Raw genomic sequence first — 72,089 nt, 5'->3', positions numbered from 1 at the left:
CATTCAAGTAAGTTACTTTTCTTCTTCTTTCTCTCATTCTTCATCTTAATTAGTGTAATGTAGCCTAAACTAGATTAACTAATGCTAGGTAGAAATAGTGTTAATTTGCTTTAAATTTTTGCTTCTTTTCTGTTTGTATTGTTGTATTTGCTTCTTGTGGTCTTGTGTGATGCTTAATTGGGTGGGTGTTCATGGTGCTTCAATTGTGGGGGATTTTTGAGCATGTTTGGAGGCCTAAAAAAAAATTTTTTTTTATAGTGAAGTTTGGTGGATGAGCCACGGTGGCCGAAAATCTGGGGGTGTCTGATGAGATTTTGGAGCACTTTGTGCCCCCATTAGTTCATGGTTGTGTTATGTTTGGCGTGAACCACTTGAGGGCCATTGTGTGGGGTGTTATTTTCCAAAATTGTGAGTTAGTATTGTTGTGAGGACCATTTTGGACGGTGTTAACCTTAGACACTCGGCTAGTGGGCAATTGGCATAGCTTGGAAGAAAGAAATTAAAGGGGGATATTGTTTGGTGCCATCGGGTGGCGAAGTTTGAGTACCCATCCGACTGGCACTAGTTAGGATACATTTGATGGTTCTACTAAATTGTTTGCAGGTGATATGGCTCGTAAAAGGCAAAAGAATGCGGCAGGCACTTCCCAAGAGCCTACATATGATGCCTCCAGGTTCGAATCACAGAAGGCAGAGGGCGACTTTCATGCCAAGGCCTCCAAGAGCTTCACCCCTGAGATTCCTATTGACAGGGCGGCCCTCCGTGCGGAAAAGGAAGAGATGTATGAGGAAATCTGGCAGAGGGAGATGGAGTTCTTATTTGATGAACCTGAGACAGTGAACGTCATGCTAGTGAGGGAGTTCTATGCAAACTGCCCAGCTCACATGTTGCGGGAGGTGATTGTGCGGGGCAGGGTGGTAGATGCCTCAGTTGAAAAGATTTGCCAGGTGTTGAGGCTGCCCGGGTTCTTTGGTGATATCGACTATTACCAGGAACCACAAGGAGTCACTTGGGAGAATATGACTGAAATACTATGCGCAGGGGGTCAACCACTCTGGATACACGACAATATCACCCTGAACTCCAAGTCATTCACACATTTGGCTAAATGTTGGTTCACTGTCATTTGCAGCCGGTTCTTGCCCACAGGTAACACGACTGACGTGAACTATCAAAGAGCTCTATTGATGTGGTGCTTCGTCACTAAGAAAAACTTTGATGCGGCGAGAATAATTGGTGATGAAATGATCCTGCGGTCTCGCTGCTGTCAAAGGGATTCTACTTCCCTTCATTGGTAACGAGGTTGTGCTTGCTGAAAAATGTTCCCACCAATCCTACTGATGGAGCCTTTCCCGCTAAAGCACCATTCAAAGCGTCAGGCATCAGAGTGGGCCGAGATGCACCTGCCACCATACAGATCGATGATGAGGATGAAGGCCCAACACCATCCAGGAGATCCTATCACAGAGCCGGACCCTCTCGGCAACACCATACTGGGGCATGCTTCTCTAGATCCCAGTCCACCCGACCTATGTTGCGTTCCATGGAGGAAGAGATCGTAGATCTTCGCACCTCGGTGGATGGCCTACACACGCGTGTGGATGCCATGTCTCAGCGGCATGCCAGGTCTGAGAGCCGGATTATGGCGTGGTTGCGTGCTTTGGGGAGAGCTTGTCATGTTTACCCCAGCATCGTCTCAGACTCCGATTGATGCTCAGGGAAGTCTTCTTACCCTTCTGCTCTTTATTTTTATATGACATGGGGACATGCCATAATTTTAAGTGTGGGGTGGGAGACTTGCTCTAGTAGTGTATTGTAGTGTATATAGACATTGAGTATGTTGTAATATTAGATTGATGTTGTTGTGTATAATTGACTGTACTCACATTAGAAGTAACTGACTTGGGCCAACGAAGGACACTTGTCGACGGGTCTCTTAAGGGTCAGAGTCAGATATATAAAAAATATATATATATATTTGTAGAGGACTCTTCCTGAGGACGGACCACTTGGACAGTACTCTTGAGGGAAGTAGTCTAGGTAGACTCATACTTTGATGCCTTAATTTTGCACATCTTGTCTTGCTTGAACGCTCGTATGTGTGTGTTGATAAACTGATTCGGAATGAGTTACAAACCAAGTGTGTGTGAGCTATTACTTGCATTCTGTGCTTGCATGCGATACCTATAACTTGCCCTGTGTGTTTGCAAAGCGAAATAGAAGCTGTTTTGCTTTAGAGATGATTGAGGCATTTCTTTGTATAGCCTGTATAATTGTGAATCCACCTGTACATATTGCCATAGTTAACCCCTTTGAGCCTGAAGCCTGTTCTTTGATAACCCTATAATAACCTACATCCCTGTGTTTGAGTAGTTTGACTGCTTGAACCTGTACCTCCTAGAAGTACTTGCATTATTAAAGAACATACAAAAGTCAAACTGTGGGGTAGTAGGGGAGTGGAAAAAGGGGAATCAGGAAAGAAATACTTGAATGGTGCAATGGCTGTTAAAAAAAAAGAAAAGAGAAAAACAAAAAAGAGAAAATAAAAGAAAAGAGAAAAAGGCCAGTGCACCTAAAGAAAAGTGGGGGGCAAGTATGAAACAAAATGTGGGAGAATGATTGGGCTGAACATGGAAATTGAAACAAAAGGAAGTTTGTATTAAAAGTGCTTAGGGAGGTTAGTCACTATATCCAAATATATCCTACCCATCCCTTAGCCTACATTACAACCAAATAAAGACCTCTTGATCTTTGACTGAACAACTCGATTAGTTGAGTATTACACTAGGGGCAAGCCTATGGTGTATCTGTGTGGCATGTGAATGTTCTTTGCTGAGAGTGAGTGAATTTTGTCTATCTATGGTTCCTTGTTGCTTAATTTTATGTGTGTGGAACTTCTCTCAAATTTGTGATGTGAGGGCATGTGACTCAGGAAGAAAAAGTGAGTTTTCACCTCTGTTAGAGTAACTAGAGTAAGCACGAGTGTGTCATGGCGTTAAAGTCTGCATCTGAGTGTGACTGTTGCACTGTTTAGGTTATTCTTTCATAATGGCGGGTGTGGCATAAACTTGGGGCAATGCATCCAACAGTTAGGCCTAGAAGTGTGGTTTAACATGCTCGAGGACGAGCAAAGGTTTAAGTGTGCGATGTTGATAATAGGTGAATTTAACTATAATTAGGCCCTATAGAACCACCTTCTTGTATAGTTTTGATGATAAAAGTGATAACAAAATGCTCTGATTAGTTCTTTTCATGCTTTGCAGGTGATATATGACAAGAGAAGGTTATGGAGTACTTTTGGGATAAAATATGGACAAAAAGAGGCCATCGTAAAATTCTGCCAAGTGAACCAAGCGAAGCAGCTCAAGCCAGGCGTGAAGAAGGACTGTCGCGGTTCAACCGCGACCGCGGCAGAACCGCGGTAGAAGACTGTCGCGGACAAGTTGAGATTCAGAGAAGGTGTGTGGCCGCGTTTTACCGCGATCGCGGAAAAACTACGGCAGAGGCGGAAAAGTTCAGGGACTTAAGTGCAAAACACGGGATTTTTAGCCCAAAACCCTATTTTAAATACTAGACTTCGCCCAAGGGAGGAGGGATTTGTGTTGGAGAATATTTTAGCAAGCAAAACAATTGTGAGAGATCACCTAAAACATCATATCTTCTTCTTCTTTAATTTTTCTTGCAATTATGATTATGAATATTATTCTAGTTTATTTACCCATAGTCATGAGCAGCTAAATCTTTTGTCTAGGGTTTTGATGGAACCTATTGAGGGATGAACTTCTTGTTTATGTGAATATAGTTTGCCAGTTTAATTTCTATTTGTTCAACTACGTGTTTGTTGTAGTTAATTGACAGGATTCTCAATTAGCTGTGCCTATTTAGTGTGCATAACTCGGGAGAGAGTGCATATTTAGGTGAATGTTGAACAACACCACTCCCAAAGTATAAGAGGGATCTATAACTGCGGGTTTAAAGGCGGGATAGGAATAACAAAGCCTTGGGTGCAATCTTAAGCGAACTGTGATAAATAAAGCTAGCTAGTGTATCTTGGGAGAGTGAATTTAGTAAATTAATGTGATTACTCGGGAGAGATTTACGGTAAGAAGAGCGTTCATGATTGGTAGAATGTGTTGCTGAATTTGTGTGAAACATAAACAGAAGGAATTCCATCAATAGGGGAAATCAGTACCTTAGCGCTTTCTCATTGTTGTTTACAGCTTAGCATCTTTATTTTGCAGCTATTAGTTACTGTTAATCTTAGTTATTAAAAACACCATCAACTGTGATTCTCAATATTTGCAAAATTGATTCTAAAGAGTTTAGTAGGTCTAAAGATAGTGATGGATAGGTTAATTCTCTGTGGATTCGACTCTGGGCACAATACTCAGGTTATATTTGCAACGTCCGCATTGTCCTTTTTATAAGGCATAGTTGGGCGTGATCAGGCACCCACACTTCCCTTGAGCAATGGCAAAGTCAAAGTCTGGGGGGGGGAGACAAGATGGAAAACAAAAAGGGAAAAAGGTACTAAAGCAAAAAGAAAAAGGCAAGGCAAGGAAAAAGAGAAAAAGAAAAAGAGAAAATGAAAAGATAAAAATAAAGAACAAGGTGAAAAAGAACAAAAAGGGGTCAAGAAAAACAAAAGTGAAAAAGGTGTGGAAACAAAAGTAGAAAAAGGAGAAATTATTTGAATTTCCTAAGAAAGAGTGACAATATGTCCCTCTAGCCCTTGAAAAGAAGTGAATTACTCATATGAGTCAAGAAAGTGTGCCAAAATGAATCAAAGAAAGTGCTTAAGGGAAGGTTGAACCCATTTGAACAAGAAACATGTCCTACCCTTACCCAAAAGCCCTCACAATTGACTTCCCAAAAGCCCTATAGGATCTTCAGTCGAAGGGAACTTACACTAGTGGATACTTACATAAGGGGCAAGCATATGGTACCTAGAGCCGGACTTGTGACCTTCTTTGTGAGAGAAATGAGTGAAAGTCCTTCAACCTCGGTTTGTGTGTCAATACTCTAAAAGGTAAGGTTCGCTTAGGGAGAGTTGAGGATGTGTGAGTTTTGGTTCCACAATGACCAAGGTACTTGAGAAAAGCACTTTGATGAAATGTGTCAACCATTGATGCTCTTGTGTCACTCTTAATCCATAGTTTTCAAAATCTTAAAATGTGTTAATGATGCATTCGTATTGAGGGCAATTGTTAGTCCCAATTGATGCTTGTTGAGGTTACTTTAGGATGGCTGGAAATTCATGGATTACCTTTTTAAGGGCGGGTCTTATTTTTTTTGCTCGAGGACAAGCAAAGGTTTAAGTTTGGGGGAGTTGATAAGTTAGGATTTTACCACGAGAATACCTCTTACTTGCTATTGCTTTTGTTCCAAATTACCACAAAGTAGTCCCAATGCTTACATGTTGCGCTTGATTGCAGGTTTGAGCGACAAGATGACAAATGTCAAAGATCGGCTCAAAACGGAGTGAAACCTGCCAAGTGTCAAAAACCAAGGGAAGTGGGGAACAGGAAGACCTAGCGCGGACCGCACTGATATGCCACACGGCCGCGCTAGGAAATTCAGAGACTGGCTTATTCAAGGGTATTCCGCGCGGCCGCGCTCCATTTCTACGCGGTCCGCGCCAATCATGTTCAGAGACCACAAATGCAAGACAATGTCCCACGCGGCCGCGCTACATTTTTACGCGGTCCGCGTGGATGAGATTCAGAGAGTTGGAGTTTTGGCCAAATCTAGCCACGCGCCCGCGCTGCATTTCTGCTCGGTCCGCGCCAGTCTTCCACCGCGGCCGCGTTACATTTCTGCGCCGTCTGTGGTGCCAACTTCAGAGAGTAGATTTCAAGAGTCCAAGAGCCAATGCAGCCGCGCTACCTTTTTGCGTGGTCCGCGCTGACCCTGCAGGGGTATTTTATTCCAGTTTTTCCAGCCCGGTATAAATAGGACATTTTACCATTTTTAGGTTATGTTTTAGCTTCTGAACAAAGGTTCCGCTCGTGAGACGTGTTGTGTAGCCTATTTTGGCATTTTTACTCTTGAATATCATAGATTCTAATTATTAATCAATTAACATGTTCATTTCATCATCTATTTCTACTGTTTCTTCTTTAATTATGTATAGCTAAACCCATTAGCTAGGGTTGTGGCTCATCCCTAGTGTGGGTAGTTAATGGGTGTTGCATTCTACGATGAGATTGAGATTGGGTATTTGTTATTTGGGTTAATTTTGTGTTTCAATCTAGAATTTGTGGTTGCAAACATGAATTCAAGCTTAGTGGGTCTAACTCTTCTTGAGAAAGAGAGTCATATGACCCTAAAAGTTGACCTAACAAGGAATTGGGATGGACCCATGAGAATGGTAGTCCCAATTAACGGGTTAAACCTCGAAAGAGTAACTACCCTACTTGAGCCCTAGTTGCTCGGTCTAATTGGCCTATCTAATTGGTCACGAGAGAGTCAATTGGGAAAAATCGTTCTCTCTACCGAGAGGTGTGAGAATGAGTGCAATTGTGCAACGGTTATAGCAATAAACCCAGATTTATCAATCTCCCCTTAGTAGCTTCTACCCGTTAGCTAGCCACCTAGTTAGTGTCACGACCCTAGTGCCTTTTTCCAATATTAAGCACAACTTAGCAATATTCCCCTAGCATAATTTAGTTTAAATCATTAGTTTTACCAGAGTAGTATAAAAAGAAAACCCCAAAAATGTGTGAAGCGACATTAGAAGAACAACCGAAACTCTTGGCTAGACAGATAATCTAACTCCTTTACTAGCTCCCTGTGGAATTTCGACCCCGATCCACTATTCGGGTATTAGTTATTGCTACCCACTCTTCCTTCCAATGTGTAGTGTTGAGACAGCCGCAATCAAGCTTCAGGGCTAAAGAATGACAATAATAAGCGAGACATGCATTCGCAGGGCGATGGCGCTCAGAGTATGGCGAAACGGGGCCGGGGCTTCGAGACGGAAACGTCGTTTGAGCCTGCCGCACCCGTAGTTCCTAATTCCGGAAAGGTGGTTTCCACGGCGATCGTGCCTCGACTGGAGTCGCTTCTTCCAGGGCTGAGGGGAATAAATTAATAGATTTTAGCTCGGTCTTCGAGGAAGTCCATCGACTTCACTTTGCGGTGAGTTTCGACATAGGCCTTTTGAATCTCGCGCCTTGCTTTCCTTATCGAGTTTTCTTCTACAGGCCTGTGACAGGCTTAGGTATGAGCTGCTCCGTCATGGAGCTAGGTTACGGAAAGCTCTTGATGAGGATAGATCCCTTAGTCTCCTTTGCAAGGAAAAGGAAGTCGAGCTGGCACACTTGCGACATGAGGCGTGCCGGAGCATGAATTACGAGAGCTACTTGATCGAGCAGGTAATTTTTCATCCAGGGTGCATATGCGTTCCGCTTTTTAGCTTCTGAGGCTAACACTTTGTTCATTCAAGTTGTAGAAAAAGACGGAGGCCCTGGAACGTCTTCGGAATGAAGCCGACCAAATCAAGAATGATTGTGATGAGCTAAGAGCTCGGGTGGAGGTTCAGGCTTCAGAGGAGAAGGATGCCTTGGAAAAAGTTCCTGCCTTCGAGGTTTAACTCTGCTTAGCTCGTGATAATGCTTTAGTTCAAGCGGATATGATCACGAAGCTCGAATCCTAGCTTTCGAAGGTCAGGGCTGAGATCGTTGATGCCCGGACCGGAGCAGGACTGAACCGAACTAAGGTTGATCAGGAGATGTCAATTTATTTGAAGGACGCTACCGATGCACAAGCAGAGTTGGAGAGGGTCCTCGATCGTGAAGAGAGGATCAAAGAATATGCTCGATGCAAGTCTCAAAGAAAGATTCTCGAGGAGATCCGCGCCAGCGGTTTTGTCCTCTCGGAAGAGTTGGTGCGAGCGAGGGCGGACGAGCGTGATGCTAGATTACTCCTATCCGACACCGAGGAGAGTGAAGATGAGGCCGATACACCATAGTTCCAGGGGTAGGACGTAGATTTTGCCATTTTGTACGTAGCATTACCAGAGCATGTTTGTAGATGGAGAATGTGCTTTTTCACGTATGTGTATAAAAGAAAACCTTGTGGCTTTACTTCTTCTGTCTCGCATTTGGCCAGGTGAACTGGTCTCGGAATCGGTGAGAATCCTTAGATTCGTGATATGGCCATGGGGCTCATCAGGCTAGCCTGGGGGCTCTTATGCGCTCGGTCGATACGACCTTTAGTATAAGTTGGCATTTGAGCTCTTATGCTTTTGCTCAACTGTTTTGGGTTTAGTCTTCGAGTCGGGTTTCAACTCGAACTTGTTTGACCCTCAAGCTTTTATGTTTGCATGGGCTGGCGACAATGGCTCTTACGCCTTTGATCGAAGCGATCTTTTATGTGTGTGGTCCTAAGGCTCATTAGGCTGGCGACAATGGCTCTTACGCTTTGCCCTGAGGCATATGTTGTTAACTATTTTGGGTTTTGTCTCCGAATCGGGTTATGACTCGAGCTCATTTGACCCTCAAGTTTTCATGTTTGTGTGAGCTGGCGACAATGGCTCTTATGCTTTGGGTCGAAGCGACCTTTTAATGTACGCTGGCGAGAATGGCTCTTATGCTTTGGGTCAAAGCAACCTTTATTGGCTTTATTTTCCTCTCGTTAAGGACTTTTGATATGATTTTTCCTGACCCATCGTCGGTTCCGAAAGAACCTCGATTTCAAGTCCTTTGCGGCGATGTTCGAGCACCTCGGGAGATTTGGCTCAGAGGCTGAGTAGCTCGAAGCCTCTGATTTGGAGCTGACATGGTCGAAGAAATGTTTGCCTATGTCGAGGGTAGCCTGTTTAACCGGTGCTTTTTGAAGTAGATTCGAAGTAATGGCCTATGATTTTGTGGCGACGGTTGGGTGTCCCCGAGTCACGTTAGTTTGGCTGGTACAGCCGTATGACCGTAGTCATTTATGCTTTGCCGGACTCATTTTTGGTCCCGAGTGTAGTAGTTTAGGTGTCTATATTGAGGGTATGCCTTTTTAGGGATCTTACAAGTTCGATATATAGCATAAACTTCGGAATCAAGTTTATGCCTATAGTAACGTCTTACAAAATTTTCATGCCTTTGAGGTCTTACAGTTTTGTTGATACTTGGTACAAGTATGATTCATGCCTTGCTTGAGGTTGCTTGAGGTCTTACAGTTTTGTCGATACTTGGTACGAGTATGATTCATGCCTTGCTTGAGGTCTTACAGTTTTGTCGATACTTGGTACAAGTATGATTCATGCCTTACTTAAGGTGTCTGCCCGCTCGGGGTCTTATTGCCTCGAGTTTTTTACTGAATGGCGATTGGCGATATTCTCTGAGTCGTCAAGGTTGTTTTGGATCGGGAGCCGTTACTTTGCAGCTCGGTATTGCCTCATTGAGGGCTTAAAATTTTGGAGATTCCGACCCTGAGGTCGTGCGATTTGTGAGTTTTTGACGCCAGTCCCCGAGTGTTTGGGGCACTTTTGGCCTTGGAGGTGTTCCATGATTTCCACGCTGCCTCGTAGAGGGCTTATGAGTTTTGAGTTTCGACCCTGAGGTCATGCGGATGCCGAGTTTATGCTACTCTCCAAGTATTCAGGGCGTTTTTGATGGAGGAATCGTTTTGGAAAAAATTATGAGTTTCCTTTGGAGTATGAGATGCTTTGACAAAAGGTATTCTTTGATTGCATGGTGCAAGTACACGTGTCTCCGCCCTCGGGGGCCCCGCAATGCGGACACGGTTCGTTCGACCGTTTGGCCCGGTACATTATATTCCTATTGGGCCCTATTTGGCATTTTTTGGCTTTTCCAGGGGGATGATTTTCTGGGGGGGGGGGGGGGGCTCCAGTGTTCAAGGTTGATTGCACAAGAAGCCTCGAACATTTGTTTGGATGTTCCTTAGGTAGCATATAGATTTGCCTCGTTAAAAACCTTGATGGTACAACCCTTCTCGGGATGGAACCCGGCCGAAGGAAAAGAGTACAATGCATGCTTTCGAAACCTAAGGTCTTCGGGTTGGGAAGAGCTTCGGTTGTTTCGATCGGGTGCCTGCATGAGGGATAGTATGAAATATAAAATGAAAAGGGAGATGATTATACCTTAGCGCGGGATACGTCGGCGATGTTCCGAGGTCAGATATGTCCCTGTCGCTTGTAACGAGGATGCAGTACGGTCCTTCACTATGTTTAATCGGGCTTAGCCGATGATGTAGTTTGCTTGCCCTTTGGTTCTTTCGAGAGTGGAGATATTGGTGTCGATGCAACGTCGTGCACCGCGAACATTTCTCTTGCCGTATGCTGTTCCCCGTAGACGGTTTTAATCTCGTCCTTTGTTGGGAATTTCATCATTTGATGGAGGGTGGATGGCATTGCTCTCATGCAGTGTATCCACGGTCGTCCGAAAAAGGCGTTATACCTCATGTCTCCTTCGATGACATGAAATTTGACATTTTGGGTCGTGCCGGCCATGCTGACTGGGAGGGCGATTTCTCCTTCCGTTGTTTCACTTGCCATGTCAATCCACTGAGGACTCGAGTGGCGGGCACGATTTGGTCTAACAATCCAAGCTGCTCTATTACCCTCGACCTGATAATCTTGGCCGAGCTACCTGGATCCATGAGTACACGTTTTATTTGAAATATATTCACAAAGGAAGAGATTACCAGTGCGTCATTTTGAGGTCGAGAAAGGTCTCGGAGTCCTCTTCGCTGAACGTGAGGGCATCCTTGGGTATGTAACTCCGAGTTTGCTTTTCTCTAATGATGGATATTTTTGTCTTTCTCATCACGGGTTCCTGGGGTGTGGACGCCTCCAAAGATCATGTGGATAACATGTTGTGGCTTGTTTACTTCGTTCTTTTTGGCCGCCTCTCTTTCCCGGAAATGATTTTTGCCCGGTCACTTAAGAATTCTCGGAGGTTACCTTTATTAAGTATCCTGGGTACTTCCTCTCGGAGCTGGTGGCAATCTTCGGTCCTGTGTCCGTGCGTGTTGTGGAACTCGCATGCTAAGTTATAGTTCCTTCGTGAAGGATCCGACTGTACAGGCCTGGGCCATTTGGTGTCTTTGATTTTACTGATGGCGAACACGATATCCGACACATCGACGTTGAAGTTGTATTCTGATAAGCGTGGTGCCCCTGTTGGCCTCGTGTTTCCATCGAATCCGGTTCTGTTAATGAGTCTCCGAGGATTCTGTCCTCGGTTGACCAACCGATCGTTGCAAGGTGGGTTGCGTCTCGGGGCGTCCCTCCTGTCTTCAGTGTATGGCTGATATCTTTCTTCTTTTGGCTTTGGCTCCTTTGCTAAGAGCCTGATTGGGTATACTGAGCCCGATGGGGCTCCCAGTTGGTCATCCTCGACCCTGATTTTCGACTGGTCTCGATTCTAGACGTCCGACCAGGTCATGGCGGGATACTCGATCAGATTCTCTTTCAGCTGCCTTGAAGCCACTAAGCTCCGCTCATTCAGGCCTTGAGTGAAGGCCTGCACTACCCAGTCGTCGGAGATTGGTGGTATTTCCATTCATTTCATTTGGAAGCGAGATACAAATTCTCGCAACATCTCCTTCTCCCTTTGCTTGATCTTGAACACGTCAGATTTCCTCGTTGGTACTATGATGGCACCGACATGTGCCTTTATGAAGGAGTCTGCCAGCATGGCAAATGAGTCCATGGAGTTGGGATCTAGGTTGTGGTACCACATCGTGGCCCCCTTTGAGAGTGTTTCCCCGAACTTCTTCAGTAAAACGGACTAGATCTCGTCGTCTATTAGGTCGTTGCCCTTCACTGCGCACGTGTAGGCAGTAACGTGCTTATTGGGGTCTGAGGTCCCGTTGTATTTTGGGAGTTCTAGCATTCTGAACTTCTTTGGAATGGGTTTCGGAGCCGCTTCCTTAGGGAACGGCCTTTGCACGAACATTTTCGAATCAACACCTTTCAGGACCTAGGATGCGCCCGGGATTTGGTCGACCCTAGAGTTGTAAGTTTCAACCTTCTTGTCATTGGCTGATATCATTTTCTCGCGCGATTGGATCCTTTTGGTGAGGTGATCGAGCATTTTTATGATGGCGGGATCGGCTATCGACCCAGTATTTCATGACCTCTTCGGTATCTGTTCGACCAGGGGAGCTGTCTCCGGTACTACCGTGCTAGGAGTCTTATGGTGACTTTACAACTGAGCAATAGCGAGCTGTTGTGCCTGCAACATTTCAAAAATAACATGAAGGCTAACTTCCCGTTCTTCCCGAACTGGGATTTTTTGGGCTTCCCATTGGTCGACTTGGTGTATGCTCATGTTAGTGTGGGAGCTTTCTTCGACGTGTCGAGCGTCACATGAGATTCCATCCGCCGTAATCAGTCATGGCACGTTCTCAAGGTTTTGTGTCTGCTCACCAACACCTGGAATAGCCACACCATTTTCTCTGTGGTTCTCAATATTGTTGTTTACTAATCAGACATTTTAACCTGAAACCGAAGATCTTGGATAAGAAAAAGTGTGAAAGATAACTTATGTTATGTGATGAAACCAGCAAGAAATAATCACTATTATTTTTAGCCCCACGGTGGGCGTCAAACTGTTTACCGTGAAAATGGTAATAACAATTAAATTTGTTCATGGGACTCTAAAAATACGTGATCTATTTTTATGCTAGTTGTTTAAGTACATGATGCTATATGTATGAAGTTTAGAGACGAAATGCGAGCCAAAATAGAGTTATAATTAAACCGATGAGCTAGCCAATCGGGGTCTCGGACTGACCTATACGGGGCCTCGAGGTTGATTCCTGGGCTCGGGCTCGAACTATTATTGACGGGAAATTGGACCCTCCGATTTCACCGTATACACACCTGATCGACCTTCCCCTCTCGGGCGACCCCTAGATGACTGTCCTCCACCCCTAGCTAGCTGGGTGGGTGGTGATGTAACTGGTGCTGAGGCCAATGGCTGACTCCTTTACTGAGATGAACCCCCAAGACGACGAGGAAACTGCCTCTACATATGTCCCAACTCCCCACACTCATAACAACTCCCTAGTGCTGGAGACGGGGACTGAAGGGAACCCTAGTACCAAAATGACTATCAGATGCACCTAGCATAGAAGAACCAAGAACTGAGGGAGCACGGGACGAACTCTGGGCTGGAAGGGCACTGAGTGAGGAATGACCCTGCTGAGAACTGTGAGAACCATGGCCCGATAATGCCCCGGTTGAACCTGGGCAAGCTGACTGTGCATGCCTGAAAGGGCAGCCTCTGCGTGCTGAAACTGACCTTTCAAAGGAGCACCCCCAAAACTACCAGATCCCCAAGGCCTCTTGGCCTCCCTCTCCTCTCGCTCCTAGCGACGAACTGACTCAATCTCGCGAGCGATATCAACAACCTCCTCAAAAGTAGCACCCGACACCCTCTCCCTGGTCATGAGAATCCGAAGCTGATATGTGAGGCAATCAAAGAACCTCCTGATCCTCTCTCTATCCGTAGAAACCAACCAAATAGCATGACGCGCTAACTCTGAGAACCTCGTCTCATACTGCGTCACAGTAATATCTCCCCGCGCAACTGCTCGAACTGCCTGCGCAGCTCCTCCCTATAAGACTGTGGCACATACTTCTCCAAGCAGAGAGCGGAGAACTGCTGCCAGGTAAGGGACGCCGCATCAATAGGCCTACGCCTCTCATAAGCCTCCCGCCAACTGAAGGCAGTTCCAGTAAACTGAAAAGTAGTAAATGCGACCCCACTGGTCTCCAGAATACCCCCGGTGTGAAGAATCCTCTAACACTTGTCCAAGAAACCATGGGCATCCTCGCCCTCTGTACCACTGAAAGCCAGATACTGAAGTCTACCACAACTCTCCAATCTGCGCTGCTCGTCCTTTGGCATAACCGGAGCTACATAACCCTGAGCAGTTGCCACCGGCTGGACTGTTGGTGCCTCCGGTGTCTGCAATCCCTGAACAACCTGCTCGGGTGTGCGAGCGGCGGGAGTCTGAGTGCCTCCCCCGGCCTGAGAAGTTGTTGCGGTAGTAGAAACAGCGACCGCCTAAGCAAGACTAGTGCACACGGTCATGATCTGAGCCAAGGTCTCCTGAAGACCCAGAATGACAATAACCACAGCCGGTGCCTGAGCTGGTGCTGCTGGGGCGTCCCCAACTGGGATCTGATCCTTAACTGGGGCTGCTGGTATATCTACAAGTGCTGCCCTAGCTACTTTGCAAGCTACACCCCTGCCCTTATCAAGGCCTCGACCGCGTCCTCGGCCTCTAGTGGCCCCAGCTGGTGGTACTAGTGGTCGTCCATCCTGACCGGTAACGCGTGTCCTCGCCATCTATGAGAGAATAGAATGACAGAAGTTTAGTACTAGCATCAACAGATTTGCACGACAGAAATTCAAGAATAAGATGTTTTCCTAAAGGTTCTGCAGCCTCCCGAGGATAAATACAGACGTCTCCGTACCGATCTGCGAGACTCTACTAAACCTGCTCGTGACTCGTGAGACCTATGTAACATAGGCTCTGATACCAACTTGTCACGACCCTAAAACGGACCCGGTTGTGATGGCGCCTATCGTGAAACTAGGCCAGCCGACACAAACCCCCAAAACTAATCCAACAATTATAATAAGTCATTAAAAAGTCATTAATAAGCTAAATTTCCAAAATGTAAGGTAGAATAGAGCAGTGCAGAAAAAAACACAGCCCGACATCGGGGTGTCACCAGTCATGGGCAGCTACAACTCATCTAGGAATAAGATAAAGACAACATTGTCTGATGGAAATGCTAATACAAGACTAAACGAGATAGAAAGGAGAAGCACTGGGCTGTGAACGCTAAGCAACTACCTAGTCAACTCCGAGGAACAACTGGTAAGCAATATCAACACTCACTATCGCGACCCAAAGCTCCAGGATCTGCACACAAGGTGCAGCGAGTAATGTGAGTACACAAACTTAGTAAGTAATAAAAGTAAAGGCAACTGAGCAGTAAGAAAACACGCAAACCACATCATAATACTACAACAAAACAGTATAAGTCCAAAACAGTATAGTAAAGCAGTAAAACTCATATAACATCTCAGTTCAGTAAAACCTTTTAAAACACCTTTCAATAGTTTCAAACGAGTGATGAAAGCAGTGAGTAAAAGTATAGAAACGTAAAATAGCCCCTCGGGTAAAACATGTACCATAACCGCCCCTCTAGTAAAATATCAATAGAACTAGCCCCTCGGGCTATCTCACAGTCACTCGTATAGGCCCCTCGGGCAATAACATGAAACAACAACAGCCTCTTGGGCAATATCACATCTCGCACGGGGTACCCGCGCTCACTAGGGGTGTACAGACTCCGGGAGGGGCTCCCTACAGCCTATGCGCTATAACAAGCCATCTTGCGGCATAATCAACAGGCCCTCGGCCTCATATCAATCACAAGCCACCTCGTGGAATAATACAACAGACCCTCGGCCTCTCATATATCACACATCAGTACCACATGTTGCGGCGTGCAGCCCGATCCCATAATATCCTCACAACACAAGCCCTCGGCCTTACCCTGTCAAAACTCACTTAAGCCACTCGGGCTGACAGTAAAACTAATACTCGACTCAAAATATCATTTATGAAATCAAAAGGGAGTGAATAAAATCGAGTTATGAAAACAGGAAGAACATAGCATGACTGAGTGTAAACATCAAACCGAAAGTAGTGAGGAAATCAGTAATAAAAGCCCCTAAGGGTCCAAACAAACGGCACAAGGCCCAAACACGGCATGTAGCCCCAAACACAATAATACTTTCCAAAATATAACAATATCATATAGTTTCCAAGTAATTATGCGACTTAATAGTCGTACGGGATGGACCAGATCACGATCCCCAACAGTGCAAGACCCCACGCTCGTCACCTAGCATGTGCGTAACCTTAAAATACCACAACGATGTAAAATTTTGGGTTTCATACCCTCAGGACAACATTTACAATCATTACTTACCTCAACCCGGTCCAAACTCTAGTCCGCGATGCCCTCGCCTCTCGTATCAGCCTCAACTCGTGTCGAATCTACCCAAAAGCAGTATCATAACATTAGAATATGCTAAGGGAACGAATGCGAGAATAATCAAATTGCATCAAGAAACCCGAAATTGGCCAAACCCGACCCCCGGGCCCACGTCTCGCAATCTGACAAAATTAACATCAATGGAATCCTTATCCTCCCACGAGTTCATGCGTAGCATATTTACCAAAATCCAACCACAAATGACCCCTCAAATCCCTAAATTTTGGTCTCCAATTTCTAGCCCTAGTTCTTCAATTTCAGCCACTAATTTTCCATAAATTACAACCCTAATCCGTGAAATAACACCATAAAAATGAGTTTTATGTTCAAAAATCATACCTCAATGAAGCTCCCTTTAGTTCCCTCTTCAAAATCTCCCCGAAAGCTCCAAAATCGATTTAAAAATGGTGAAGAAGAGCTGAAAATCGCGAAGGGCCAAATATATATGTTCTGCCAAAGCTAAACCGCTTCTGCGGTACCAAATCTCGCACCTGCGGACCCGCACCTGCGGTCCCAGGTGCGCATCTGTGAAACTCACTTAACCGCACAAGAACCGCACCTACGGTCATATTACCGCACCTGCGCTATTGCAGGTGCACTCAAACAACTGCTTCTGCGATTCCAGCGTCCCATGCCCATTTGTACATCTGCGACCATCTGGACGCTTCTGCGAGCCCGCACCTGCAGTCCCCAAGCCGCAGGTGCGGTTATGACAGGAGCTTCAGCACTTCAGCTGCAAATTCCAACTCCAAACCTCCCGTCAACCATCCGAAATCACCTCGAGGCCCTCGGGACCTGAATCAAAAGTACAGACAAGTCATATAACACCAACCAAACTTATAACAATCTCGAAACACCCAAAAAAACATCGGAACACCAAATTAACCATGGATTCAAGCCTAAGAACTCCAAAAACTTTTGAATTCCGCTTTGGATCAAATTAACTATCAAACCTCGTCCGAATGACCTAAAATTTTGCATGCACGTCACAAATGACAACACAGACCTTCTCCAACTTCCGAAATTCCATTACGACCCCTATATCGAAATCACCACTACCAACCGGAAAATGCCAAAATTCCAATTTCGCCAATTCAAGCCTAAATCTACTCCGGACCTCCAAAACTCATTCTGATCACGCTCCGAAGTCCCAAATCACCTCCCGAAGCTATCCGAATCATAAAAACCAAATTTCGAGGTCGTTTGCTCACAAGTCAACTTTCGGTTGACTTTTCTAACTAAATGACCAACTTAAGAGACTATGTGTCTCAAACCCTTTCCAAACCATTCCGGATTCGAACCGACTAACCCGATACCATATAACACAAATGAACAAAGCATAAAGATGCAAAAATGGGGAAAAGGGGGCAGTAACTCATGAAATGACCGACCGAGTCGTTACATTTAAATACTGCTTTTCATGCCTTACTTACTCGATACTTTATTTGTACTAACATCCCATTTGCCTGGTGACGATGCGTTTCATGCCCACAGGTCTCAATAGACAGGTTGACAGTCCTCCTAGTAGGCTACCAGCTCAACGGAAGGTGTTGGTGTACTCCATTTGCTCTAGAGTTGCCTATTTCGTCAGTATGCTTAAGACATGTAATGATTGGTATGGCGAGGCCCTGTGTTACGCTTTGCAGTATTATATTACGATGATGTTGCACTCTGTAGTATCGTACATTGAATTTATCATAATATAATTGACATCAGTTCAAGGACAATATTATTTGGAGATTACAAGTATTATGCTATTTCAAACAAGTGATAAGTATATTTGTAAAGGTGAAAGGGTAAACGAATCAAAGAAAAAAAGTTTCGTTGAAGGTTGTCAATTTGAGATATAATACGATCCGAGCCATAATACCCGATATTTATGGACTAGTGCCACATAAGGTACCCCATGACCACGATAGTAGGGTACATAAAGTGTGTTAAAAGTGAATAGTATTATAGATAATTTGAGATAATTCTTAATTATGTGAATAATTGGGTAATTATTGATTTTAGTGGGAGATTAACAATTAATTAAGATTCTGGTGGTTAATTATTGGGAGTGGATAAGCCCAACATGGCAGCAATTGGAACAAGGATCAAAGACCCAAATTGTCACATTGCATAACAAGGTGGTACTTTTTAAGAGTCTTTTTTGGCCAAATCATCATACCATGTGGGGCCACACCTAAAGGCTTAAAAACATCTCTAAACTCACTGTGTATCTCTCCAAGGTGATGAAAGAGGCTTCAGCAAGTTCATATAAGAATTTATGTGATAGTAAAGTGAGTTACTTCAACAATTCATACGAGATTGTGTCTTAACAACGTGAGATTTTGCTATGTTAAGGGAGTACGATGCAATCTTTCTCAACGAATATCATACGGATTTTCCCCTACTTCGATCCGCCGTTACATGTTTTGTCGCAATCAACGTGTGTTTGAGGGATTGTCAAGAGAATCGGCTCAGGTATGTTACGGCTATCCCTTCTTTCCTGTTGGCATGATCCATACGATGCAAACGAAACGAGCAAGTGCAAAACTTCCATAAATGACCCTATTCATAGAAGTATTAGAGGTGCCTATGTTCTTGAATTCCAATGTCATGAAATCATGACATAAAATGCGGGTAAAGATAACTTACCCCAAACAACAACGTGAAGAACCCCTCAAAAATCGCCCAAATTCGAAGTCTACAACACAAAGTATGGTAAAAGTGGCAAACGCTCAAAGATTACCTTTCTGCCTAGCATTTTCTGCATTTGCGTACAAATATTTTTCTCACTTGCGATCACGGTTTTGCCAGCACAATCTAGCATCTGCGGAGCTCACTTAGCAGTCTATTCTTCGCATTTGCGAGCTGCCCATCGCACCTAGAATGCCGCAGAAGTGCCAAATGAACCGCAGAAGCGGACGACCAACTGGAGCCTCAAACTCGCATCTCCGATGGGCTCCCCGCAGATGCGGCCATACAAATATGATCTCTATTCCGCAAAAGCTGAACTCCTGGCCAGGCCCAATATAGGAGAAGCGACAAACATTTTATAGAAGCGACTCCGCATCTGCGCTAAAAAAATGTACAGGTACGACGCACCAGAATCAAACATGCCATCATGACCAAAAATGATGTGAAACTCGTACGAACTCATCCGAGCTACTCGGGACCCCGTCCGAATATACCAACAAGTCCAATAACATAACGTGGACCTACTAAAGACCTAAATTCACATCAAACAACATCATAACTATGAATAGCACCACGGTTGAACTTATAGATTTTCAAATCTTCCAACAACCAAAACTCGTGTCGAAACATATCAAATCAACCAGGAATGCCGTCAAATTTTGCCTGCAAGTCCCAAATGTCTTTAAATTGCAATACAATCCCTATATAAACCAATTCAACTCCCGGTCAAACCTCTCAACCTTCTAAAACTTCAACTTTCAAATTTTCGAGAAAATTCTTCAAAATATCGTACGGACCTCCATGCCCAAATCCGGATGCACGCCTGAGTCCAAAATCACCATACCAAGCTATTAGAATCATCAAAACGCCATTTCGGAGTCGTCTACATAAAAGTCAAACTCCGATCAACTCTTACCGCTTAAACTTCTAAAACGACAATCCTTCTTCCGAAGTGAAGATGAAAAAAGTAGAGTCGTTAGAATCGCACAAGGTAATAAGATATTGTCAGTTACCGAATGAAATAGATGCTACATAGTCCACGGCAAGAAGAACTCGAACAAGTGGCTTTGTTCGAAAATTCCCGGGGAGAAAATTTCACTTGAGGATATGACTCAACCCTGACCTCATGTCATGATTTATTGATTTTCAAAAAACTAACACTAATTGTTTCGTGTGGTTGTACGCGGATATGACAGGCATCCGCTGGAGGTGGCCGTGCACAAGATAAGCCTGGACTTAAGCATCCCACAGTAAGGCAGAAAAAGCGCCCAATAGCCTAGGTCAGAAACAGGTTACTTGACATCCGTCCAAATCCAGGAGGTAAAGTATCTCAACTGTCAAGCGTAGTTGTAGTTCTTAAAAGAATAATAATTTCGAATGTGTATAGATTATAATGACTTGAATAAGGTGTGCCTAAAAGACTCGTTCCCACTGCCGAACATCGATCAAATGATTGACGCCACGACTGGGCACGAGTTAATGAGTTCTCTTGATGCCTATTCCGGGTACAATCAAATTAAGATGAATGCACAGAATGAGAAAAAAACTTCGTTCATAACGAAATTTGTCACATATTGTTATAATATGATGCCCTTCGGGCTTATAAATGCCATAGCCACTTATTAGAGGCTCGTGAAAATGATTTTCGATAAACAAATAGGTAAAACCACGCTTGTGTACATAGATGATATGTTTGTCAAGTATTTGAATGCATGCAAACATTTAAAACATCTCTAGGAAACCTTCGATATCCTAATGAAGAACAATATGAAGCTCAATCCCGAAAAATGCGCGTTCAGGGTTAGCTCCGGTAAGTTCTTGGGTTTCCTGGTGTCAAAAAGAGGGATCAAGGTAAATCCCGATAAGATCAAAGTCATCGAGGACATCCCAGACCAGTTGAGAAGCGTGAAAGAAGTACAAAGACTAACGGGGAGATTGGTCGCTCTAAGCAGGTTCATTTCTCGATGTTCGATAAAGTGTCATCAATTCTTCTCATTTCTGAAGAAGAAGAACAACTTTGAATGAAATCCAAAATGCCAACATGCCTTAAAAGACCTGAAATGTTATCTATCAAACCATCCGCTGCTATAAAAACCAGATGAAGGCGAACAATTGGTAATATACTTATCGGTCTCGAAGGTAGCGGTAAGTGCCGTTCTAGTCCAGGAGGACAAAGGAATGCTATTTCCTATCTATTATGTTAGTAAAATTAGGTAAGAAGAGGAAACTCAGTACCCGCATCTGGAAAAACTGAACTTAGCTCTCGTAGTCGCCTCTCGAAAGCTTATTCCTTATTTTTCAGTGTCACCTAATATCCGTTGTGAAAACCTTTCCCCTACGGAATGTCCGTCACAAACCCGAGTTGTCGGGTCGGTTGGCCAAATGGGCACTTGAAATTAGTGAATTTACTCACATACCCGATATTACGGCTCCCTACTTATCACGACCAATCGTTTGCCCTTTTTTGTTCTCTCGAAATTTTACTCGATCCGGGTCTGTTATTTTGTCGTGCCCGATCCTTCATACATCGTTCACTCCTCCCGAGTTTCGATACTAGGGATCCTTCGTCCTTGCTTGTCGTTGTGTCGAATTGTGCTTCCCTCTCATTTTCTTATCGGAGAATCAGAGAAACTTTGCCCCCGATTTTACCTGTACACGATGTTAAATCATACTGATCATGTAAAAGAGTCATTGCACTGTCATGCGTACCACTTAAATCGTTTTTAAAATAAGCGTGATTAGGGCGCGCTAGTTTAATTTGTCCTTATTCTGTTTTCTCATGCAAATTATATTATTTCCAGCAAGATGATGTGAAACGGATGTCTATATATAAATGTTGACTCACTTCCTAGGCAATGATTATTTTTACTTCACCTAAAATTTTACCATATTATTATTTACCCTAAAATCGGATAACAATTGAATTTATTCGCGGTTTTAAGGATACGTGATATAACATGGCAAAAATTAGGAAGAATAAATTAGTATTGAGATAGACCATTAAAGAATAAATGCAAATCACACAAATTAAACAACCTCGGCCCTCGAGTTCGATCACCCTTGAACCAAATATGTATCAACTCGCTTAAGAACAGAATAATAAGACAATTATAACTAGAGAATAGCAGTACATTTCTTTGTATTGCGTGAATATGATGATGTCTTACAAATGGCCAGACCCCCTTTATATAGTAGGGGAGTCCTACCCTTAATACATCTAAACATAGTAAGAAATCCCATGATTAGCTAATTAATCGGCCTCTTCTTGACACGTGCCGAGATTTTTTTCCGTTATTTGACTCGGTAGACTTCCCTCGATCTTGCTCGATCTCTATCCCGCTTGGTCTTGATATTGGCTGATCTCGATCTCGATCAGTCTCAAGGTCACGAACTAGGCAATCTAATATCGTATCACGGTCTGGTATGACACGGGGTCAAATCATGGCCTGCCACGTCTCGGTCTCGATTAATCATACGAAAAGAGCAAGCCTGATTTTAACCGTATACAGATAGTCCCCTCATTTCTCGGAGAGAAGATTACGAGAAACAACATGAATTTTTCCTATCCCGTCTCGATGTGCCGCGACGTAAGCGACGAGCCCGGTTATGACGTCAACGACAAGTGGGTACTGAAATGTCCCGTCGATTCGTTTACCAAGGCATTAAATGCTTGTCAGTTGTTGGACAGCCACCATTAGATCTGAACCGCCACCAGCAAATTATAAGTTCTGCCACCTTCTTCCCGTTAAACTTTTAGGCTCAAAATTTCCTTCATTGCTGCTTCTCTTAAAAAACCTCTTTGCTCTACAACTCTTGCTCCCAAATTTATTGAATCTCAAGCAAATCACACATCATTCTTATTTCCTTCCCTTCTATTTTACAATGGCAAAAACTTCTAAAACAGTACCGCAAAAGGAGACCGCAGCCGATGACGGAGCTACGGCGGAAGCCCCTCTTGAGGATTTCATTTTGGGAGGGTTCCCTACTGTCACTGATTTTGGGATAGAAAATGCCTCCTCAGTACCCGATCGTTATGAACCGGTCTCGAGATACATATGCATGATAATCGAAGACATCCTCGAAAAGGTTATAGTGTAACTGGGTGAACAAGGATGTAGTAGTTCCTTCTCCTCAGGAATCGATTACCACATACGTGGAGGGGTATCTAAGCGTTTACCCTTACCCCTTCACGATGGGTCCCATAGACCCCATCATCGTCCCCTTTTACAAGAGGTACAATGTCACCCTCACCCAAATCCAACCTTCATTCTGGAGAATAGTCATTCTCCTCGTTTCTTCACAAGCAAAATTGAAGGATGTCCTTTTACCCTCGATCACATTATGCGCCTTTACAGTCCCCGACTTCATCGAGGAGGGCTGATCAAGCTCGCTCGCCGGGCCGTTCAGGCCCCATTCTCGAGCATAGATGAGTCTCCCGACCGAGGATGGATGGGTTGATTTGTGCGTGTAAGGACTTCGGACTTGATCCCTCCTGAAGACATGCCATTTCTGGAGAAATGAAATATGAACCGTGAGTAGCATTTTGTCTCTCTAACTATGTTATTTTACCTCTTATCTTCTTTCCTTATCTGTATTTTTTTTGATGTTGCACTTGTAACCCAGGCGTCGGAGGCCCGCAATCATGGTAAGCTTCTTTCTTTGAACGGTTATCATTCGGGCCACTTTCTCGAGCTTACTCATCATTTTTCATTTGTAGGACTCGAGAAGGATGTATAAATGAGGCCCCAAACTGAATAAGAAATTCGTTCCCAACTACCTGCTCCGAAGCAAGCCAAATAGAAGAAGATAAAACAGGCTCCGAGTTCTCCGAACTCGGAAAAACAAAAGCCAAAGAAAAAGCAATCCCGTCAACCTAAGGGGAGCACCATCGCTCTATCTTTGGACTCACTCCGTCGGCTAAGAGACAAGCGCAAAGATAAAGAACTAGAGGAATCAAATCTGGTAGCCCGTGTCGGGCTGGTGTTTCTATACGAAAGTCCTCCGAACCGGAGGGGGTTGATGAGGGAGCCTCGGCCAAAGTTGCTACACCAGAAACAGTTAAGGCCACTTCGTCCCAACCCGAGATGGTCAAGGGAGAAAGCGGGGGTGAGGCTTCCCGAGTAGCTGAAGATGTCCTGAGGGATGATCTCGAAGTGATTCATATCTCCGAATCCCCTCAATTTTCGAACGCCATGATCCGTGAGGCCAATATGTTTGAGGGTCGTTCTTGCGAAGGCCCTCAGGAGGCGCTGGATATTCATGACTTCTTGGATGGATTCGAATTCGCTGCTTTGGGAGATGTCACCAGGCTTGGTGACATACTTGTGCCGAAGTAAACATCGTCCCCGGGCACTACTGGGTCTTCCTCGAGCCCAAAACTGGTGGACCGGTGTTGCGCCCCCTTTATCCTCGCAAAGTCTGGGTTTCGAAATTTTTTAGGACAACTCATTTCCTTTTGGGAAGGGGTATGGAATTTCAAGATTCGCCACCTAACGGATTAAGGTGCGTTAGGGAACCTAGAACAATTAACTCGTGAAACCAGTTTGCGGTACCAAAGATTGGATAAGGGCTCGAAATAACCTTGAGGGGAAGGTGTTAGGCACCCCTCGAGGTCCATAACGGTGGGTCCCGGTGAAACTAAATATAAGTGAATTAGTTATTAGGAAATTAAACAAATAGAGATTATTAAAATGGGAATAAAGGGGGTCCTAGGTTTATAAGCCTATAGGATCACTTCTGTGCAATACTCGGTAAACTTTCCTCAAATAGGGGTGTTACGCGTAGAATTAGCGCACAGGTCATCATATCCTTTACTACCCAATCACCCTCCCCTTAATTATAATCTAAGCGTTCTAATAGCATGGAATACGTACCCTATGCGTGCATTACCCGTCCCTTGCCTAGGGCCCTGGAGGTGCTTAGGACCTCTAGTTGAGGTGGTTCTAGACTTACCTATGGTACTTGAAAGGAGAAAACTAGGCGTCGAATAAAACAGGTAGAACTGTCACATTAGGAGCAGTTAAAGGGGCTCACATTTACCTCCACAGATAAGCAAACAATTGCACGCCTCAAACAAACAATTTTAAACGATTTAAAGTCCTATAGTAGGATATCTAGATGAGCACAAAATATGTAGCAGTTTCATTGAGGCGAGGCAGTAAATACTTAATCGGTTTGGCTACTCACTTTATTACTTCCTAAACGCGGGCAGTTTATAAGCAGTCAAACAAACACAGTTTTTGGCAACTTCAGTGTTTTAATTATCCTACAGGCTTGCCTAGACGATAACTGGCAGGATCCTATAGGTATGATACCTAAACATATTATAAATCACTGACTAGTTTAAACAGGTAGATTTTATCCGTTTAGATCCTATAGGCATGCTGTCTACGTGCTGAAAATGATCACAAGCCTTACAAAACCGATTTTACGTGTTTATCTCTATGAGCATGATATCTATGTGTTGAAACATTTTTATACTAATTCCTTATAGGCATGACGCTTAAGCGATGAAAGTGATTTTTGTATATGTTTTCCTATAGGCATGATATCTAGGCGAATAAAGGTGTTAATTAATTGCCAAGTGAGTGCAACAAAATATCCCTGAAATATGATTTCTAATGCACACATAGAGGTTTTGAAAACATGATTATTGCATAATGGGTAAATGGCCTAGAAGCAGGATTTCTAGGATGAGAGTTCAACATAATGAGATAAACCTTATGAATATGGTTTCTAATGCAAATAAATATCATCACAATAGTCCTATAGACACGGTTTCTACCCGATCCCCCACAAAGTTATTTATAAAAATCCCTCCCAGTTTTACTAATAACCCAGTATCTGTTTTTACAGGAATTATTATTACAGACTAGATATAAATGAATTACATAATGAAATTGCTATACTATAGGGAGCCTGGATAGGCCCAAAAGTAAACCTAGAAACCATGCCTTCAACAAAGTCTGAAATATGCCAGTATCTCATAGTACACCAAATGGCCTTCGGGTACGTCAAAGTTCCCAAGGGCCTCAAGGACCCCGAGCATTGCTCATACCCGAAACCCTTTTAAAGAAATAGTTTTTTGAACAAGTTTTGGAAAAAGCCAGCCCAGTGTGTCAGAGTTCAGAGGAATCTCATAGACTCCTAGGCAGTGCTCACACTAGAAGGGCATGACCCTAGATATTCTAAGAGTAGGAGTTGAAAATAGTACGTGAAAATAGGAAATAGTTTTAAGAAAACAGTATGGATTTTAGGAGTAAATAGGAACAAACAGAGTCATTTCAACACTTAGAATTTAAATAATGATCCCAGCAATCAAACAGTAGACAAAAATAGAATCACAACCACTTCAAGCAAAGTTTCACATTGCCTAGATTTAACTTAGTTCAATAATTATCACTAGGTGGTCAGATAGTATGCTGGGAACAGAATAATAAACAGACAACTACACAGAGAAATGTAACAGGGGTTGGGAATAGAGAAGTCAGGAACACATAAAATAGGACAAGCATGCTAGTTGAGAAAACAAGTAGATAAGCATCCTGTATCAAATAAGAATATTCTAAAGTGTGTGAACCATATTGATATATTGAGCAAGATAATTTCGTGAGAGTTAAGGGCATGCTAGTTATCGGAAACATAACACAGGCAAAGACAAGCTGACATCTTATAACAGTCAGATTCCACAACATACTGAATAGGACATAGCTACAGATGTAGTCTTTCTAATTTAAAGCATTGAACAGGAAAGACATACACAGTAGTAATCATGGTAATTGTGAGCAATAAACAGGAAAGACATGAGTGAACTACACAGAAGTGGTCATTTTAATGGAGAGCAATAAACATGAAAGCACATAGGTTCAACTCCATAGAATATTGAATGATAATAGGAAGGGAGATATACCAGTTAGGAAATAGTAAATAGGAAATTGAAAGTATGCAGAATCCAATAGTCTAGCCTTGGCTTTCAGCAGGTTAGACAATGTAGCAAACACATGTAACAGAAAGGTTTGAATGAGAGCAAGAGTTTGTGTGTGTCTGTGTGTTTCTTTCTGAGTATGTTCGTGTGTTAAAAGAAAATCAGAATGGGGTTTATATAGTACTTAGCAAGGTAAAATAAATAAGGCAAGAGAATTATAGTTCATAAGTAAGGTAAGAAAATATAATTAATCAGTAAATTGGGGCTAAACCCAAGCTAATTGATACAAATAGAATCCGGAAAAGTCACTTTAAAATAAGGAGAATCAGTTACCAGCACGAAATTGGGATTCAAACAAGGTAAATAAATCAATTATTGACCATAAATTAGACTAATTAATCTAAATAAGGCAAGTAGTATCAATTGAAAGTTATAAATAAGGAGAATAGGTAAATTCATGGGGAAGTACTAATTCAACAGGAAAATATAATTCGGACCCTAAATAAAATCAGCCAATCTATTTTGATTGACAGAGATAAACAATAACGGGAAAAAAATTGAAGTAATCAGTGCAATAAGCAATGAAACCTAGGGTTTAAAGCATATACACAAAAAATAGTCAAACTAGTAATGATAATCAAATTCAAACACATAAGAGTTTTAAAACGTTTTTGGAGAGAGCTTGAAACGAAACCCTAATTTTCGAAAACATTGGAATCTACTAGTAATAAGGAAACACATAAGGTTTTTCAAAGAGAAAAACCAAATAACACTTAAAAACGTTTCAGATCTACAAGGATCTTAACAGACCCAAGTACCATAAGATTGGGGTTTTAAAAAAATGACAGAGATGAAAGAAAACGTGGTTTAAAACCATAGATTCGAGCCATAAACACGAAGATAATGGTACTCACAAACGGAAATGCCCATAGGTAGCTTATGAAAAAGTTTTGAACAAGATCTGAGTTGAATATCTTCGAGATTCTTTCATAAATCAACGTAATCGAACAACCAGAAGAGGTGAGAGTCCGGTAGGGGCCGGAAATTACAGAGAAATCCCATAGGACATGGGTTTTCCGGTGACGGTGGCTAGGGTTAGAGGGAGTGCTTGAGAGAGAAGAGGATAGGTAGGGAGAACGAAGACGGCGAAAATGAAAAGTGTGTTAGGGTTGGCTTAATTAAAAAGGAAAATATATCCTGGACCGTTGATCTCTTGAGATCGACGGCCAGGATTAGTTAAAGGCTGGGGCGGGTTAGATGATGAATTGGGCCTGGGTATTTTTAATTGGGATAAGGGTAGGATTTGGGCTAGGTCCGGAATTAAAACAAAAAATCAAAAAGGGCTATTTGTTAAATACTCAATTAATTCGATAACTAAAAACTAAAATAAGCAATAAATTATTAAAAATGATTTTCATGTATAAAAAATGATTTATAATAATTACTTAATATTATAAAATTATAAAAAACTATTTTCTGGTGAAATAAGGTAATTATGCACGCATGGGCTATTATTGCAAAGTTATTGCAATTATAACCCTAACATATACATATGGCTATTCATGAAATAATTAAAACCCACTATAAATATAAATGATACAATTAAGCAATAAAATTATTATATAACCTGTTTGTGATGCAATTAGTATTTGCTTATATAATAAAATTCTAGAATAAATTAATTAAAATCCTTTAAAAAATACAGAAAAATTATGGAAAAATACTGGTTGATGCTCATGAACAATTTTGAAAGTATATATGCATTTTGAAATATATTAGGGAAAAATTGGGTATCAACAACCGATTCTCGGCCCCAAGTGTTAAGCCTGACCGTAGGCCTAATAAACTATTTTTCGTACCATAGGATGCCCGGGTCTTCTCTCCTCCCGTGGGGATTGCCAGCTATATGAGGTGCTTGGTGACCGAGGAAGACCAAGTTGTGATGAATGCGGTAGGAGCCACTTTCCTATTCAACGAGGCCCAACATGCTTTGAATCGGGTAACTTCGAGGATCATTCCATTATCTCTTTTAATCGGTGAATGAGGCCGATGGATTTGTTATAGGAATGGTAATAAGTTTTAGAAAAGGTTCTTTTGTGAAGGGTAACATCGGATGGGGTTATGATTATGAGTCTGAAGTATAGCGAATGTATCACAAGGTAGGTATCCAAACGGTCTTGGAGTAAAGGCGAGTAATTGATGGGAGTCGACTACGCTTGAAATAATGGTAAGGCACAAATGGAAACCGAAGCGAAGGTGGCTCTTGTTTGAAGAACAGTTACCTCCTGGATTACCTGCAAAACTTAAAACACAATGCATGCGAGTATATAGATTATTGCGAGAATTTAAACATGATGCAAGTTCCCTTTGGACCATGAAAGATTGTCTTTGGACAATGATAATGACGTCCTTAGACCATGATGTCCGGGGCCATGAATCAAGAGATAAGAGACTTGCAGGCCAAGAAATGATGTTCTCGGGCCACGAGAATGGTGCATCTAAAACATGATGCCTTTGAATAATGACGTGTAATATTGAGAGATCCTCAGGCCATGACATGGTGTCTTCAGGCTATGAGGATGATGCTTTTGGGCTATGACGCCTTTAGACAAGTTTGCTATATGTAGGCCCATGAAGTGCAGAGACATGATACCAAAGGTAGTAACAAGGCAACGCTTAGCCTCGTGCGGAGTTTGGGGGCAGAGCTTAGCCCCAAGAGAAGAATATAATGAAAACTGAAAGTGGAGCAACACTTATGTAGAGGGAGACAATGCTTAGTCTCACGAGAAGGAAGTGCTTAGCCTTATGCAAACACGGAGGTAGGCTTAGCCTTATGTGAGCTTCAAGACAGGTCTTAGTCTCATGTAGAGAGAAGGCAATGCTTAGCCTTATGCAAATGTGGAGGCAGGGCTTAGCCTCATGCAAGATTTGAGACAAGGCTTAGTCTCATGCAAAGAGAAGGCAATGCTTAGCCTTATGCAAATGTGGAGGTAGGGTTTAGCCTCATGCCAGGTTTGAGACAAAGCTTAGTCTCATGCAAAGAGAAGGCAATGCTTAGCCTTATGCAAATGTGGAGGCAGGGCTTAGCCTCATGCAATGTTTGAGACAAGGCTTAGTCTCATGCAAAGAGAAGGCAGCGCTTAGCCTTATGCAAATGTGGAGGTAGGGCTTAGCCTCATGAAAGGCTTGAGACAAGGCTTAGTCTCATGCAAAGAGAAGGCAATGCTTAGCCTTATGCGAATGTAGAGGCAGGGCTTAGCCTCATGCACGGTTTGAGACAGGTCTTAGTCTCATGCAAAGAGAAGGCAGGGCTTAGCCTTATGCAAATAGGGAGGCAGGGCTTAGCCTCATGCAAGATTTGAGAGAGGGCTTAGTCTCATGCAAAAAGAAGGCAGTGCTTAGTCTTATGCAGTGGAAAAATAACAAATAGGAGTAGAATATTTCTTAGCTGGAGGTATATTTGCATCTCGTGGCCTGATTGATATGAGGATAGTGACTTTGATATGTGTAAATTTTCGAATAATCCTTTTATGTTCACTATGTCTACATTCAAAGAAAAACCATGAGTTTTGTAGGGGATGTCGGTTCGTACCCTTATCTGCTTGTTTTGCTTTGCTCTGTTCTGGAGGCCTTGTTTGAGTTACCCTGGGTAACACCTGGCGGCCATATAAATAAAGTTTTCGAAAATATGCACTTATTGATGAAATAGAGTTATTTTAGAAAACATAATAGCATATAATATCAAGTAAATTAGATAAACTAATGACTGTAACACTTTTAGAGACATTGCGACTTCCTTGCACTAGAATTTTGAGGGTCCTCCTCAATATTTTGCTCCAGTTTGATCCTTTGTCCGTTCTGCGTGCAACGAGGTTTGTTGGATCTGCTTCGGAATTTTGAGAGTCCTTCTCAAAATTCTGCCTCAGTTACTTCACTGATTTCTGATTTCTGGCATGTAATGGCGTTGGCTGGACTTGTTCCGGAATTTTGAGGGTCCTCCTAAAAATTCTGCCCCAGTTTCTGGTTCTGAGGAAAAATGAAGATTTTATTAGGATATGACCGAACCCACGGGGCTGCCTACGTATCCCCTCTTAAATGGGAATCAGGTCAAGCATAGTTCAGCTACAGCAGATGAAGGAATGTAAATAATCTAAACATAGTATCTCTTAACTGCGTCTAAATTTATTGGTTTTGGCCAAAAATCTCCGTCCATTTCTGCAAGTATGAGTGGTCCTCCTGTTAGCACCCGGTGAACCATGTATGAACCTTGCCAGTAGGGTGAAAATTTCCCTTTGGCTTATCCGCTTCAGCACCAACTGCCTCGGTGCGAATTGTCTTGGTCTGACCCTTTTGTTGAAAGCTCTGAGCATTCTATTCTGATAAAGCTGACCGTGACATACTGCGTTCATTATTTTTCCGTCTATGAGGGCTAGTTACTCAAAGCGGCTCCTTATCCATTATGCATTGATGAGTTCGGCATCCTAGATGATCCTTAAAGAAGGAATTTCTACTTCAGCGGGAATGACATCTTCAGTACCATAAACCAATAAATATGGAGTTGCCCCTGTTGTTGTGCGGATCGTATTGCGGTATCCTAGTAGGGAAAAGGGTAACTTCTCGTGCCATTGTTCGTGATTTTCTACCATCTTCCTTAGTATCTTCTTCATGTTCTTGTTGGCAGCTTCCACAGCTCTATTTATTTGAGGCTTGTATGCTGTAGAGTTCTTGTGCTTGATTTTGAAGGTTCCACACATGGCTTTCATCACGTCACTGTTGAGATTGGCGGCATTATCAGTGATAATGGACTCGGGAACCCCGAATCGGCATACAATATGATCCTTGACAAAATCTGCGACGACTTCTTGGTTACAGCTTTGTAAGATGCAGCCTCTACCCTTTTTGCGAAGTAGTAGATGGCCACTAAAATGAACTGGTGCCCATTAGAAGCAGCGGGCTCGATTGGACCGATGATATCCATCCCCCAAGCAGCGAAAGGCCAAGGTGCACTTGTCGTATTGAGCTCATTCTGTGGTACCTTTATCATGTTTGCGTGTATCTGGCATTGGTGGCATCTCTAGACGTACCGGATGCAATCCGTTTCCATGGTCATCCAATAATATCCAGCTCTGAGTATCTTCTTGGCTAGAACAAAACCATTCATATGTGGTCCGCAAGTTCCGGCATGTATCTCCTCATGCAATCTGGAAGCCTCCTTTGCGTCAACACACCTTAACAACCCATATCAAGAGTTCTTCTATACGGGGTCCCTCCACTTTGAAAGAAGTGATTGGACAGCCTCCGCAGTGTGCATTTCTGAGTATGGTTCGCCCATTCCGAGTATTCTCCTTTTGCCAAATATTCCTTGATGTTGTGGAACCAAGGCTTTCCATCCGTCTCTTCTCCAATATGAGGACAGTAAGCCGGTTGATTGTGGATCCTCACCGGGATGGGATCGATGAAATTCTTGTCTGGATGTTGTATCATTGAAGACAAGGTGGCCAGTGCGTCTGTGAACTCATTTTGAATTCTGGGCACATGTTTTAATTCTATCTTTGTGAATCTCTTCATCAATTCTTGCACATGATACAAGTATGGTAGTATCTTGGCGTCTTCGTAGCCCATTCTCCTAGAACCTGATGTACCAGAAGGTCCGAATCACCAATTACCAGCAACTCTTGTATGTTCATATCGATGGCCAAATTGAGCCCCATGATGCAAGCCTCATATTCTGCCATATTGTTGGTGTACAGAAACCTAAGATTTGTAGATACCGGGTAATGTTGACCTATTTTTTATAACAACACTGCTCCAATGCCTACTCCTTTGAAGTTTGCAACCCCATCGAAGAACATTCTCCAACCATCGTACGCTTTAGCAATGTCCTCTCCCACGGATGACACTTCTTCGTTAGTAAAATATGTTTTTTGTGTAAGGCCCCATGATGTTTTCACTCCAAAACCCGAAACCTCGTAGTGCCAAATTAGGAATATGTGTTAGAATTTATAAATTTCTCGCCGCGGTTCGGACCTTTTGGATTGATTCGTGCATTAAAAACTTAAAGAAGAATGTTCTTCAGAAAAGGCATTTCTGAGGTACATTATGTGGTCGCATAATAGCTATGCGGACCGCATAGTTGCCACAGAGTAAGGCAGTATGTTGGTTAGTTTTGAGGTTAACTATGCGGCCAATTATGCGATCACATAATCAATATGCGGGCCGCATAGTCGTTGCATAGCCTCCTTGGATTTTGGTATAGGGCAGCTCTGCGGTGCATTATGCGATCGTAGAACAGGTATGCAGACCGCATATTGGTCGCATACACGGGCAGTGTATCCAGGTCTTAAGGGCCACTTTTGTGGTCCCTTTTACGGGCAGCATATCAGTTATGCGGTCGCATATGCGGCCGTAGATTGAGTTGGGGCTCCCATTTTCTAACTTTTAAAAGCCGATCTCATTCCATTTAAATCATCCCATTAGACCCTCTTGAGCTAAATTCTACCACATTTAAAGTGAGAGCAAGAGTTCTAGAGGGAGAAAGTGATCCCCACCAAGCCTGTACTCAATCCTTGCCCAAATCCTTAAAGATTATCAAGTTATGTTACTAGGCCTTCATCCTAAGAAATAAGAACTTGTGCTCTAACCTTTGATTTCGAAATTCCTACTAAATTAAGTAATTAACAAATGTGTTCATGGGTATAAGGGTTGATTGTCTTGCAAGCATGTATGATAAAAGGGTATGGGGAGATTGTGAGCTACGAATGTAACAAATGGGGTGTAAGATGATAGAAATTTTTCACAAGAGACCTTAAAATTCGTAATGCACAGTTAGGGCTAGAGAGTATGCTCAAGTGAGCTAGAATCTTGATAATCTCTCTAATTTTTGGATCAACTTGTAATTCTCATAAATAGATCGGGGTGGCTAAGTCTTCCGGAATTATTGTAAGAATTTAAGAAAAGGTTCCACTGAGGTATGTATGGCAAAACCCCCCTCTTCTGAGAAATTGAGCTCCGTTGGTGTCTATGCAAATGTTGTAAGACTAAAATTTGATTGATGTATTGATTGTTATTTCACATGAATTGGTTTTGCAATTATATATACGTGAAAAGTGTGCCTCAATGTGTTCAATGTACTATTCTTGATAATTTAAAGACGTGCGAAGAATATGAACCATGTGTTGAAATGCCTAGACTTCAAGTCAAGATTAAAACTGAGATTGTCATGCCAACAATGTGAAATCTTATCTATGCTGACAACCTGAATTGCTCTTGTACGTGCCTATTATCCTAAATTGCAAGGTTAATATTGAAAAGGGAAATGATTTGAAATGTGGCCTAGTGCCAAGTATGATGTGATAATTGTGGCCGCAAGTGCCTACGAATTGATATATGTGGAATAAAGATTTAGATGAGATGATTAATGAAAAAGGAACAATGTCTTGGTAAGACCGCCTAGCCGATCGGGCCGTGATTGGATGCCATGCCGCACACATGGTGGTATTGTGCTGATATTGAATCCGGAAAGTGAGAATGAGATTGTGATTAAGATACATGTCTCAAATGAGGCAACCTAACCGATCAAGTCGTGATCGGACACCGCATAAGAAAGCGGTGGTATTACGAATGATGATGAACAGTATTAAATGCCCCAACCTAAAGCTATGGAAATTATGTGAAAGTTTTATTTGATGATGTGGTGATCGTCTAAAGGTTTTGATTGATCATTGTGATTTACTTGTTCTTGTATGATAGTTCTTTCTAATGAGATGGTGTTTAGTTATACATACTAGTACTATTCCATGGTACTAACGTCCCTTTTGCCGGGAGCGCTACATCTTTCAATGGATGTAGGTGGCTCCATAGCAGACAGTGCCGATCGAAGATAGCGGAGCATCCTCCACTCAGCAATCTTGGTGAACCCCTTTTCTTCCAGGGGTGATGCAGTATGTATTTTGTTATAGATTTCCACTTTTGAGGTATAGTCGGGGCCTTGTTGCCAGCATTATCATAACTGTCTTTTGTATCTTTAGAGGCTCCGTAGACATTTGTGTGGGTTATGTTCGAGTGTTGGATGGGTCAATGAACTATGTTGTAATTCTAAACCCTGGTTCTTTTATACTGTAACTGTATGAAATCTTGGAAACTTAACTATGGTTTAAGTTTTGTGATATAAAATGAACTAATAATGTTGATCGTACGACCTTTCCTATTGTCTAAATAAACGAAACCATGGTTTCCTTAATCGTATTGAGTTGGGTAGAAAGTGTTCAAAAGGCTTCCGCAATTGGGTTCACTCGATTGAGCGCCGATCGCGCCTCCCGAGGTTGAGGTGTGACAAACATGGTATTAGAGCCTAAGGTTTTAAAGTGTCCTAGGATGTCTCGGAGCAGTGTTTAGTAGAGTCCTTCTTATCGGTGTGTAGTTGACCACATCTATAAGTTGGAGGCTACTTGAGCATTTAGGAACAAGACACTTCTTTGATATTCTGGATCGTGCAACAATTGTGAAACTATTCCACCTCTAACTAGTGCATTCCTTCAATTTTCAGTACATGGCACCTATGAAGAAAGCCAGGATTTGCCAAGGAGTCATTGCTGCCCAGGAGCGACAGTCGACTCCGTAATTGATGATGCGGGTGAGAACCTGAGGGGTGAGGACATTCCCGACTGCTACACCAGTTCCTACACTTGCTGAGGGTGCTACTATCCCTCCCATTGATACTCTTATTCCACCTCCAGCGCTAGCTTCCTGTTCTGGTAATTCTGATGGGGATCTTAGGGAAGCTATTCAGATGTTGACTCAACTAGTGGCCTCTCAGGCCCAGAGGTCAAACGTTGAGCCCGATTCATCTAGCCAGCAAGGGGATTCCATTCTAAGGTAAATAGATATCTTCAGCTAGACCCTCAAGTGTTTACGGGCGCCAATCCCGAGGAAGACCCCCAGGATTTTATTTATGACATGCACAAGACCCTCAGGGTTATGCGTGCAACTGAGACAGATGGAGAGTTGGCTGCCTACCGTCTGAAAGGGGTGGCCTATTCGTGGATTGAGTTGTGGGAAGATTCCCGTGAGGAGGGGAGCCCTCCGGCGAGGTGGAGCGAGTTTGCTGACACCTTTATACATCATTTCCTGCCCGCAAAGACAAGTGCAACCCGTGCAATAGAATTTGAGAATCTAAAGCAAGGTAGCAAGAGTGTGTACCACATGGAGTTTGCCTGCCTGTCAAAGTACGTTATCCACATGTTTCCTACAATGGAGTCCAGGGTACGCCAGTTTGTTCAGGGCCTAAATCCTCTGACTATTAATGAGGCTTCTACAGCTGCGTTGAATTCCGACATGAATTATGGGAAGATGATGGCATTTTCTCAGGCTACAGAGAACCGTAAACTGAAAAGTAGGATGGAAAGAGAGGGTAACAGCAAGGCCAGGTCTGCGGGCAACTTGAGAGAGTCACTAGGTGGGGGAAGATCAACTTTTAGGGGAGGATCATCAGGGCCGTCCTAGTGTGTTGCACAATCTTCAGCCAGTGCACTGCCATCAGGGCACAACGAGCAGCAACAATGGATTCATTTCAGGTCCAGTCAGGGCAACAAGGGATTCCACTAGCGGGGTCGGTCAGGAGAGAGATCCTAGTAGTAGCAAAGGTCTCCGTGCCTCTGGTGCGGGAAGATGCACTCAGGGATTTGCTACATGGAGTTACCTGTATGCTATGGATGTAGGATGAGGGGCCATATTTAGAGACAATGTCGGGTATCCCGCCAGGGAGCGGGTAGGGGCACAACACAGCCAGCTAGCCCAGCAGTTATTACATCTTCAGCCCCCTCTCCAGCTCGAGGTACCCTTGCACCCGCGGGGCGTGGTGCAGCTAGGGGTGGTGTATGGAGTTCGGGAGGACCCAGCCGGTTCTATGATATGAGTGGCCGCCAGACTGCAGAGGCTTCTCCAGATGTTGTTACAGGTATTCTGACTGTCCAATCTCATGATGTGTATGCACATATTGACCCTGGTTCCACCTTGTCCTATGTTACCCCTTATGTTGCTATGGAGTTTGTGATAGAACCAGAACAACTTCATGAACCATTCTCGGTATCTACTCCGGTGGGTGAGCCTATTACGACTGTACCAGTTAATAGGGGTTGTGTTGTCACGGTACGTGATAGGGTTACCATGGCCGATCTTATTGAATTGGGTATGATCGATTTTGATGTAATAATGGGAATGGATTGGCTATACTCATGTTTTTCCAAACTTGATTGTCGGACTAGAACTATGAGGCTTGAATTTCCTAATGAGCCCATTGTGGAATGGACGGGAGATAATGTGATGCCAAAGGGTCGGGTTATTTCTTACCTTAAGGCCGCAAGAATTTTCAAGAAGGGGTGTATCTACCATTTAGTCCAGGTTACGGACACCGATGCCGAGGCACCTAGCCTTGAGTCCGTGCCAATTGTGAATGAATTTCCGGATGTCTTTCCAGATGAACTCCCTGGGATCCCACCAGACAGCGAGATTGATTTTGGGATCGATGTGATGCCAGGCATGCAGCATATATCAATTCCACCTTACAGAATGGCACTGGCAGAATTGAAAGAGCTAAAGGAACAATTGAAGGATTTGCTAGAGAAGGGTTTCATCAGGCCGAGTGTGTCACCATGGGGTGCACCGGTTTTGTTTATAAGGAAGAAATATTTGTCGCTACGGATGTGTATTGACTACCGGAAACTTAACAAAGTCACAATCAAAAATAAATACCCTCTGCCAAGGATATATGATTTGTTTGATCAATTGCAATGTGCTAAGTATTTCTGTAAAATTGACTTGCGGTCTGGGTATCATCAATTGAAGATAAGGGAGTAGGATATTCCAAAAATAGCTTTCCGGACTCGGTATGGCACTTCGAAATTCTGGTGATGTCTTTTGGGCTAACAAATGCCTCGGCAGCTTTCATGGATCTTATGAATCGAGTCTTTAAGCCTTTACTAGACTCCTTTGTGATAGTGTTTATTGACGATATTCTTGTGTATTCCCGAAGTCGGGAGGACCATGGCGAACATCTCAGGGCAGTTCTGCAGACTCTTCAACAACTCCAATTGTATGCGAAATTTTCAAAATGTGAATTTTGGCTTGAATCTATCATGTTCTTGGGTCATGTCATCTCCAGGGAAGGAATTATGGTTGATCCTTAAAAGATTGCAGCAGTGAAGAATTGGCCTAGACCTACCACTCCAACAGAGATTCACAGTTTCTTGGGTTTGGCCGGGTACAACAGAAGATTTGTGGAGGGATTTTCTACTCTTGCCTCTCCGTTGACTAAATTGATGCAGAAAGCAGTTAAGTTCTAGTAGTCCGATGCTTGTGAAAGGAGCTTCCATGAATTGAAATCATGATTTACTATAGCACCGGCATTAACCCTGCCAGATGGTACAGAGGGATTTGTGGTGTATTGCAATGCTTCAAGGATTGGGCTTCGGTGTGTGCTAATGCAACACGGCAAGGTTATAGCCTATGCTTCTAGGCAACTCAAGAATCATGAAAAGAACTATCCAACCCATGACTTAGAGCTTGCGGCAGTGGTGTTTGCACTAAAGATTTGGCGACATTATTTGTATGGGGTCCATGTGGATGTATTTTCGGACCACAAGAGCCTTCAATATATTTTCAAACAAAAGGAGTTGAATCTGAGCCAGAGAAGATGGCTCGAGTTCCTCAAAGACTATGACATTGATATTCTCTATCACTCGGGAAAGGCCAATGTTGTGGCGGATGCTCTTAGTCAGAAATCTATAGGAAGTTTGGCTCATTTGAAGGCGTATCAGAGGAAGTTGGCCAGGGAGTTTCACCAGTTGGCTAGTTTAGGAGGTCGCCTTGCGGACTCTATCGAAGGGGAAGTGATCGTGCAGAATAAGGTTGAATCATCGCTTGTGGTGGAAGTTAAAGAGAAGCAATTGAACAATCCATTGTTAGCACAACTGAAAGAGGGGATTCATTAACACAAGACCACAACTTTTTCCTTTGGCATGGATGATGGTACCCTACGGTACCAAGGCCGCCTATATGTTCCGGATATTGACGGTCTTCGGGAAAGGATCATGGAAGAAGCTCACACTTCCAGGTATTTCGTGTACCCAGGTTCTACAAAAATGTATCACAATCTCAAGGAAGTTTATTCGTGGAACAACATGAAAAGGTATGTGGTAGACTTTGTGGCAAAATGTTCGAACTGTCAGCAAGTGAAAGCTGAGCATCAAAGGCCCGGTGGATTGGCTCATAACATAGAAATTCCAATGTGGAAATAGGAAATGATCAACATGGATTTTTTGGTATGGTTACCGCGCACTCCGTGCAAGTTGGACTCATTTTGGGTAGTCGTGGATCGACTCACAAAATCAGCGCACTTCTTGCCAGTCAAATCTACCGACACAGCGGAACAGTATGCTCAGTTGTATATCAAAGAAACAGCCAGGTTGCATGGCTCTCAAGTTTCAATCATTTCGGATCGAGGGGCTCAGTTCATAGCCAATTTTTGGAAGAAATTTCTGCAAGGCTTGGGTACGCAGGTAAATCTTAGTACGGCTTTTCACCCTTAGAACGATGGGCAAGCGGAGCGGACTATTCAGACGCTTAAGGACATGTTGCGTGCTTGTGTTCTTGATTTAAAAGGTAGCTGGGATGATCATTTTCCACTCATAGAGTTTTCTTATAACAATAGCTTCCATGCTAGTATCCAGATGGCACCATGTGAGGCATTGTATGCTAGAAGATGTAGGCCTCCCATTGGGTGGTTCGAGGTTGGAAAAGTTGAATTGATAGCGCCAGACCTTGTGCATCACGCGATGGAGAAAGTCAAAATTATTAAGGGAAGGTTGAAAACTGCTCAGAGTCGCCAAAAGTCTTATTCAGACATCCGTCGCAGAGACTTGGAGTACAAAGAATAGGATTGGTTATTTTTGAAGGTTTCCCCCAAAAAGGGTATCATGCGGTTTGGAAAGAAAGGGAAATTGAGTCCGAGGTATGTCGGACCATACAGAATCATTCAGAGTATCTGTCGGGTGGCATACAAGCTCGAGCTGCCAACCGAGATGTCATAAGTACACCTAGTCTTCCATGTGTCTATGTTGAAGAAGGTAGTGGGAGATCTGTCCACTATTGTGCCAGTTGAAACTATTGAGGTTAATGAAGAACTGTCATATGAAGAAGTTCCAGTTGCCATTCTTGACAGGCAAGTCCGGAAATTGAGAAATTAGGAAATTGCCTCCGTGAAAGTGTTATGGCGGAACCAGCAGGTTGAGGAAGCCTCCTGGGAAGCCGAGGAAGAAGTGAAAAAAAAGTACCCACATTTGTTTGAATAGCCGTGTAATAGCTTCTATGATTTGGTTCATATGACCTCTGTATCCCTGATTTTGTCTATGTAAAACTGTTCCGTTTTGGATATATGTCGCCTGGGCCAATGGTTGTTGTCGTTATGAGTTATGTCATGTCTATGGATTATGTATATGCTGTTGGGATATGTTGTTGGGTCTCTCTGGCAGTGGATAGGCCTAGTTACAAAGGAAACTCTCACAAAAATTTTTAAAATCTAGGGAGTTAGCCAAATCTAGGGCTGTTGATATGTTTGATGATGTGAAAAGCTGAAGTTTCATAGGGTTGCTAATGAGTGAACCTTGATCCTCATTCGTGGACGAATGATATTAAGTGGGGGAGGATGTAAGGCCCCGTGAAATTTTCACTAAAAAACTCGGAACCTCGTAATGCCAAGTTAGGAATATGTGTTAGAAATTTTTAAATTCTTCGCGGCGAGCAAGCTCACTGCGGTTAGGACCTTTTGGATTGATCTGTACATTAAAAAGTTAAGGAATAATGGTTTTCAGAAAAGCGCGTTTTTGCGGTCCGTTATGCGGTCGCATAATAGCTAGGCGGACCGCATAGTCGCCACAGAGTGAGGCAGTATGTTGGTCAGTTTTGAGGTTAACTATGAGGCCAATTATGCGATCGCATAATCAATATGCGGGCGGCATAGTCATCGCATAGCCTCCTTGGATTTTTTTATAGGGTAGTTCTGCGGTGCTTTATGCGACCGCAGAACATGTATACAGACTGCATATTGGTCACATACCCGGCCAGCGTATCCAGGTCTTGAGGGCCACTTTTGTGGTCCCTTATGCCGGCAGCATATCTGTTATGCGGTCGCATATGCAACCGCAGATTGAGTCGGGGCTCCCATTTTCTGACTTTTGAAACCCGACCCCATTGCGTTAAAATCACCCCATTAGACCCTCTTTAGATAAATTCCACCACATTTAGAGTGAGAGCAAGAGTTGTAGAGGGAGAAAGTGATCCCCACCAAGCCTATACTCAATCCTTGCCTAAATCCTTAAACATTATCAAGTAAAGTTACTAGGCTTTCATCCTAAGAGGTAAGAACTTGTGCTCTGACCTTTGATTTCGAAATTCCTACTAAATTAAGTAATTAACAAATGGGTTCATGGGTATAAGGGTTGATTGTCTAGCATGCATGTATGATAAAAGGCTATGGGGAGATTGTGAGCTAAGAATGTAACAAATGGGGTATAAGATGACAAAATTTTTTCACAAGAGACCTTAAAATTCATAATGCACACTTAGTACTTGAGAGTATGCTCAAGTGAGCTAGAATCTTGATTATCTCTCTAATTTTTGGATCAACTTGTAATTCTCATAAATAGATCGAGGTGGCTAAGAGTTCCGGAATTATTGTAAGAATTTAAGAAAAGGTTCCACTGAGGTATGTATGGCTAAAACCCCCTCTTCTTAGAAATTGAGCTCCGTTGGTGTCTATGCAAATGTTGTAAGACTAAAATTTGATTGATGTACTGATTGTTATTTCACATGAATTTGTTTTGCAATTATATATACGTGAAAGGTGTGCCTCAATGTGTTCAACGTACTATTCTTGATAATTTAAAGGTGTGCGAAGAATATGAACCATGTGTTGAAATGCCAAGACTTCAAGTCAACACTAAAATTGAGATTGTCATGCCAACTATGTGAAATCTTATCTTTGCTTACAACCTGAATTGCTCTTGTATGTGCCTATTATCCGAAATTACAAGGTTAACATTGAAAATGGAAATGATGTGAAATGTGGCCTACTGCCAAGTATGATGTGATAATTGTGGCCGCAAGTGCCTAGGAATTGATATATGTGGAATAAAGATTGAGATGAGATGATTAATGAAAAAGGTACAACGTCTTGGTAAGACGGCCTAGCCGATCGGGGCGTGCTCGAACGCCATGCCGCACACATGGTGGTATTGTGCTGATATTGAATCTGGAAAGTGAGAATGAGATTGTGATTGAGATACATGTCTCAAATGAGGCAACCTAGCCGATCGGGTCGTGATCGGACTCCGCACAAGAAAGCGGTGGTATTATGAATGATGTTGAACTTTATTAAATGCCCCAACCTAAATCTATGGAAATTATGTGAAAGTTATATGATTCTTTTATTTGATGATATGGTGATCGTCTGAAGAGTTTGATTGATCCTTGTGATTTCCTTGTTCTTGTATGATAGTTTTTTCTAATGAGATGGTGTTTAGTTATATATAGTAGTACTATTCCATGGTACTAACGTCCCTTTTGTCGGGGGTGCTACATCTTCCAATGGATGTAGGTGGCTCCATAGCAGAAAATGTAGATCGTAGATAACGGCGCATCCTCCAATCAGCAATCTTGGTGAGCCCCTTTTCTTCCAGGGTTGATGCAGTATGTATTTTTGTTATAGATTTCCAATTTTGAGGTATAGCCGGGGACTTGTTGCCGGCATTATCATAACCGTATTTTGTATCTTTAGAGGCTCCGTAGACGTTTGTATGGGTTATGTACGGGTGTTGGATGGGTCAATGAACTGTGTTTTAATTCTATACCCTAGTTCTTCTATACTGTAACTGTATGAAATCTTGGAAACTTAACTATCGTTTAAGGTTTGTGATATAAAATGAACTAATAATGTTGAATGTACGATCTTTCCTATTGTCTAAATAAACGAAAGCATGACTTCCTTAATCGTATTGAGTTGGGTAGAAAGTATTCCAAAAGTCTTGCTCAATTGGGTTCACTCGATTGGGCACCGGTCGCGCCTCCCGAGGTTGGTGTGTTACATTTAGTGGTCCGTATTCTCATCCCAGACGATTTTCGGCAATATGGTCTGCCAATGCTTGTCCTTTGACCGCCTTCTGAGTTACATAGTCAATATCGAACTCACTTAACAATATCATCCACTTGGTTAACTTCCCAGTTGGCATGGGCTTCTAAAAGATGTACTTCAGAGGGTCCATCCTGGATATGAGGTACGTGGTATAGGCACAGAAGTAATGCCTTAATTTCTGAGTTGTCCATGTCAAAGCATAACAAGTGCATTCTAGTAGAGAGTATCGTGCTTCATAAGGGGTGAACTTCTTACTCATGTAGTATATGGCTTGCTCCTTTCTTCCTGTCTTGTCATGTTGTCCCAAAATACATCCGAAAGCTCCATCTAATACGGATAGATAGAGTAGCAAAGGTCTCCCAGGTTATGGCGGGACTAGGACTGGTGGTGTGGACAGGTATTCCTTGATTTTGTCAAAAGCCTTCTGACAATCTTCGATCCAAGTAGTTTCAGCATCTTTCCTCAACATTCTGAAGATGGGTTCACATATTACTGTGGACTGTGCTATGAAGCGGCTGATGTAGTTGAGGCGTCCTAGGAAGCACATCACGTCCTTTTTGCTCTTTGGTGGTGGTAACTCTTGGATAGCCTTAACTTTGGACGGATCCAACTCGGTTCCTCGACTGCTGATAATGAATCCCAACAGTTTTCTTGCAGGACCCCAAATGCACATTTGGCGGGGTTCAATTTTAGATTGTACCTCCTTAGCCTGCCAAAGAACTTTCTCAAATCTGCTATGTGATTTGCGGCCCTCTTGGATTTTATGATGACATCGTCAACATACACCTCTATTTCCTTGTGTATCATATCATGAAAGATGGTTGTCATGGCTCTCACGTAAGTATCCCCTGCATTCTTTAGACCGAATGGCATCATCTTATAGCAGTACACTCCCTACGCTATAATGAAGCTGTTTTCTATGCGTCTTCTTCGTCCATCCAAATTTGGTGATAACCCGCGAAGCATTCTACAAAGGATTGGAGCTTATGCTTGGCGCAATTATTGATCAGCATGTGTATATTTAGCAGTGGGAAGTTGTCATTGGGGCTTGCTCTATTTAAATCCGGATAGTCAACACACACCCTGACTTTCCCATCTTTCTTTGAAACTGGTATAATATTGGCCAGTCTGTTTGGGTACTCAACTACCTTGAGAACTTTGGCTTTGATCTGCTTAGTGACTTCCTCCTTGATTTTCAGACACATGTCTCGTTTGAACTTTCTGAGTTTTTGCTTTACCGGCGGACATATTGGATTGGTAGGTAACTTGTGAGCCACTATGGATGTGCTCAGACTGGTCATGTCATCATATGACCATGCAAAGATATCCTCATATTCTTTCAGGAAACTAATGTACTCTTCCTTCTCTGCCGGTGATAAGTGAATTCTTATGCGAGTCTCCTTGATGGTCTCGGCATCTCCCAAGTTGATTGCTTAAGTATCATCCAAGTTGGACATAGGTTTGTTCTCAAAGTCTACAACCTCTCTAACAACATCCTCAGGTTATTTCTTCTTTTTTTTTGCTGAGTCACTATCCTTATACTGCATTGTCTCATTACATGTCACTGTGAGCACGTGATTTTTGCCCTATATGAATTACTCCCACAAATTCAAAACAAAATAATTTTTTCCATTGTTTGCAATTTTGTGGATTTGTGGCATTTTCTGTCAATTGTTTGCATTTGTCTATGCATGCTTATTTTATTTAATTAATGGAAAATACAAAAAATATGTTTCATTTGCATTTGGGATTTAACTTTGCATTTTCAAATTAAGTAGTAAATTAGTTATTTTATAAGAATTGGAAAATCACAAAAAAATAGTTGTTATTTTTGCACTTTTAATTTTAATTTTTGAACTTGGGTAGTTTTTCCATTAATTTGGGTCTTAATTAATTGTGTTAATTTTTATTTAGTGTTAGGTAAATTAATTTGACTACGGATTAATCTAGAATTATTTTTATTTTAATAAGTTTAAAAAGAGAATTAAAAGAAATTAGAAAAGGAATTGAAAAAGAAAAGAAAGAAGAGAGAATTGAAGAAATGGATTTTTGGGCCAAGACTAAATCCCTAAGCCCAATTTAATCCCCAATCCGCCTAGCTCAACACACGCCTTAACCCACGCAACCCGCCCAACCCCATCGGTCCAACCTGACCCGTTCTCCAAATAACCCTTAACTAAGGAAAAAAAGAACGAACCCTAAATTCCCCAAACTCAGAAGCTGCGCTCTATGAGTATCATCGATTCAGCTCGCCCAAATCGTCCCAACTCGTCTGAGTTTTCAGACGAGTTCTTCCATAAAACTCAACACACATGGTCTCTCTTCCTCTCTCTCCAACGGGGCATAACCGTCTCTGACGGAATATTTTTAGCGTTGTTACCATTCTCACGCGCTTTGATGTCCTGGGACGAATCTTGGTTAAATGGGAGCGGTTGGATGTGAGAAATCACATCCACGCCTTCCATTTGTCTGGGTTTTGTTCTATGTGAGATTGGGTACGTTTTTTGCGGATTTGGGGATAAAATTTGGGATTTCTTGGAGGAGAGGTGAGAAGCTTCGAGAATCGAGTATATATACTGAGGAACTTTTGGGGTTTTTGGGAGGAATTTTGGAGAGCAATTTCCGGATAGAAAAACTGAGAGGAAATTAGGGTTCTAAAAACTGGGGGAAAATTCAAGAATATTTTTATGAGTTTTGTTTTGGTTTCTTTCTTTTCTTTGGAAAAATCAAAAACGAAAAGTGTTTTTGTGACTTGTTTCTTTTAACTCTGAATCTGGGTTTAAAAATGGAAGTGATCTGAATTATTGTTGCGAACTCGCCGAAGTTGAGGCTGCTCTGTTCGCGGATCCGTTTCATTGTTTGCATTTTCAGTTCGGGCTTTGTTGTTGTTCCTCTCGTTGGAAGTTTGGAGCAAAAACCTTGTATTCCTCTGTTATTATTGAAAGCATTTCTGATTTCAGGTTCAGTTCTTCTCCATCATTCCAATACTCATGATTCTTTTTCGTGTGTTCATGTATTATCATGATTTTATTTAAGACTCCCTGAAAGTCAGTACTCATTTTTGGTTTAAATGCTGAGTTCTGTTGGCCATGATTCGGGTCTGTTTGTGTTCTTGTTTATTCTATATTGGACGGGTGATTATACACACTGATGTAATGGTTGTGGTTGTGTAAACTCGTCCCATTCGTTTCGTTAAATTTGAACACTAAAACAGAGTCATGAAGCCTTAAAGGTTGAAGCCTGCTTGTTTGATCATTTTGTTGGTTTGGCTGAAGTTTGAGCGCTAACTAACTTGTGTGCTTAGTTCATTCTTAAATTAGTGAGTTCAAATTTAGCTTCTTATGGATTTGTGACTAGCTGAGATTTTAAGGTAAAGTATGTTCGAGTTGTGTCTATTTCTCTGATGCATTGTAGCCGAAATCTGAGGTCGAGCATAAACTGCTTGTTGAGGATATGACTTTACTTTTGATCAAATGTTCTGGGAACTGTTATTGAATGCATTTTACTCAATGGTAGCAATAGCGACTCGAATTCCAACTGATGTTTTGAAAATGTATGAACTAAGTTAGTTTCGCTGAATTGAGAATCGTTATAGCAAATCCTAAGTTGCACTGAGAGTTCAGAAGGTATCTGCTGACATTCATATGATTTTTGCTGTGCGAAGCTCCAGTTGCAGCTAGATTTAGCAGCCAGTCTTGCACGATTGTTTTTTTTCTCTCTTCACTGGTTCTGCGAGATCTCAGTTTCTGTAGCAGCTGTACATCATTTGTTCCTTAAAGATTTCAAATTATGTTTGGGATGGTTGCAATTCATTCTTCAGTCCTCTGTGTGCATAATCTACTGAAACAAATTGCTTGCATTGGCAGGTAGGGAATTGGAAGCGTTGTTAAAAAATGTGAATCATCTAGTTCATGGCTACATAACTGAGCATCTGGTCGCATTAGTCTGTTGCGTAGGGTTATCTGAACATCTTATACTAGTATGCATGTTGGCTAGCATTTAGCTTCGTCTAAAAATAAATTTTGTTCATGTTCTAGAATCAGCATCCTTGGTGCATCTTTTATGGTTTCCTTAGTTTCAGATGGTGTTTGTTCACTCCCACTCTATCGGCAGGTTAGTTGTTGGCTTTTGGTCATTTTGCAAGGTCGTTGGGTTTCGTAAAGGCACTCAGCACATTCCCATGTGAACTATAGCTTAGGACTCTGCCAATTGCTTGCCCTTTGGAAATCAGCATAAGTTTAATGGGACTCTAGTTGACTCTTATCATATTTTGATCAACCAAGTGTTTACTTGTTGCTTCACATTCTTCTTTACATGTGTGATCTGAGATTTCATTTTCTTTTGTTTGGGTTGATGTTTGATCTGGATAGTCATGGAAATGTGCAGTGATCGCAAGAAACACCATTCTGGGAAATAGACTTTTTTTAGTAAGGTTGAAAACGTTTGTGAAAAGTAAAGCACATGTATGAAGTTTCTTTGCATTGCTAGCTGGGATTCAGTCGTGGCATAGCAGTCGGTTTGGGCCATGGAAATTGTTGCTTCCGTAATTTAAAATAAGGGATTTGGACCTTATCACGTCCTGGACTTGAATGGGCCCAGCTTCAAAAGTCCTGGGTTTCAGTAATTTGGTCCAAAGGTTTCAAGGCGTACCATGCCAAATAAAAATCAATGCATGGCCCTCGTTTAATTAATTTTGTTTTAATCCTTAGAAATCGAGGCGTTCCATTTAGTGAAATTTCTATGGCCCTCGCAAAGTTGCAAACGCGTAATTGCTTCAGGCGCGTTAGTTTAATAATTTACCTTCCTAAACTCGATGCACATTTATGTGACCCAAATCCAAATATCAACGTTAGATAAAATGCGTTATGGACTGCAGGTGCATTTATGTGACGTGGTTCGAAACATATTTTAAATGACGTTGCAATCTTCCCTAAAAATGAATAAAAGCGGTTAAAACTAAAATTTGCACATAGGTTCATTAATGTTTAAAATCAGATAATTAAGCCGAATATAGCAGTTGAGCGACCATACTAGAACCATGGAACTCGGGAATGCCTAATACCTCCTCCCGGGTTAACAGAATTCCTTACTCGGATTTCTGGTTCGCAGACTGTTAAACAGAGTCATTCTTTTCCTCGATTTGGGATTTTAAACCGGTGACTTGGGACACCATAAATCTCCCAAGTGGCAGCTCTGAATCTTTTAATAAAAAATCTCGTTTCGATTGTCCTTTAATTGGAAAAAACTCCCTTTATTATACCCCTTCCGGGGGTGTGGTAGAAAAAGGAGGTGTGACAGCTCTGGCGACTCTGCTAGGGATAAGAACCCAGAACTTTGGTTCTGGGTTCAGATTTCGAGCTTGGAATAATTGTTGTATTTGGCTTTATTTATTATCTGATTTTATTACATGTTTGGGCCTAATGTGTTAAATGTTTCTTTTTACAGCTTTGATTTTTTCTGAACTGTATATAAACTGCTATGAAACCCTTCTCTTCTCATCTTCGAGGATGTGCTCGCTGGTCGAGACTCCCTATTCTGTTAGTGTCATACCTTGAAATAAGAAAGAGGCTCGGACAAGTTACTAAGCCGGATGGCCTTTTGGTTCCCGGTACGTAGCCCCCTCCTCGACTCGAGTTGTCCGCTCGGGAGCACAGTCAAGAACACATACCCAGGTTTTGAACATAGAATAACTCAGCCTCATGCCGGATCCCTAGTAGGAACGCTTGTTTGCATCATGTGCATTTGGCTTAGGGGACTCAACATAGGGGTTGGGTCCGTCTAGGACAGGTGAACCAAAAATAATATACCATCTTGATGCATCCTATGTGCTACATGTTGCATTTATTCAAGGGTAAAAGGGTCATTTGGCGGACCAATGATAGCTGAGGGCAAATGAAAAATAAAAAAAAAAAAAAAAAAAGAAAGAAGAAAAAAAAAGAGAAAAAGAGAGGGTGAAGTATGAAGATAAAGCGAGTGGGGCCCAATTACGTTTTCTGTCAGATTTTTGCTAAGGAAAAAAAAAAGAGCTTGAAAAATTCAAAAAGATTTTGCACTTTTTCATCATTTTTCGAAAAATCAAAAAAATCAAAAAAAAAAAGAGAAAAAGAAAATCCAAAAAAAGAGTTTGCATGTTTCATCATTTTCAAGGAAAAGACAAAAAAAATATTTTCTCTAAATTAGTTGTTTTTTAATTTTCGCCTGTATCCAATCTGCCCGAACTACGCATACCTGATTCTCGTCTTTCGGGGCGTGATACGTAGGCAGCCCACATAGGGTCCGGTCTTCCTAGTAAATCTTAGGTTCTTGGCTTTGCGGGGTCTTAGCCAAATTTTACACTTCTAGCCACCTTTTGGCTAAATAAGTCATTTTGCAAAAATAATCGCAATCATGTCTTGCATGTGTCTAATAGAGAATGTTATTGTCTCACATAGTGTTGGTTTATGTTTTCTCATATAGGTGTGAATTTACTAACCAGAGTTTGAGCAGGACAGATACCCCAGGACCGCTGCATTCAGGAGTTGCTTAAGGAGGTTTATTTTTATTTTTATTTTTAGTTATTTTTGAGTATGTTTTTTTATGTCGTCTTTTACTTTCTAGTTTTGTACAGTAATGTCAAGTTTTTTTGTTATTGTACTTTTTATTTTGTATTTGAAACGACGTGGTGTAACTCAAAAATCCAAAAAAAAAAAGATGTTGCATTTTATATTTCCGGTATAGGTTTTCTTTAGAATACTAATTCTAGAAATGAAAAAATTGAGGTTGTTTTTCCTTTAGGCAATTAATATCTAGGACTTAAAATGAATTGTTTTTATGTTTCCTTTAGTATATTAGGACCAAAATTCAAAAAAAGAATTTTCTTTTAGTACTTCTTTAAAAGCTTTCTTTAAGGTGTTAATTTCAAAATCCAAAAAGATTTTCTTTTGAGGTGTTTCTTTGGGAAATTAGTGAAAAATGAAAAAATTCTTTTTATTTTCATTAGAACTTTAGGATATTGTACATAGAAAATAAAAATACTTTATCTTTTGTTTATCATTAGAATTTCTGCTTTAGGCAATCAAAATTGAAATCCAAAAAAATATTTTGTTTTATCTTTTTCATTGCTTGTTTCGAAATATTGCGTTAGGATATCAAATGAAAATTCAAAATATGTTTCTGTGGTTTATTCTTTGGATTTCCTTCTTAAAAAAAACAAAAAGAAAAAGAATAAAAAATATTTTTCTCTTCTAGGATTCTTCCTTAATAGAGTATTTGTTTCAAAAGGAAATAAAAGGAAATAAAAATGCCCGTTAAGCTTGAGTTTAGAATAGGTCATAGAACATTAAGTCTAGAAAATTTAAAAAAAAAAGGTTTTGCATCTTTTATTTCTCTTTTCTCATCAGAGTAGTCATTAAGGTAAGAAAGAAAAAAGAGAACAATAGTTTGTTTGCTTTATTCTCGATCTTCCAGAACTACGCAAAGATCTGATTCATGCGGGGTCATGATACGTAGGCAACCTACATAGGGTTCGATCGAATCATTTTATTTTATTATTAAAAGAAAAAGAAAAAGAAAAAAAAAGAAAAAGAGGAAAAATGGGAAAAAAAAGAGAGAAAAAAAGAAGAAAAAAGGGGTGAAATCATGGGATGTGAGGAAAGAGAGGAAAGAAAAGAGTGATAATTAGAAGGGAAAAGAGGTAGGAAAATGATCAAGCAAGTGCTAGAAAAGCAAAGAAAAGAGAGGATTGAAATGAACAAATTGGGATGATGCCAAGTGACCTTACGACCCTCGAATTCATTCTAGAACGATTAATTGTTGCTAGGAGCATTGCACACAATGTGATATTTTTGCTGTCAAATGCCCTAATGCTAACGGGATGACCCCATTTTGTTCCTTTTGTTATCTTCATTGAGAAGAAGGGTGGTTGGTTTGTGGTTTTTAAGTAACTCATCCATACAACACAAGGTCAAAGAGCAAGGTAGCCATGGCTAGCGAAGACTTGGACACAGGGGTGGTTGATCCGTTTAAGGGAATTGTTGAATCAGAATCTGAGTTGAAAGAAGAGGTCTTAAGGTTGAAAAGACAGATGGCCGAAATATCCCAAGCTTGGATTAGTGGGCGTCCTCCACCATCAGTCCCCGATGCCCAACACTGTGCTCCAGAACCAATTTTCAAGGACTCGGGTCCATACTCTCACGCTCCTCATTTTGAGCCTCCCTTTGAGACTACAAAGCTTGCTAAGACAGTGGAGCAAGATGAGATATCCAGAAAGCTGAAAGGGTTTAAGATGCCGAAGTTTAATTTGTATGATAGGCGGGGAGATCCAGTAGCCCACCTGAGGGGTTATTACAGTGAAATGAGAAATGTTGGCGAGGAAGATGAGCTGCTGATGTCGTATTTCAGTGAGAGCCTGACTGGGGCATCTTTGGAATGGCATAATCTTCAAGATGTCGGTAAGTGGCCTACATTGGGTGACATTGCTCAAGTTTTGTGCGACACTTTCAGTACAATAAAGACATTATCCCAAACCGGTCCTCCCTATCTCAAATGGAAAAGAAACCCAAGGAAAGTTTTAGGGAATTTTGGGTCAGATGGAACGAACAAGTTGCTCGGGATAGTCCTCCCATTGATAGAAAATATATCGCTGAGCCCCGCCAACGACAGGGTCCATTGGTCGTTCTTGCCAAACGTCTTCAACCTCAACTCCAGCCCCAAACCTGTCCCCGAGTTCCACTTAATCCACCTCAGCGTTATCCTCCGAACAATGACCGGTCATATGTCCAACCACTAGGTCACTCCCTCCACCGGCGACAAGGTCCAGTGGTCGTTCTTGCTAAATGCTTTCAACCTCAATACCGACCCCGTGAACATCCCCAAACTCCACATAAGCTACCCCAATATTGTCCGCCGAACAACATCCGACCATCTGTCCAACCACCGGGTCACTCCCTAAGGCAAGCACCAGTATCCCAAAATTCTCGTGCGCCTTCACAACATTGTCAAGCATCCAACAATCCTAGAAAACTGGGGCATGGAGGGAGACAAAGGAAAAGAAATAGTTTCACGCCCATCGGAGAATCCTACACAAACTTGTTTGAAAAGTTAAAATATTCTGGCCTGATTGAGCCGCTCCTCGGCTGTACTCCGGACCCATATGCAAAAGGCTTTGATCCTACTGTACGATGCATGTACCACTCTAATGTCCAAGGGCATAGCATTGAAGATTGTCGCTCTTTGAAAAGGGAAATAGAAAGAATGATTCAATAAGGGGTAATTGTGATCAATGACAGTGACAGGGAGCATGAGAATCCTCCTGGGAACGTGTTGACTAAAGTTGATAATATTGAAGTTTGTAATGGTCTTGGTAATATTGATGCGGAACTCAGTGGCTAAGATGCCGAGCTTGGTAATTGGAAAGACGCTCCTTTCTTGGCTAGCCGGGAAGGAGTTTTGGTGGTTTATTTTGTTGTCATCTCTGTTGTCCGGATTATTTCAGGGTTGTAATCCGGATAGTGTCTTGTGACTCAAACCCTTCTATCCTTTTATTTTGCCTAGTTCCTTTAGCCGTAGCAACTCATTTAGTGTTACCTAGTTTTGTTCCAGGGTTGTACCCCAGTTTGTTTTACTTATTTTTTTATTCGAACCGTTTCACCATCTGTCTACTACAATTTCCTGTCTTTTGTTATTTCTAGTCATCTTCTTTGTTTAGTTCTCTTCTATCCTTTCGTTTTGTCTTTTGTCTAATGCTGGTTCTAGTGAAATGACATGCACGCGTAATTCTCAGCCTGGTTTTAAAAGTCAATTTAGTCATGAAGCAATGAAATAATTTTGAAGATGTAGGGACATTTGAGGGGAAATAAGTAAAGGCATTTTGAGATCACTTCAAGCCCGAATTGTGTGAAACTGGGGCAGATAGAACATAAAGAAACCCTATTCAAATGGATCATGTCGCATCGGGTTGAAGCTAAAGGCAAGTTTGCCAAATTGGCAGGGGCCGTTCGTGGGAACGAAGAGCGTTGTCCAACGGTGCTTTGAAATTGACAAATGTAGAAGGTGGATGTGTGGATAAGGTTATCTGGTCTGGTACAATCAAAAGATGTTACGAATGTTTTCGTTGGTTTGTTTAATTGTGTTGTTTGTACTTGGCATGTTTTGAAGATTGGAATGACGAAGGCATTTTGTTCTGCTATCTAAACACTTTATCCTTTGTTACCCCTTTTAGCCTTATTTATTTTCTTTCATACACCTCTTTTGGAATCAGTAGCAAAGTTCAGAAACGCAAGCGCAAAAGATAAGTAAAGGCAAAGGAGCAAAGAGAAGGAAAAAGAGAAAAAGAGAAAGAAAAGAATGAAAAGAGAAAAAAAAGAATGAAAAGAGAAAGAAAAGAATGAGAAAGAAAAAAAAAAGAGAAAAAGAGAAGAAAAACAACAAAAAGAAAAACAAAAAAAAAAAGAAAAGAAGAGAAAGAAAAAGAAAAGAAGAATCACAACATACAAAGTAATTCCTATGTCATGAATTACGTTCGACCTGATTCCTTTTAAGGATACGTAGGCAGCCTCACGGTTCGGTCCCATCAAAATAAAATCCAAAAGTCCTCAAGCAAGAAACTGGGGCAGAAGTTGTGTTTGTTGTGAGAAATCTGATTCCAAAAGTTGTAATTTTGAACCCATTTGAATTGTTTTGAGCCTTTAATATTCTTTCTTTTTAACCCTATCCAAAAGCCCACGTTACGGTCCAAAGAAAGACCTTCTGATCAGTCTTCGAGAGATGCCAAGTCGAGCAAGTAGAGGTGAATCATGTCAGGGGCAACACTCCGGTCCAAGCAGAAAAAATAATGAAATGAGAGTGTCTTATTGGTGAAAAACCTTCACGGGCACCGTAAGGCGACGGGAGCTGAGAGAAATAAAAAATGAGAGAGTCTTATTGGTGAAAACCTTCACGGGCACCTTAAGGCGACTGTAAGTTGAGAGAAAGAACAAAATGAGAGAGGCTTGATGGTGAAAACCCTTCGGGCACTACAAGTCGAATAAGGATTGAGAATCAGATGGGAAATCACTAGACGGAGATTGTGAAAGATGACTAACGACGGAACATCGAAGCCCAATTTCACGGTTTGGGGGTATAACAGGAGTTGAACGTCAGACTTGCTTGACAGAATAGGCCATAGGTGCATGTCATGGTCATTAGAGTTGGTATCCACATCCGATAGGTTTCTACTTTGTAGTTTTCTTGTTAGGAATCATCTCTTTCCATTTGTCCTCTACTCTGTTCATTTTGTCTTGTTTACTTCCTCTTCCTGAGTCAGTTCGGTCATAACAAGTGAGAAATGATTTCAAAATTTGCCACCAGCTTTCCAATTGCACAAAACGGGATCTGGCTAGTACATCAAAGTGTCATAAGTCAGGAAAAAACGACAAGCGCATTGAGCTAGTAACAATTAACATGCTTTGGGATCCTTCTGAAATACTAGGTTTGGTACATATCAATTCATGAACAATGCAACAAGATGGAAGGTGCTTGGTGAACGTATCAGAGATATCTTCTGTGGTAAGATTGACAAAAGGTGGTTGAACAGTGACAAACAGGGTCTTCAAGTGGAAATCAAAGTTATCAGGGCGAGTGAAAGAGCAATAGCCCTCGAGGCCAAGGCCAGTGATTTAAATCATGAAAGAACAACATGCGCGATGAGTTGGTAACAATCAATATTCTTTGGAAGTATATGTGAAACACAAAGGCTTGGTATATGTCAATTCATGAACAATGCAACAGATGAAGGGTTAGGGTGAAAAGATCAAAGGTATTTCCCGTGATAAGATTGATAAAAGGGTGTTAAACCAGTGACGAGCAAGGCCTTCCAAGCAGAAGTCAAAGTTATCAATGCAAATGAGGGAGCCGTAGACCTCAAGGACAGGACCGGTGGTGTAAGGCAAGAAAGAACAGCATACCCAATGAAGGGGTGACAAGTGTCGTGCTTTGGGGTTCATGTAAGACACAAAGGTTGGTAACTGTCAGTTCAGGAGCAATGCAACAGATAGAAAGTGTTAGGTTTGAGCGAGAAGAGGTATTTTCTGTGTTAAGGTTTACAAAGGAAGTGGTTAGTCAAGGAACAAGCGGGGTCTTCGAGTGGGAATCAGTTATCATGGCAAGTGAAGGAACAATAGACCTCAAGGCCAGAGCCAATGGTTTAAGTCATGAAAGAACAACATGCGCAATGAGTGGGTGGCAATTGTCGTGCTTTGAGATTCATGTGAAACACAAGGGCTGGGTAAATGTCAACTCATGAGGAATACAACAGATGGAGGATATTAGGGTCTGAACGGAGAAGAGGCATTTTCTGTAATAAGGGTGACAGAGAAAGTGGTTAGTCAAATAAACAAGCAAGGTCTTCGAGTGGAAATCAAAGTGATCATGGCAAGTGAAGGACCAATCGTCCTCAATGTCAAGGCCACAAACCAATCGCCATATTTTTAAACTGACAAGATTTTTCTTTGATTTTAAACAGGGGCAGAAAATTTCGTTTGTTTCAGAGAAACCCTCTGTAAGGAAAGGCAGCACCAAACAGGTTTGACCGTAAATTCTTAGAACCTTCATGGAAAATGGGACTTAGTTTAAAATTAAAAATAATAATGAGTAGCAAAATCTAGCATAAATGTACCCAAAAGAATATAAGTTGGTTTCAAAATTTTCTTTCTGGAGATAGAATTTAGTTAGGAGTTGTCAGGACCCTCCTGGAAAATGGGACCTAGTTTAAATTTCAAAACAATCATGAGCATCATAATTTAGCATAAAGGAATGTAAGTTGGTTTCATAGTTTGCATGTTTAAGATAGGATTCAATTAGGAATTGTCAGGACCTTCCTGGATAATAGGATGTAGTTTAAGACCCTCTTAGATAACAGGATTTAGCGGAAGTAATACCTTTAGAAGATACAGCTTAGATCTATAATTGACGTTTAATTAAGAGTTGTCAGGACCTCCCCGGATAATAGGACTTAGCTTTCCAAATTATTAATAATAGCTGATAGAATGATTCAGTTTAACACTCACCTATGTGCCCAAACTGGGGCAGAAATTTTTCTTTGTTTTGTCTATTTTTGTTGCAGTCAGGAGCCCGCCTGGAGAACAAAGGAATACATTTCAAGTCAGCAGTCAGGAGCCCGCCTGGAGAACAAGGGAATACATTTCAAGTCAGCAGTCAGGAGCCCGCCTGGAGAACAAGGGAATATATTCAAGTTTAGCGGTCAGGAGCCCGCCTGGAGAACAAGCGAATACATTCAAGTTTAGCAGTCAGGAGCCCGCCTGGAGAACAAGGGAGTACAATTCAAGTCTTATCTTGCAAGTTTTTACTGATATTCGGCAACATGATTTGGTTTACAACCACATGTGCACCCAGCCACCAAACTGGGGCAGAAAATTTTCTTTGTTTTGTCTATTTTGTTGAAGTCAGGAGCCCGCCTGGAGAACAAGGGAATACATTTCAAGTCAGCTGTCAGGAGCCCTCCTGGAGAACAAGGGAATACATTAGAGTTTTAGCAGTCAGGAGCCTTCCTAAAGAACAGGGGAGTACAATTCAAGTTTTAGCCTTCAAACTCTTATTGATAATTGGTAACACAATGTAGTTTACAATCACATATATGCCCAACCACTAAACTGGGGAAGAAAATTTTCTTTGTTTTGTCTATTTTGTTTAAGTCAGGAGCCCGCCTGGAGAACAAAGGAATACATTTCAAGTCAGCAGTCAGGAGCCCACCTGGAGAACAAGGGAATACATTTCAAGTCAGCAGTCAGGAGCTCGCCTGGAGAACAAGGGAATACATTTCAAGTCAGCAGTCAGGAGCCCGCCTGGAGAACAAGGGAATACATTCATGTTTTAGCAGTCAGGAGCCTGCCTGGAGAACAAAGGAGTACAATTCAAGTTTTAGCTTTCAAATTCTTACTAATATTTGGTAAGATGATATAGTGTACAATCACATATATGCCCAGCCACCAAACTGGGGCAAAAAATTTTCTTTGTTTTGTCTATTTTGTTGAAGTAAGGAGCCCGCCTGGAGAACAAGGGAATACATTTCAAGTCAGCAGTCAGGAGCCCACATGGAGAACAGGGAATACATTCAAGTTCGGCAGTCAGGAGCCCACCTGGAGAACACGGGAATACATTTCCAGTCAGCAGTCAGGAGCTCGCCTGGAGAACAAGGGAATACATTTCAAGTCAGCAGTCAGGAGCCCGCCTGGAGAACAAGGGAATACATTTCAAGTCAGCAGTCAGGAGCCCGCCTGGAGAACAGGGGAATACACTCAAATTTTAGCAGTTAGGAGCCCGCCTGGAGAACAGGGGAGTACAATTCAAGTTTTAGCCTTCAAACTCTTATTGATAATTGGTAACATAATGTATTTTACAATCATATATGTGCCCAGCCGCCAAACTGGGGCAGAAAATTTTCTTTGCTTTGTCTGTTTTGTTGAAGTCAGGAGCCCGCCTGGAGAACAAGGGAATACATTTCAAGTCAGCAGTCAGGAGCTCGCCTGGAGAACAAGGGAATATATTTCAACTCAGCAATTAGGAGCCCGCCTGGAGAACAAGGGAATACATTCAAGTTTCGGCAATCAGGAGCCCACCTGGAGAACAAGAGAGTACAATTCAAGTTTTAGCCTTCAAATTCTAATTGATTATTGGTAACATAATGTAGTTTACAATCACATATGTGCCAAACCACCAAACTGGGGCAGAAAATTTTCTTTGTTTTGTCTGTTTTGTTGAAGTCAGGAGCCCGCCTGGCAAACAAGGGAATATATTTCAAGTCAGCAGTCAGGAGCCCGCCTGGAGAACAAGGGAATACATTTCAAGTCAGCAGTTAGGAGCCCGCCTGGAGAACAAGGGAATACATTCAAGTTTTGGCAATAAGGAGCCCACCTGGAGAACAAGAGAGTACAATTCTAGTTTTAGCTTTGAAATTCTTACCGATAGTTGGTAACATGATGTAGTTTACAATCACATATGTACCCAGCCACCAAACTGGAGCAGAAAATTTTCTTTGTTTTGTCTGTTTTATTGAAGTCAAGAGCCCGCCTGGAGAACAAGCGAGCACATTTCAAGTTTAGCAGTCAGGAGCCCGCCTGGAAATCATGGGAATATATTTCAAGTTCAGCAATCAGGAGCCCGCCTGGAGAGCAGGGAATACATTCAAGTTCAGCACTCAGGCATCCACCTGGAGAAAGGGAAAACATCTCAGATTACAATTCAAGGCGGCAACGAAGGGATATCATCGGGAGAATACAAGTCAACAAGGCAACAAGAACCACAAGAGCAAGTGTGAAGATATAGATAGGATTTTTGTAAAGCATAGATCATAGTCCAGTCTAGCTTCTTTTATTTTTGACATGGTGTAATAAGGGGGTTCAACAAGCAGTAGTAGCAGCAGCAGCAGCAGCAGCAGCAGTGAAATCACAGCGTCATGGTAGTCCCAGCTACCAAGCATTCCTGAACTACACCGACCTGATTCTTGTTTAGCCAAGGATATGTAGGCAGCCTCAGAAGCAGGGTGCGGTCAAATCTTTCAAAAAATGCTTCGCACGGAGTACTCAAACAGGCAAAAATCGCTCGTATCTGCTCACTTATCTTTGCACGAAAACTCTTCGTCTTTCCGAGCAAAGAGGGGCAGCTGTTAGCACGTGATTTTTGCCCTATATGAATTACTCCCACAAATTCAAAACATTTTTTTCCATTGTTTGCAATTTTGTGGATTTTGTGGCATTTTTTGTTAATTGTTTGCATTTGTCTGTGCATGCTTATTTTATTTAATTAATGGAAAATACAAAATATATGTTGCATTTGCATTTGGGATTTAACTTTGCATTTTCCAATTAAGTAGTAAATTAGTTATTTTATAAGAATTGGAAAATCACAAAAAAAAATAGTTGTTATTTTTGCACTCTAAATTTTAATTTTTGAACTTGGGTAGTGTTTCCTTTAATTTGGGTCTTAATTAATTGTGTTAATTTTTATTTAGTGTTAGGTAATTTAATTTGACTAGGAATTAATCTAGGTTTATTTTTATTTTAATTAAGTTTAAAAAGAGAATTAAAAGAAATTAGAAAAGGAATTGAAAAAGAAAAGAAAGAAGAGAGAATTGAAGAAATGGATTTTTGGGCCAAGACTAAATCCCTGAGCCTAATTTAATCCCCAATCCGCCTAGCCCAACACACCCCTTAACCCACGCAACCCGCCCAACCCCATCGGTCTGACCCGACCCGTTCTCCAAATAACCCTTAACTAAGGAAAAAAAGAACAAACCCTAAATTCCCCAAACTCAAAAGCTGCGCTCTGTGAGTATCATCGATTCAGCTCGCCCAAATCGTCCCAACTCGTCTGAGTTTTCAGACGAGTTCTTCCATAAAACTCAACGCACATGGTCTCTCTTCCTCTCTCTCCAACGTGGCATAACCGTCTCTGACGGAATATTTTCAGCGTTGTTGCCATTTTCACACGCTTTGATGTCCTGGGACGAATCTTGGTTAAATGGGAGCGGTTGGATGTGAGAAATCACATCCACGCCTTCCATTTGTCTGGGTTTTATTCTATGTGAGACTGGGTTCGTTTTTTGCAGATTTGGGGATAAAATTTGGGATTTCTTGGAGGAGAGGTGAGAAGCTTCGAGAATCGAGTATATATACTGAGGAACTTTCGGGGTTTTTGGGAGGATTTTTGGAGAGCAATTTCCGGAGAGAAAAACTGAGAGGAAATTAGGGTTCTAAAAACTGGGGGAAAATTCAGAAATTTTTTTGAGTTTTGTTTTGGTTTCTTTCTTTTCTTTGGAAAAATCAAAAACGAAAAGCGTTCTTGTGACTTGTTTCTTTTAACTCTGAATCTGCGTTTAAAAATGGATGTGATATTATTGTTGCAAACTCGCAGGTGTTGAAGCTGCTCTGTTCGCTGCTCCGTTTCATTTTTCGCATTTTCAGTTCGGGCTTTCTTGTTGTTCCTCTCGTTGGAAGTTCGGAGCAAAAACCTTGTATTCTTCTGTTATTATTGAAAGCATTTCTGATTTCAGGTTCATTTCTTCTCCATCTTCCCATGTGTGTCGTGTGTTCATGTTTTATCATGATTTTGTTTAAGACTCCCTGAAAGTCGGTACTCATTTTTGGTTTAAATGCTGAGTTCTATTGGCCATGATTCAGGTATGTTTGTGTTCTTGTTTATTCTATATTGGACGGGTGATTGTACACACTGATGTAATGGTTGTGGTTGTGTAAACCCGTCCCATTCGTTTCGTTAAATTTGAACACTAAAACAGAGTCATGAAGTTTTAAAGGTTGAAGCCTGCTTGTTTGATCATTTTGTTGGTTTGGCTGAAGTTTGAGCGCTAAGTAACTTGTGTGCTTAGTTCATTCTTAAATTAGTGAGTTCAAATTTAGCTTCTTATGGATTTGTGACTAGCTGAGATTTTAAGGTAAAGTATGTTCGAGTTGTGTCGATTTCTCTGATGCATTGTAGCCGAAATCTAAGGTCGAGCATAAACTGCTTGTTGAGGATATGACTTTACTTTTGATCAAATGTTCTGGGAACTGTTATTGAATGCATTTTACTCTTAACTAAGTTAGTTTCCCTGAATTGAGAATCGTTATAGCAAATCCTAAGTTGCACTGAGAGTTCAGAAGGTATCTGCTGACATTCATATGATTTTTGCTGTGCGAAGCTCCAGTTGCAGCTAGATTTAGCAGCCAGTCTTGCACGATTGTTTTTTTTCTCTCTTCACTGGTTCTGCGAGATCTCAGTTTCTGTAGCAACTGTACATCATTTGTTCCTTCCAAATTTCAAATTATGTTTGGGATGGTTGCAATTCATTCTTCTATCCTCTGTGTGCATAATCTACTCAAACAAATTGCTTGCATTGGCAGGTAGGGAATTGGAAGCGTTGTTAAAAAATGTGAATCATCTAGTTCGTGGCTACATATCTGAGCATCCGGTCGCATTAGTCTATTGCGTAGGGTTATCTGAACATCTTAAACTAGTATACATGTTGGCTAGCATTTAGCTTCATCTAAAAATAAATTTTGTTCATGTAATAGAATCAGCTTTCTTGGTGCATCTATTATGGTTTCCTTAGTTTCAGATGGTGTTTGTTTCACTCCCAATCTATCGGTAGGTTAGTTGTTGGCTTCTGGTCAATTTGCTAGGTCGTTGGGTTTTGTAAAGGCACTCAGCACATCCCCATGTGAACTATAGCTTAGGACTCTGCCAATTGCTTGCCCTTTAGAAATTAGCATAAGTTTAATGGGAATCTAGTTGACTCTTATCTTATTTTGATCAACCTAGTGTTTACTTGTTGCTTCATATTCTTCATTACATGTGTGATCTGAGATTTCATTCTCTTTTGTTTGGGTTGATGTTTGTTATGGATAGTCATTGAAATGTGCAGTGATCGCAAGAAACACCATTCTGGGAAATAGACTTTTTTCTTAGTAAGGTTGAAAACGTTTGTGAAAAGTAAAGCACATGTATGAAGTTTCTTTGCATTGCTAGCTGGGATTTAGTCGTGGCATAGCAGTCGGTTTGGGCCATGGAAATTGTTGGTTCCGTAATTTAAAATAAGGGATTTGGACCTTATCATGTCTCGGACTTGAATGGGCCGCAACTTCAAAAGTCCTGGGTTTCAATAATTTGGTCCAAAGGTTTTGAGCGTGCCATGCCAAATAAAAATCAATGCATGACCCTCGACTAATTAATTTTGTTTTAATCCTTAGAAATCGAGGCGTGCCATTTAGTGAAATTTTTATAGTCCTCGCAAAGTTGCAAACGCGTAATTGCTTCAGGCGCGTTAGTTTAATAATTTACCTTCCTAAACTCGGGTGCACATTTATGTGACCCAAATCCAAATCTCAACGTTAGATAAAATATGTTATGGACTGCGGGTGCATTTATGTGACGTGGTTCGAAACATATTTTAAATGACGTTGCAATCTTCCCTAAAAATAAATAAAAGCAGTTAAAACTAAAATTTGCACATAGATTCATAATTGTTTAAAATCAGATAATTAAGCCGAATATAGCAGTTGAGCAACCGTGCTAGAACCACGGAACTCGGGAATGCCTAATACCTCCTCCCGGGTTAAAAGAATTCCTTACTCAGATTTCTGGTTCGCAGACTGTTAAACAGAGTCATTCTTTTTCTCGATTCGGGATTTTAAACCGGTGACATGGGAACCATAAATCTCCCATTTGGCGACTCTGAATCTTTTAATAAAAAATCCCGTTTCGATTGTGCTTTAATTGGAAAAAACTCCCTTTATTATACCCCTTCCGGGGGTATGGTAGAAAAAGGAGGTGTGACAGTCACAATCATCAGTTCATCAGGAAAAGTAATAATAACGATGTAGAAGAAAAAATGTGAAAGATAATAATGAATACTAAATAGCAGTGCATTGATTTAAATTTAAAAATATCCAAAACAAGCTCGATGGATCGAACAATTATTTGAAAACAAAAATGTGTCTTTAAAACAAGATTTACTGAGAGTATCCTAAATTCCTAGTATGGCTATAAAATATATCAGGCTAATTGCCAAGCTACCCAGGTACTCGGCGGGCCCGGGATGGTGTGGCAGTCCAATTCCTGAGAACAGCTCCCTTCTCCACAGTACGAATGGTGAGTCCTTCTTCCTCCTCCTCCTCAATTATCGCATTGCAATCCATATCCTCGTCTTCTAGGAACAAGTTTTTCAGTCAGCCAAAGCTTCTTCCTCTGCAGATCCCCATATTGTATTGGCCTGGTGAAAAGTTTGACTTTTGTGTGGTACCGTCTGCTCGAGAGGGTAATAAGGACCACGCCATGGAGGCAACCAATCATCCTATTCCTGCCAAGTGTACTGATACCCAAGACCAAAGGCGGTACCGTGAAGTTTCAACTGTATCGGTTTGGTAATGCCGTGGAGTTCCTTTCCAAGTCCTTTGCCGGGTTCTTACATACACCATGCCAGTATGCTTTCTATTTTGTTACTCCACCACTTGTTCTTCTCAATTGCGTTGATATGTCCGATGTGGTGATAAGTTTCTCCACCCTGCCTTCTTCTACTCTCGATGTCCGGGATAGTTTGACTCGTGTAAATGGAGTTACTTCCATCTCCGTGAATGATTACCTCCTGATGGTTCCACTCGAACTTCACGACCTGGTGCAGCGTGGAAGCCACAGCCCCAGCGGCATATATCCAAGGGCGACCCAATAGAAGATTGCATGTAGCTGATATGTCTAGCACTTGGAACTCCACATCGAATCAAGTTGGTCCCATCTGCAGACAAAGGTTAATCTCCCCAATTATGGCCCTTTGAGACCCATCAAATGTTTTCACGTTCATACTTCCTGCCCATATCTCATGGAAATCTTTGCCTAATCTTTTCATAGTAGTTAATGAACAAATGTTGAGGCTTGAACCCCCATCTATTAGGACCCTGGCAATGAACTTTTCTTCAAACTGTACCGTGATATGCAGTGCCCTGTTGTGACTCAAACCTTCAGGCGGTAGTTCATCCTCGTGGAAAGTGATCTTGTGACTCTCCAGCACTTGCCCTACCATGTTGACCATCTCTCAACCGGTGATATTGTTGGGCACGTAAGATTCATTCAACACCCTCATCAGAGCACTCCTATGTGCTTCAGAATTTTGCAATAGCGACAGGATGGAAATCTGGGTGGGAGTCTTGTTTAGGTGATCGACGATCGTGTATTCTCTCGCCTGTACTTTCCTCCAAAGATTGTCTTGTCTAGTTTCAATAACAGGTTGTTTAGTAGCAATCTCCTTGCTTGATCCTCCTAAATATTCGGGTGTATAGATCCTTCCAGTTTGGGTCATTCCTTGTGCGGCACCAGATTCTTCCATCTTTGCTTTTCCCTTTCGCCTGGCTTCAGCAATGTAGTCCCAAGGTATGGCATTGGACTTGAAAGGAGGTGTGGTTTCTACTGTCACTGTGTAAGGTATGGTCACTTCTACCTCAAATGGAACAGGTGTGGCTGCAGGTGGTGCTACCTCTACCTCAAATGGAACTGATGCAGTTACCTCAACTTCGACTGATGGTTGTATCTATACCACAATAGGAGTGAGTGTGAATATAGGTTTAAAGTCATCGCCTTCATGAATAATCCCGATTGACCCCTCAGGATCCCATTCTTCATCTGTCTCTATCACATGTACCCCATCACCCCTATGATCTGGAAGAGGATTGTTGCGGACGTTGGGTGCAGCTTCCTTCGCCTGTATGACCTTGTTATCAATCAACGTTGGATATTATCTTTCAATGTCCGGTACTCGTCAATGTTGTGCCCCTTCATACCGGAATGATATGCACAAGTTTTGTTTGGGTTGACCCATTGAGATGAATTCTCCATTGCCACAACAGGAATAGGGGTGACATAACTAGCAACCTTCAGTCTTTTGTACAGCTGGTCGATGGGTTCAGCAATGGTGGTGTATTGTCTGGGTGGTTTGCGATCAAAGTTAGGTCGGGGTTTCTGGTAATTTTGACGAGTTGGAGGTGAATGATAGTAGGTTGGCTAGGTGTTATAAGTGTGATAGGCGGTGGCGGGTTGGGAATATCTGGGAGGTGAGGGTTGGTATGTAGGTGGAGGTGTTTGATATTTGAGTGGAGATTTTGCGCCTTGGGCCACCATTACTGCCCCTAATTCTTTCTTCTTTGATATGCCCCCTGATATAATGCATGTGCCATCATAGAGGGATCAGCGTGTAAACATGAAGGTCTAGGGAACTCTTTTAGCTGAATAATGAAAGTTAGGGTCGATTAGAGGAGGCCTTACCTCTTAGATGACCCAAGCAAGTCATTAAGCTATTGGACGGATCCTCCTAACTGTAGTTACTTAAGGTCGAGTAGTAGACGGCTGAGGCCCACAGTTCTAATAGGTTTTCACTTGAGCTTTTCCTAGCAAAGCAAGTCTACAAGCCACAACAGTGAGATTATAGGTCTGATTTTTTTCTCTTATTGAGATCTTAGAATGCTATACATAGCCCACCTTGCAAGGTTACTTTAGATAGCGATATTTTCTGTATAAGATTGGCATCCCCATTCTAAGGTTTTTCGTGGCCTGCAGTGCCTCAAAATTTGTCACCATCCCGCTTTTGATACCCTCTTCAATCATTTCTCTGAGTTTGATGATATCGGAGAACTTCTGATTTTCAATGACCATCAGCTTTTCATAATACTGTGGGTCTTGTGCCTTGATAAAGAACTTGTTCATCTGTTCCTCATCTAATGCTTGTATTACCTTGGCTGCTTCCGACCTCCACCGAGTAGTATATATGCGAAAAGTCTCAGTTGGCTCCTTTTTTAAGTTCTGGATATAGAAGACATCCAGTGCTTTTTCTGTATTAAACCTAAACCGATCCATGAATTTTGATGCCATGCTTACCCAATCGGCCCACTTCTTAGGGTTCTTGCTTATGTACCAAGATAGGGCATCTACTGTAAGACATCTCATGAAGAGCTTCATTCGGATCCTTTCATCTTTTTTGACCCCTACGAGCTTGTCACAATAAGTCCTCAAATGAACCTTGGGATAACCTGTTCCGTCAAACATCTCGAACTTGGGAGGTTTTAACCCTCCAGTTCCACGTCTAGTTATATGCATAAATCCTCAAAGTTCAGACCTTCAATCCCTTTACCTCCTTCAATACCCTGAACTCGACTTGTCAACTCTTGAGCTCCTCGGCCATGTTCTTGATGAGCAGGTCCTTCTCAGTAGATTCTGGTGTATAGGAGATTGGTTGAGTGGAGTGAGGCACGATTTCCACGTGTAAGGGGTTGTTTTGGTGGGTGACAGGGATTTGGGTGTAGTGGTGATCGTTGGTCGAGTTTTGAGTATCGGAAATAGGTTGTGGTGTTTTCTGAGGAGTGTGATAGGTAGTTGTTTGTGGGTACTGGGTTAGTTGATGATGGTGTTGTGGAGGAGTTGGTACCGATAAAGGATTGGGATTTTGAGGTGGAACTGCATATTAATGGGGTGCGGGAGGATTTTGTGTATGTTGGTTTGGCGTATTTTGAGGAGGTGCTGGGTTTTGAACATTTTGTTGGTTAACGTCTGGGAAGTTAGGGTGAGAGAGAGGTTTGACAAGTTGCGTACCTGCTCAAGTTCTCCTTGTAACTCTAGTATTTTCTGCTCTAATCGCAGGAGGAAAATCATTCTGGGCTGGAGTGCTCCGACCGTCTGAAGTTTCGATGTTCTCAGTGTTTTCTTTTTGAATACCACTCAAGTCATCCATCTTAGCTTTTCCTCTGCTTTTCCTATTACTTGGAGGATGAAGAGGTGGAGGGCCTCTAGATCTGTTGTGATATGCTGATGACGCCAGTATGTGAGAACCAACCTTAGGGGATGGGAATAATAATAAAAAATAAAGAAAAACAAAAGGTAAACAAGTCAGTAAGGATTCTGAAATATTTGTACTATTTAAACACATATTGCGGGAATGCAAGTTCGCGTCCTAGTCTGGGAGCCTCGTTGTGCCTAAGGTAAGCCTTGTGAAATGTTGATTGGAGAATTTTAGTGCCAATAATTGCCTCATTCATTAATGTAAAACTAAATGAACCCAAAACGACACTAAATAAGATAAGTCACTAATAGCACTTGGCCTTATTGCATTTGAAAAGGCGAATAAACCTAATCTACTTGGTCCAAGAAGGACCTTCTCCAGGCTGGATGCTCTTGTCGATCAGATCCCCCAGTTCGTGCAGGTTCAGCAGTAAGTATGCCTTTGCTAAATGTCCTCCTTCGCTTCCTTTGGCGTTCTGGCAATCGGTGAATCTCTTCCTCATCTTTCCCTCTAATTCCATCAAACTGTACTCCAGATACTCCTACCTTTCGCTTGATTTAACAGCCATCTCCCTCCATTCATTAATTAGTTCCATGTCGGTCTTGTGTCACTCCCGATGCTCAGCCTTGGACTCGTGAACTCTTTTGCGCGGTTTGTTATATTTCACCTGTGCTTCGGCAACTTCGTCTATGACCCTATTTCCTGGACGAACCCTTGGCTCGAATATTCTCCCTATGTTATCATCCAACCATGAGGGGTAGAAGTACACGTGACCGGCGTGATACCCATCCGGCTCGATGGTATCCTTTTCCACGATAATCTTCAAGTGCCACATGTGTTGTGCTTCAGTTTTGTATGGAATGGCGTCACCTTTAAAATCGCCTATAAAATGACTCATTTTAGCAACTCTCGGTATGACCTGCTTCCTGCTTGCCTATCCTTAGATATGATGATTAAATCGTCGGTAGGGAACCATTCGAACATCAATTGAACTTGGTATTTGGTAAAATTATTGAAAAACTGCACCTATCTTATAGCATCCTCTGGTTAAGCAAACCTGTCCAGGATATAGGTCATTTTCTTGGGATGATGGAAGGCTATGTGATCATTCCACGGTCTTCACGGAAACTCTTGACGGTATTGACCCTTTTGGAGATGTTTTAATAGCCAAACTTGCAGCAGCTAATTGCAACCTTCGAAGTATTTCTACCCCTTCTGACAGCGCTCTATGGACCGGTAGATGTCTGCTATGATCATAGGGACAATGGTATATGTGTGCCATTCGATCCCCTCCATCAATGTTTTGGTTACCGTGGCTAGTCTGGTGTGGATTCTGCCCCTTCGATCGGGAACACTAACATACCCAAGAAACAGACGATGAACACAAAAACCCTTCGGTGAATCCAACCCAAGAAAGTGATGGAGAATTCGTCATCAAAAATACGATAAGCTCTTTTGTGACCGTATCATTCATAGAGGAAATCGAAAGGTTTGTAGGAATTTATCAGGCACTCCAAGTCATCATTCTTCTCCAATCCCATCATTTTAAGAAACCCTCTAGTTGTGCGATTTTCCGGGCGCCAGTAAACCACGACTATCCCAAGGTAGCCCAGCGAATCCCCCTCTTTCATCCAAGAGAGGGGTCATTTCTATGTATCCAAAGAGGAACACGACTCTTTCATTGTCCCAGAACATTGTAGCAGCTTCGATTAACATGTTGTTTGGCTAAAGGTTCAATAAAGAAGGCAAATTTCCCAAGCCTTTTTACATGATTCTTATCACTTGATGGCAGATCCTCCCACCAATCTAGCGACAATGGTGGTATGTTATGGACCATGCCGAACTGGGGGACTTCGTTCCTCATTTTCTGCAAAACAAATATGGTTAGGCCCTTTCCCCCTCTAGATTCGACTATTTATACAACAGTGATTAGTATATTGGCACTTAATTCTCCAAAATTAATGCACACAATCGTGATGGCGTCCGTTGGGATTATGAAAAACCCGATGGAATTTTGGACGAGGCTTGTCTTAAAGGGTTATTATGTGGACAACATATTAACCCAGCTAGGTTTGACCATGATGCATGTACGATTAATCAGAGTAAGGTTTGTAGGGGGGTCTAGACTTGTACCCCCAAGTGGACAACTCGAGGGGGAAAGGCACGGAACTGTTGACTGCACCGCTGATCGACTAGTTATATCGCAAATATGCCTTTCCAGATTTAAATGGTGATATATAGGAAGGGCGCAAACACTCATCAAGCGTTGCTATAGGATTGATTACGCATGAGTGGAATATGATGTTGAGCATGATTTATGCAATAATAAATAACATGTTGTCACGTATTTGCACGTTTTAAGGAATGATAAATGTGGTATTAAATAATTCAAAGACGTTTAAGAAAGAAAACAGGGAGACAAGTCAGTTTCTGTAATAAAGGAAATCATAAATGCTTAAAAAAGTAGGCAATTAAATCCAAATAAGGGTGAAAGGGAGATGGTGCACATGTATTAACAAAAATAAAGCATGCTTAAGACTAATTCACCAAAAAGCAAGTTTGTTAGGGTAAGAGCCTAAATATTTCCCCAGCAGAGTCGCCATGCTGTCGCGCCCCCTTTTTCCTCGTGGAGTCTTGGTTTCGGCAATTTTTGGAAAAACTCATTTCCTTTTGGGAAGGGGTATGGAATTTGAAGAGTCGCCACCTAACGGATTAAGGTGCGTTAGGTCACCTAGAACAATCAACTCATGTAACAAGTTTGCGGTACCAGAGATTGGGTAAGGGCTCGAAATAACCTTAAGGGAAAGCTGTTAGGCACCCCTCAAGGTCCACAACGGTGGGTCCCGGCCAAACTCAATTTATGTGAATTAATCATAAGCAATTTAAACAAATAGAGATTGTATAAACGGGAATAAAGGGGGTCCTAGGTTTATTAGCTTATAGGATCACTTCTGTGCAATACTCGGTAAACTCTCCTAAAATAGATGTGTTACGCGTAGCATTAGCGCACAGGTCATCATATCCTTTACTACCCAACTACCCTCCCTTAATTATTATCTGAGCGTTCCAATGGCATGGAATACGTACCCTATGCGTGTATTACCCGTCCCTTACCTAGGGCCTGGAGGTGCTTAGGAAATCTAGTTAAGGTGGTTCTAGACTTACCTATGGTGCTTAAAAGGAGAAAACTAGGCGTCAAACAAAACAGGTAGGATTGTCACATAAGGAGCAGTTAAAGGGGCTCATATTTACCTCCACAAATAAGCAAACAATTGCATGCCTCAAACAAACAGTTTTAACCGATTTAAAGTCCTATAGCAGGATATCTAGATGAGCACAAAATATGCAGCAGTTTCATTAAGGCGAGGCAGTAAATACCTAATCAGTTTGCCTTCTGATTTTATTTCTTCCTGAACCACAGGGTTTTAATTATCCTACAGGCTTGCCTAGGCGATAATCGGCAGAATCCTATAGGTATGATACCTATACGTGCTGAAAATGATCACAAGCATTACAGAACTGATTTTACTTGTTTATCTCTATGAGAATGATATCTAAGTGTTGGAACTGTTTTTATTCTAATTCCTTATAGGCATGACGGTTAAGCGATGAAACTGATTTTTGTATATGTTTTCCTATAGGCATTATATCTAGGAGAATAAAGGTGTCAATTAATTGCCATGTGAGTGCAACAAAATATCCCTGAAACATGATTTCTAATGCCCACATAGAGGTTTTGAAAATATAATTATTGTAGAATGGGTAAACGGCCTAGAAGCAGGATTTCTAGGATGAGAATTCAACATAATGAGATAAACCCTATGAATATGGTTCCTAATGAAAAATAAATATCATCACAATAGTCCTATAGACATGGTTTCTACCCGATCCCCCACAAAGTTATATATATAAATCCCTCTCAGTTTTACTAATAACCCTATTATCTGTTTTTATAGGAATTATTGTTACAGCCCAGACATAAATGAATTACATAATGAAATTTCTATTCTATTAGGAGCCTGGATAGGCCCAAAAGTAAACCTAGAAATCAGGCCTTCAATCAAGTCTGAAATATGCCAGTATCTCATAGTACACCAAATGGCCTTCTGGTGCGTCAAAGTTCCCAAGGGCCTCAGGGACCCCGGGCAATGCTCACACCAGAAACCCTTTTAAAGAAACAGTTTTGTGAACAAGTTTTGGAAAAAGCCATCCCCAGTATATTAGAGTTCAGAGGAATCTCATGGACTCCTAGGCAGTGCTCACACTGGAGGGGCAGGACCCTATATATTCTAAGAGTATGAGTTGAAAATAGTACGTGAAAATAGGAGATAATTTTAAGAGAACAGTTTGGATTTTAGGAGTAAATAGGAACAAACAGAGTCATTTCAACACTTAGAATTCAAACAAAGATTCAAACAATCAAATAGTAGACAGAAACAAAATCACAACCACTTCAAGCAAAGTTTCACATTGCCTAGATTTGACTTAGATCATTCATTATCACTAGGTGGTCAGATAGTATGCTAGGAACAGAATAATAAACAGACAACTACACAGAGAAAGGTAGCAAGGGTTGGGAACAGAGAAGTCGGGAACACATAAAATAGGGCAAGCATGCTAGTTGAGAAAACAAGTAGATAAGCATCCTGTATCAAATAAGAATATGCTAAAGTGTGTGAACCATATTGACATGTTGAGCAAGACAATTTCGTGAGAGTTAAGGGCATGCTAGTTATCAGAAACATAACACAGGCAAAGACAGGTCGACATCATATAACAGTCAGGTTCCACAACATACTGAATAGGACATAGCAATAGAAGTAGTCCTACTAATTTAAAGCAATGAACGGGAAAGACATACACAGTAGTAATCATGCTAATTTTGAGCAATAAACAGGAAAGACAGGAATGAACTTCACAGAAGTGGTCATTTTGATGGAGAGCAATAAACCGGAAAGCACATAGGTTCAACTCCATAGCATATTGAATGATAATAGGAATGGAGACATACTAGTTAGGAAATAGCAAACAGGAAATTGAAAGTATGCAGAATTCAATAGTCTAGCCTTGGCTTTCAGCCGATTAGACAATGTAGCAAACACAAGTAACATAAAGGTTTGAATGAGAGCAAAAGTTTGTGTGTGTCTGTGTGTTTCTTTCTGAGTATGTCAGAATGGGGCTTATATACCACTTAGCAAGGTAAAACAAATAAGGCAAGAGAATTACAGTTCATAAGTAAGGTAAGCAAATATAATTAATTAGCGAATTGGGGCTAAACCCAAGCTAATTGATACTAACACAATTCGGAAAAGTCACCTTAAAATAAGGAGAATCAGTTACCAGCACGGATTGGAATTCAAACAAGGTAAATAAATCAATTATTGACCATAAATTAGACTAATTAATCTAAATAAGGAAAGTAGTATCAATTAAAAGTCATAAATAAGGAAAATAGGTAAAGTCATGGGGAAGTACTGATTTTAACAAGAAAATATAATTCGAACCAATAAAATTAGTCAATCTATTTTGATTGAAAGAGATAAATAATAACCGGGAAAAAATTGAAGTAATGAGTGCAATAAGCAGAGAAACCTAGGGTTTAAAGCATATACACAAAAATTAGTTAAATTAGTAAAGATAATCAGATTCGAACACTTAGGAGATTTAAAACCTTTTTTGGAGAGAACCTAAATGATACCCTAATTTCAGAAAACGTTGGAATCGATTAGCAACAAGGAAAAACAGAAGGTTTTTCAAAGAGAAATACCAAATAATACTTTAAAACGTTTCAAATCAACAAGGATCTGAACAGACCCAAGTAGCATAATGTTGGGGTTTTAAAAAACATGACGGAGATGAAATAAAACCTGGTTTAAAACCATAGAATCGAGCCATAAACACAAAGATAATGGTACTTACAAACGGAAATGGCCGTAGGTAGCTTATGAAAAAGTTTTGAACAAAATCTGAGTTG

The sequence above is a fragment of the Nicotiana attenuata genome, unplaced genomic scaffold (assembly GCF_001879085.1).
Source record: "Nicotiana attenuata strain UT unplaced genomic scaffold, NIATTr2, whole genome shotgun sequence".
Lineage (NCBI taxonomy): Eukaryota > Viridiplantae > Streptophyta > Magnoliopsida > Solanales > Solanaceae > Nicotiana > Nicotiana attenuata.
The sequence above is the reverse complement of the archived record's forward strand: the minus strand, read 5'-3'. Positions refer to the sequence as shown.